General features: G+C 39.6%; 1 protein-coding gene across 1 annotated transcript; it reads left to right on the top strand.

Annotated features, from left to right (window-relative positions):
* The first annotated feature begins 6331 nt into the window (after window positions 1-6331).
* MTR (5-methyltetrahydrofolate-homocysteine methyltransferase) lies at window positions 6332-51337 on the top strand. The gene is made up of 32 exons (XM_010562612.1): window positions 6332-6529; window positions 9111-9200; window positions 10030-10099; window positions 11241-11333; window positions 11426-11532; window positions 12842-12901; window positions 15137-15231; window positions 19180-19280; window positions 19568-19629; window positions 20247-20314; window positions 21383-21459; window positions 22598-22710; window positions 24136-24276; window positions 24939-25124; window positions 25725-25904; window positions 26920-27036; window positions 27135-27275; window positions 30378-30467; window positions 31092-31244; window positions 31798-31905; window positions 35331-35431; window positions 37473-37540; window positions 38405-38525; window positions 41505-41586; window positions 42385-42483; window positions 43667-43742; window positions 44938-45093; window positions 45818-46014; window positions 48563-48763; window positions 50013-50205; window positions 50958-51070; window positions 51203-51337. The coding sequence occupies exons 1-32, from the start codon at window positions 6332-6334 to the stop codon at window positions 51293-51295; spliced, it is 3750 nt and encodes a 1249-aa protein (XP_010560914.1). The 3' UTR covers window positions 51296-51337.
* The last annotated feature ends 15536 nt before the right edge of the window (window positions 51338-66873 follow it).

Here is a 66873-nt window from a genome sequence, read left to right as displayed (position 1 = left end):
AGCGGGGCGGGGCCCTTGTCTCCTGCGGGCGGGAGGGGTGAGGGGAGCCGCTGCTCCTCTCCCGGCAGCGGCGGGGGCTGCCCCTGAGGGGGGCCGGCGGTCCTGCCGCAGCCGGCGGCGAGCTCGCCCTCCCCTCAGCTTCGGGCGTTTGCCCGCGGACCCAGGCCGGTGCGGTGGCACCCTGAGGCGGTGCTGGCGGGGGGCGTGACAGTTACTCCGCAGCGTTTGACTTTTGTAAAAGCCGCGTTTGGCGGCTCGGCGCGCGTTTAAAGGCGTCGCGCCCACCCGAAAGCGCGGTGTCGATGGCGGTAGTGAAGAAGGGCGCTTGTTGCGGGAGCCCCTCCGGTGCAGAGCCGGTCCCTCGGAGCAAGGCTTCGCTCTACCTAGAAGGGGTCCGGAGGGGGCTGGGACACCCCCCGTCGGACACAGTTAAGCCGGACGGGGTGGGGGGGGGGAGCAACTGCGGGAGAGGCTGCAGCGTGGTGGTGGGGACGGGGTGTGCTCCAGCTGCTCGGGGGCTCTAAGCCAAAAGTGCCATTTCGCGGGTTAAACAGAAGCCGTTGGAAGGGGAGAAGTAAAATTAGCTGCTGATTGGCATTGTCGGTACTTTAGAAGGGGCTGTTCTGTCAGCGGCTGCTTTCGGTGGTGCTGATACCTGCAGAGATCCCAAGCACCTTCCTTTTTAGCGTGTCTGAGGGGATGCCTGCTGCTGAGCCTGTACTTCAGCCCGGGCTTGCATCCCTCGGCTTGTTAAACAGGCCTGCAGTCCTCCTCGCTGCAGAGCTGTGTGCAGCGCCGACTCCGTAGTCGGCTTTTGTGGCCTGAGGTTTTTCCAGGTTCCTCTAGCAAAGATGACGTTGACCTGCCCTGCCCTTTCTCCCCTGCCATTTGGGGTTAAGCCGTGGCTAGCGGCTGTCCTGCTGCTGCAGAACTGAATGGGTTTGGCTGAAATGGCAAACATGGGAGGGTATTTCAGCAGCGGCTTGAGAAGTGGTGGCAGTTGGAGAAAAGTTCTGCTTAGATGGAAGCAAAAATTGCATGCTGGGGGTGTTTGTGGAGCCCCGCTGAACAGGCAGAAGGCAGTAGATGGTGGTGTGTACATCTGGCAGTGATGCAAAGGACTTGCGTTTGGGAGCAGGCTGTTGGGAAGCTGGGCGAAGCGCTTCTCTCTAGCCTTTCAGTGGCAGGGCTTGCCACAAAGTGAGACTGTGCTGATCTGGTGGCTGGTTTGTTTCCTCGTGGTTACTGCCCACAGTGAATATCTAGTAATCTGTTGTGAACAGTTTAATGCTGGGAGATGGACAGCTGTAGTTATGACACAAGAAGCTTTTGAGCTTGGGATTTGTGTGTTCAGCTAGAGATGGCGGGCACAACTCTGTTATTCTGAGACTTCAGTGACTTTTGTGGTTGTTGTTTCCCTTTCGAGCTAACTTTGTAAATGCATCGGCTACACAAGCGTCTGTCTGTCTGGTATAGAAGACCTGAATGGTTCTTAAGACAGGTGCCGACCCGGAAAATGCCAGCAAGGTGCACATAGGTAGCCAAGGTGAAGTGGTCAGATCCAATGCTTCTCTCTTTGGATACGCAGGGTAACAAATAACTTCACAATAGGGTGCTGCTGCCCACTGTTGTAGAGGACCTGTCTGCCATCTGTTGCTACAGTTCATGAAACTCCTAATGTTGCCAGAGGGCATCCACTTGAAAAAGATTTAATAAATTAAACAGCAAGTAATGCTAAGGTTGTCATGAGCTGTCTGTGGCAGGCTGATAGCAGGAGCGTCCTTTTTTGCTACTATTGTTGTAATTTCTGTGTGCTGCACAATAATTCTTTGAATGATGGAGAAACTTGTGCTTGGAGCTGGTATGGAGCAATGCTGGTTTGCTGAATTAATGTGCAAATGTGGAGTGGCCCTGTTGCATGTTAGGACAGGACCTGGTCAACTTACGAAATAGGGGGTACCGTAAGTGCCTTAGCTCCTTGTAGTTCTTCAGTTTGTGTTCTTCCAAATTAACGTGACGAAAATACTGTAATACTGTTATAGCTGGGTTGATGCTTTATTAAAAGCTTTGGAAGCAACTTGTAATCCTTTATTCCTTTCCAAGTACTTGTATACCAGACTATTTTATACTAAGAATAAATTTTTAATAGAAGTGCATAAATAATAAACACTACCTTTTGAGAATCATTGCAGACATCAGAAAAATATGGTTTTAAGCAAATAGCAGGCTTGGAAGTCCTGTTTCTTGTGGAGAACGTGCGTTTATCCCCTCAATTCTGCACATATGGCCTGTATGTGGGTTGGATTGGGATAAGGAGATGAAAGAACATCATCTTGCCTTATCCCCTGGGCTGTTTGGTCGCCAAACCAAATGGAAGGTTACAGTTGGGCAAAGTTTGTAATTGTTAGTGGTAGAATGACTATAGGGGTGAACAGCTGTACCAGAGGGACACCTTCTGGAAACACCTGCAAGGGGTAAAAGTTGTTGTAGCTGATATAATTTCTCCTTTCAAGACTAGTAATTCCCCTGTTCATGTGATCTCAAGCCAGAGTGTTTACCTTGGGGAAGTGAAGTAGGGTATTAGGATTTTTTATTCTGCGTTCCGTATCCCATTGACTTCTAAGCCCATGTTGTTGGGTCACTTTTGTTCTGTCTTGGTATGATCTGCTAAACTAGTTCCAGCCCTAGAACAATCTGTGTTAGTGTGCTTTTTATTTTAAGTTTCAGTAGAGTATAAAATCAAAGTAATTGGTCCTGGGTCCTGTTACCACTGCTGGTTTGCTACTATTTCTGTTACAGCAATAGAGGTGGTTTGTCTCCTGGACACTTCTGAATGGAAGAGGGAATCTGTTTCCCAAAGCTCACTAGTGATCTTTATAAAACAAATTTTTAATCAACTTCCGGCTAAGCAGAGGTGGGAACGGGATTTGTAAACCAAACAATCCAACCAACCAAATAAAAAAGGCTGACCTGATTTTTTTCCTTGCTTAGGAATTTCTCCAAATATTTTTTCATTTATTCTATAAGCACCTCTTGCACCCTGTCTGTGCTGGAGAGGGGAATTATGTGAGTTGAATGCTGAATTAAGATGATGGTACTTGTTTAGCAGAGCTGACTCCCAGCCTCCTCCCTGCATTTCTGCCAAGGGCAGAGTTCAGCACTTTTTAGCATGGCTTTATGAATCGATCCTCTCTGATTTATGGGGTCTTTTTGGACCTGTCTGCAGACTTTGTTTCCAACTTGAAAATTGCATCATCAGTGTGATAGAGCACAGCTTCAAGTAGTGCAGGCTCCTGATGGAAGAAGAGTCAAGTGTTATCCATAGCAAGGACAGGTAAATTGGTGTTTGGTGGGCTTGGAGCTATGCCATCCATTTGTAAAACGTAGAGGCTGTGTACCTCTGGCACTGATGGCCACCTTCATGATTCCCACCCTATTTCCTGCAGCTTTTTAAGATGCTGCTGTAGAAGCACAGATTTTGAAAGCTTCTTCCAAATAAGACTCTTGCAGAGCTGGGAGCAGAGATGAGGCAGAAATCTGTGCTTCTATGAGCAGAAAACTGTACACTGAAGTGGCATCTGTTCAGCGAGGCAAGCTGTAGAGAAAGCAAAACAGACTACGTGAGTTGCAGGATTGAAAACCAAACTGTAAATCTTTGTTTGCTTCCCAGTGTGTATAAGATAGTTGGGAAGCACTGATTCAGAGAAATTGACTCAATAGTTTGATTAACTATTAAGTAGGTATTCTTTATTGGCAGCGCTGGATGCACGGGGGATCGCTCCACCTATCGTGCACACCGTCGGGTCTAATTGTGCAGGTTAAATACATGTTCTACATACATATTCATTAGATTTCCGAGAAATGTTATACATATTCATTAGTTTTCCGGGAAACTATTAGCATATGCAAATGTCCTTTACGCAGGCACATTGAAGGTCTCTGGTGGTCTTCCATAGTCTTCCTCACTTGTCTGCTATTTGACCCTTCTCAGGTGATTCTGCGCAGTATGGTCTTTTACATGTTTTAATACATCAGTGCTCGTTAGTGCTTTTATTATCTAAGTTCTCATTAGTGGTGTAAAAACCATATGGTTAGTTTAACCTAAATTATCTACAAGGACGAGAACAAAGGCAGGAGTTCTTATCTTTTCTGGCCCTATCTATTCAAGCAAGGCCTCTACTTGAGCCTTCTCGACAAGATCGTAAATTTATCAAACATTTAATTAAGTTTTGTGATTGTTCATGGTTCCTTCTTGCTCATCACTCCCAAGTACCAGTCTCTGACAGGCTTAATCCTTGACGAGCACCAGTCTTTGGTATGTAAAGTTACAGAGAGAGACAATCATTAAGCAATTAGCAGTTTGTTCTCTATATCAGCACACAGGTAAAAGGGACAGAAGCCTATAGAAAGGAGGAGTGGTGCTGGGGGAGCTCTGATGGCCTGGGTCAGCTGTCTGGGCTGCGGCTCTCAGCATCAAGGAGTTTGCTTAGGAGGCTACATTAAAGCAGAAGCAAGCTCTAATGTGTATGTCTCATTGGGTTGTAGCTCTTGCAAAGCACATGAGTTATGCTCCATGGGAGTCTGCACTGCAGACGTACTTTCAGATACAATTTTTTGGGTCTTGCTTCTGAAAGCCTTTAGCTCAAGGTCTGATTTTATTTTCATGAATAATTTGATGGTTTAGCGTGAGTAGGTTTAAGCTCTTGTATAAGAACCTGCTGAGCCTGCCCGTGGGGTGTTAAAACTTTCAACTTGAAATGAAGGTGGCTCACTTTTTTGTATTTTAATCCCCCTTCAAATGCTTCATACTTGTTATAGAGCAAATTTTATTTGGCTTCTCTTCTTGCTGAGACTATATCTGATTTAGAGCTGTTTTCCCAGAGCCTTAGTATAAATGTAACCTTGTAATACTTTACTCTTGGCCTCATCTTCTCTCTAGCATATTCTTTTTGAACAGTACTGATGTCAAAACAGAAGTTGCATTGCAAGAATGCAGAAGGAAAAAAAGTCAAATCAGTTAGCAGTTGCCACTGATTTTTAAGTGCTACTGAGTGTAAGTTGTAATGAGATGTAAGGATATTTTTGTGCTTCAGAAATCATTCATTTTTACAAGTGTTTTGATGATAGTGTATAACCAAAATGCAAAATAGGTGTTTACTCAAAGGGAGTAAGCATAAGCTGAGTGAAGGAGAGAGATGAAGAATAACACATCGTTCATCTACATGGTTGTGAAAGATAAGTGGGGGTCCCACTTACAAATTGGGTTTTTGGTAAAGAGGCTGTTTAATTATTTTGCTATATGCATGTAAGCGTGTCTTTGTTCTGAAATGATTCTCCGTACATTCTGAAGAGGAAAAGTAGGATTACTGTTGTTGGGGCTTGGGGGATTTTGTGGTGGTGGTGTTTTTCTTTTTTTTATTTTTTCTTTTTTAAATGTCTCAGATTATGGTTTTGGCTTTTTGTTTAATGTTTGGGATGGGCTTTGTTTGGAATCTTAAAGCATGACAATATTGCATCTTCATTCCTAATGATAGCTCTAAAATTTCTACAGTCTTCTGTTTCAGTTATTGTTAGACTTATCCTGTCCAGTATCTTACAATTAGCATGTGATTTGCTTGATTTGTTATCTTCTAGCATTGTTGTGAAGCAGAAGAAGATCTTGCTGTGTTTGTGCAAAAGAAAGTAAAACCTGGCTATTATCTCCTGTGTATCTTGTAGTTTGCTCACTAACAGAAGTGCAAAATCATTATTTACTACTCTAATGCTAGAAAGAGGTGAATTTGAGACTCAGTTGAGAATTGTTTTCACAGAATTGCTCTGTTTATTTCTCTTTCTCTATCGTTGTGGTATAGGCAATTAAAGTAGAATTTTTTTTAAATTAAGTTTACTAGTTTCTGGTTTGCACTTGCAGACCACTGGGAGTATGGCATCTGGTACCAAGAGGTAGCTCTGTGTTGCTGTTCAAATGTTGCTGTGGTGGATATTATCACACTTTTCAGTGTTGGGGACTAGTTTATGTACGGTTTGATTTATGCCCTTGTGAACTTTTGATACGCTCTTTTTCTGCAGCTGACTGTGTGCAGGTGACTGTATTTAGATGAAGGACCAATTGAGTCTAATTCTATTTAGATAGATGCAGCTGTTACCTGACATCAGGTGATTGGAGCTGCAGATGAAGTAAACCAATTACTGTTTGATTTCAGTAGAGGATTAGTTATTTTATTCTGATTCTTAAATGGGAAGAGCTCAGGTTGCACAAGTGTGTAGCTAGGGAATTTCAAAACTGCTTGAATATTGAATTTATTTTCTTAAAGCAGATCCCCAGAAAAGCATGGAAGTTGAAATTGAATCAGTTCTGCAGAAGCAGATAATGGTTTTGGATGGAGGCATGGGTACCATGATCCAGCAATATGCGCTGTCAGAAGAGGATTTCCGAGGGCATGAATTTAAAGACCATTCCAGGCCTTTGAAAGGCAATAATGACCTTCTCAGTATAACTCAACCTAATATAATCTGTGACATACACAAGGTAAGTGGTTCTGATTTCTGTCTCTTGACTAGAGAAGGAAGGATAATTTGGCCTCTGTGCTCCCCTTTTCCATGCCACAGGCTGCTGGCTCTCCTGTGTCTTCTGGGGATAGGGAGGAGAGAGCTAGGTAACCATGTGAAAAAGAATGAGCAGATTTGACTGTTCTGGTTGTGTGAGCACAGCATTCGTGTCTTGGTTCCTGATGTCACCCAGGCAGTGTTGGTTTTAAATCCCTTTTTGGCTTATGTCCCTGATGCATTTCTATTAATTGTAGATTCTGAATTATTTAATTATTCTTTCCTTTTCTCCTCCTCAACCAGCACTTGAAATGCATCTAAGTAGGACATATCTGAATTCTAGATGCGTGTTTCTATAATTGTGTATTAGAGACCTGTTAAATGTGGCAGCCTGAAGCAGGCCTTTCCATAGTTAATGAGTATATGGGCTTCCTAATGAGTGTATGTACTTGCATATTCTTGTTTTTTCCCTGGAATATTAATGTGTGGCCCAGGGAATAAAACAGTCTAGGGTTGATCGTTAGAAATTTGCAAACAGATTTCATTATTTTCCTATCTTCAATTAGACTTCAAAAAACAATTTTCTAAGTCTTGTATTTCTTGAGTTGCGGACATTTGTAGGTTGTACCATAATAATTGGAACGTTGAATAGCATTTCAGCTAGTTGATATTCAGTTGAAGTCTCGCATCTGTTCTAGGTTTTTCCAATTATTTATTAAAAAGTTCTGTATTTCATTGATTAGAATCATAACTGGCTTATGTTTGTTAAACTTGGTATGTAATCTGTATTTTTATATTTACATTCTAACTGTCATTCTTTGGTTTTTAAGAATGATGAGTTGGAAAGAACCAGTCTTCGACCTATAAAAATTTAAGGAGATATTTGTAGGCTGAGTTCAGTCCCTAGATGGTCAACTGAGCTGTACTGGTTGTGAACCTTGGAATTTATAATAGCTTGTGGTTTTAATCGAGTAAGCTGGTTTAACAGTTGAATTTTGCAGGTTTAGCAGAGCAATAGTGATGTGACTTTAGAATGTATTGAGTCAAAACAAATAGCCTGCTATCATGCCTCCAATGGCCAGTTGTAGGTGCTTCAGGAAGAGTGTAAGAAAGAACAAGTCTGTGGTGATCCCCATGCCTGCAGCAACTTTTGGGTCATGTGCTTTCTGAGCCATGGGTGGTGACTTCATATTTTATAGCTACCAGTGGTTATTTCTTCTGAGATTTGGACAGAACTTGAAATAATAGATGAAAATATTTCTACAAAGTAAATGTAATCCCACTATAGGTATGGTGGTTGGTTTGTTCTTTTTTTTTTTTAATGGCCCAGTGAGTCACATCTCATGGATACCAGTAACTTGAAAAGTAAATGTTAGCTGTACCTTGTCTGGCAAAGTAAGATTCAGTGGTAAGAGAGGTGATGTATTTTCAAAGGCAAAAATTATCTTCCTGCTTTGAGCATATTATTTCCTTCTGTGGTAGTAGACAGTAAAGTTGAAGGGATTTTGCAAAAATGTGAGATCTGAACTAAACAAAAGCTAGTACAAAGCTGTACACATTTAACATGTTTCTTTAGATATTTTCAGAAACTTCATTATTTGGTTATTAGTGTACATGTAAGAACTTGTATGTTCCCATGTAGCTATTTATAGGTATTTCCATATGTATCCAGGAGGAGTTGAGAGAAAGCATATTAGTCTGCAGCAAAACATGTTTTAAAGCAAATTTAATTATTTTCTGCGGTTGTTTGGATCAAGACTTTATTTGCCCTGTTCAACCTGCTGAGTTCATCTGCTGCTTATAGGAAAATCTGAGTGGTTTATGTTTAATGGCCATGTGAGTATTTTTGACTTACTAGCACTTCAAATGTCTTAATTTAATTGAATATGCAGGCGTTACCTAAGGGTTAACCTGATCAAAATGAGGAGTTCGGGAGGGAGAAGAGGTTATAAAAACTCAGACTAGAATCTGCAAAAACATTTCAGTTTGCATTGATTTCAGTTTACTTCAGTGGGAGTTAGACAACCAAAATGGAGCAGAAAGCTTAATTATTTTGTGAATCTGGGCCATTAGTTAAACTTTAAATGTGATCTGCACAAAATATAATTCTACTAAGCTTGTATTCTGTCTCAGTATGCTCTTGTGCGGTACAGCTCCCTTTAGAATGTTTAAATTTTCTAATCCTCTGTTGTTGTTTAACTGGTGCCTTTTCTGAGTCTGCCCACAGCAGCCCTTGCTTGCTCATGGCAATTGGACTAGGTCCAACTGTGTCGCTGTGCAAAAATCTAGAATGTGCTCCAGGTGCTGGACTCAGATGGAGGTGACTCTGTGAATGTCACCTGTTAATAGAAAGTGTGGCTGACACTAAAACTCTGAAAATAGGTTACATGGAACACTTTATTGCTTTGGCCCTGTGCCTTTGAGTAAGGCCTTCAGAGTTTGATCTGCTTTGAATTAGGAGATGATTTGTGACTTTTTGTCAACTGAGACAAAGCAGTTGGGTTGCTTTCATTCCATATCTCGGTTCTGGAGGTCTTGGAGTTTTTTTGTTTCCTGTCTTGCAGGAATACTTGCTGTCAGGTGCTGACATCATCGAAACTAACACTTTCAGCAGCACCCGAGTTGCACAAGCTGACTATGGCCTTGAGCATTTGGTAAGAATGTTACACTATTTACATATTAGAATATTAATCAAAATTTTTGTCTTAGCAGCCAAGATTAGCTCAGTCCTAGAGTCCATTGGTATTGTGTTTATTGACTGCATGCTGCCTCTTGAGCCATGTGATGGGGTTGTAGCTCATTTCTGCTGCTGGGGACAATTGTACTTTCTGTGTGTGACAGTCATAGTGTACCTCTTGTTGATGAAGGCACAGGCAATAATAATTTGTCCTAGATTTTGTTTGAGCATTCACAGAATGTCTCAGTTCTGTGAACAGGGGTATTTTACTTCAGTCCTTCCAACTTATCAGATGCCACAATGGAGCTGCTTTTTTCCTGGATGTTATTTGTATGTTGTTTGTGCTGGTCTATGTATAAGTCCTTTCAAGCTTGCATTTGTAATGCCTATTCTGTGTTATGTGTTGTTTTGAGATTTTGAGAAATATGTGAAAGAAAATACTTGGAAATTTGCTACTTGAATAAAAAGTGAATTTAAAAGTAGGTTAATTCTGTCCTCAAAGTCCTGTTCTTCAGCTTCTGTTGACTTCAGCAGGATTTAATTACTACCTTACAGAATGAAATTTTACAATTAGCAGCTGTAGGCTGGGGCATACGTGGGATGAGACCTGCCATGTAACTGTCTTGCTGAGATGTATAAAGCTGTTCCTTTTGAAGTTTTGTAATAGTGCTTATATGTACTTGTATGGCTTAGGGAGCCTTCAGAGTGTACTGCAAGCTACTGAATGGAAGTGTTGTGTTTCTCTGAGGATAAGTTATGCTGTACTGAACTAAAGGTTACTCACTAATTTTCTGCAATTGTTCTAGGCATATCGGTTAAACAGAGTCTCTGCACAGGTGGCCAGAAAAGCAGCAGATGATGTAGCTGCTCAGACAGGTAAGCAATGTTTATTTTAATTTCATATTCATTTGTGGCTTTGACTGTCTTGCTACAATCTTTGAAATGTTGCTAACTGGAGGATAGCTTGATGTTGACATCACAGGGACATAACTTGCAGACATAACACAGGGACATAACTTTTCATTTTAGGCACAGTAGCAATTTCACATCTCTATTCATATCACGCTAATTTCAGCATGTCTGCAGGATCTAGTCCTTAGTGTGTTCTCCATGGCTGTCCTCTGCCTGCCTGTTTTAGACTGCAGGAGATACCCGTCTTCCAGATGTGTTTTAGAGAAACCAGATTCAGCAGGGACTGTTATAAGTTACTAAGGTTTGTATGGCACAAGTCTTTGTACTACAGAATTAGGATAGCTGGTTGTAGGTAAATGTGGATTTCCAGTTACTCCTAGTGTAAGTCTCGTGGTTTGACTTTACTCAGCAGCTACTGGAAAGTGCTTATTAGTATGTGACCGTCATCTGTAAATGTGCAGTCTTTTACCTTCCAGGCTTTATGTGAGAGGGTGATAGCTCATTTGCACTGCTGTAGACAATGCTGTCTTTCAAAACTTATTTAATTTCCTCTTGTATTCTGGCATCAAACTGTATTTCAAGCTAACAGTGCTGTTGCTGCCGTCCAGATAACACCTTACTGGTGTGATTCATAGTATGCAATAAAAATCCAAGATTTGAAATATGCTTTAAAAAAAAAAAGTGTGGGTTTTTTTTGTGAACACGTGCCAGAATATTCAAATCAGGTTATCTAGTGAAAAATGCCAGGACAGTTCTATGCTGTGCATTTACAGTAATTGAATGAAGCTTCCTGTGCAGAGACAAATGATACTTAGAAGAGAAATTAACTGAGCCAATTGCTTTTTTTTTGTAGATGTTCTTCTGTGTTGTGTGTATACACTGAACATCTTGTTGGATAGGATTAAAACAAAAGAGTCAGCTGTGCTGGGTAATCTTGTGCTGATCAAACTCTTGATTTGAGACAGGAGTTTCCTGTTTTATAGTTCTTAATCCCTGAAATGTGTGTCTTTGTGTCCTTGGAGGTTTTTTACATTGACGTGGCTGTCATTGGTTTTTTTTTTTGTTTTTTTTTTTCTTTTTTTTTTCCCTCTGTGTCTTGGTTTAGGAATTAGGAGATATGTTGCTGGAGCCATGGGTCCAACAAACAGGACACTCTCTGTGTCACCATCTGTGGAGAGACCAGATTACAGGAACATAAGTAAGTATTTATAATCATCAAGTTATTTAACTTAGGTGATGGTTTTGAAAGAGATACCTCCAGATGAAATTAACATCATTCCTGTTTTATAGCTTTTGATGAACTGGTTGAAGCCTATAAGGAGCAAGCCAAAGGACTTTTGGATGGAGGAGTTGATATCTTGTTAGTGGAAACCATATTTGATACAGCCAATGCCAAGGTGAGACACCTGGAAAAAAAATACTCAGTAATATAAGTAGTTGGTGTACTACCTAAGGAAATTCAACATCGTACTTCTAAGAGCTATCAGCTACTGTTTACTAAATACATGAAAAGACTCTTCAGTTCATAACAAACAGGTAGAATGTAAGGAGATGATTTTTAATCAGCTTTTTCCAGAGTTTTCCTTTGCCTTTTAATGTGTGCCATTCATATCTTTCTGACTTTCTGTGCCAGCTGTCCTCTTATTCCCAGAAGCTCTGCTGTATTGCAAAACATCTCCAAATGCATCTGATGTTTGTATTGTTCAGCATAAGCATGTCTGTCCAAAGGATGCTTGTGATGCACACTGCAGAGGGAATGTCCAGTGTATCTGATTATAGGCGTGGGAAGGCTTGTGAGACAGTCATGTTAAGATGTAGGTTTTCTGGGAACTCTGATACTCTGTCACCATCTTTAAAAAAGAATAATTGGGAGTAGAGGATTAGAAGGGTAAAATAGGAGGACTAAACTGTTGAAATATGACACATTTAATGTGATTTTTACAACTCCTTCTTTATGTAATAATTGCTCAGTGCAGGCAGTGGAGTTGTTAGGGCGCTTAAAACTGTCTTGCAATTTTACATGGAAAAGTCTGACTGGATATGCACACAGCATTTCTTTAGGCTTTTGCTGCCAGCTGATTAACGTGTGCAGTGGTATGACTTGCCCTTTGCAGATTGGACCAGTCATCATGGCAGTTTGGCTAGGATCCTGTAGGCTTAACATAGTACTGAGCTCATGTTCACGTGCAATTTTCTTGCCCTAGGGACGCAGGAAATTTTAAGGACCTTCGAAGGGGTCACTGCAGTCCTTACTGTTAAAATTTGTGGTGGTTAGAATCCTTTGCAAACTGCATGTCTAAACAGATTCAAGGGCAGCGAATGTGTACTGAGAACAGTACATACAACCATGTTTGGGGTGGAGGTTGTGCTGCAGATGTGAGGGAGAAGTACATGCTGATGTGATTTGGATTTCAGAGTAATCTTGGTCTTATATGGTTACCCTATGGTACTTCTTTTCTACTTGTTACCAAAACGTGTTTTGGAATATCTGGAAGATATTAAAGCTGAGGGTAAAACCTCTTGAGTATAGTAAGTTCTGCCAGGCCATATGAGGTAGCAAGATGCATAAACAGCCATAAAAAAAAATACATACCCCCCCCCCCCCCACCCAACCCAAAGGAGCAAACCCACACAAACAAAGAAAGCACAACAAACTGAAGAACTCCTGAAACATCCATTAATATTTTGCAACTTATTCTTCTATAGGCAGCTCTTTTTGCACTCCAGACGTTGTTTGAGGAAGAGTATGCTCCTCGACCCATATTTGTAAGTGTATATTATTTATTTAATATTTTACATATACTTAAGCTTGATTTGTGAACTAGCTGAGATGGCAGTTGAGAAAAGTGTTTGAAATGAAGGAAATAAGTGTCTTGGAAATGTACTTTGTTCATATAATTGTGAAAGGAAAAACTCTTATGTGAAGAGCTTTATGAAAGCAGCCTTGGGTACCTCTGTCCAGCTTATCACTCTGAAGACTAGGGAATGACTTCATTCCAGTGTATATTCATTCTGTGTATTTCCACAGGAAAAGGTCTGATGATGATTTTTCAGGCTTGGTGTCTTAAGGGTAATAAGAACCAGTGCTTCAAGGATGAAATTAAGCAAATTCTGCCATATTTTCAAGTAGAATATGAGTGACTATTTGAAGTCAGAAAAGGTCTAACTCCATATTCTTTCTCTGACACGTCTTTTTCTGACAGGAGGCAGTCATGAATGTGTAGGAATGAATATAGAAAAAGAATAAGCTTGTTTTGAAAGTTCTGATGTATTCTTCCAGTTTTCTGCTGTTTGCAGCCCAGGCTTTCTGATCTGCAGTCTGTATCCGTTTGTACCCTTTTGTTGAATGTGTTTACTCCTTCCTTGAATCTATGTTCAAACCTGTATGGGACCCAGGCATCCACAAAATAATCTGTCAGTAACATTCACAGCTGATGAATGTGCTGGTTTGAAAGTTTGCTTACTTTTGGACTTTCCATCTGATAACTACTTTTGTGTCTTGCCATTTGTCTTTTGAAAGTCACAGTGAGCAGCTGTTCCACATTCCCTTTGCTGCATAGTCATGGCATTTCTGTGAAAACCTCCTTTAGTCATCTTTTTCATCCTGAAGAGTCCTTGTCTATTTAGCTGCTCCATACTGTTCATTCATTATTCTTCTCACCTCTTTGTTTTTCCCTTCCTTGAGTCAGAGGGGAATTAGAATAGCATACAGCAGTCAAAGTGCAGACATCAGGGATTTGTATGAAAGCCTAGTGATGTTCTCTGCCTTGTCCGTTTCTTTCTTTGTAGTTCCTGATGTTTTACTTTACTGCTAGTGAGCTTTGAAATTGCATTCATAAAACTTTCTTTTGTTACTCAGTTTCTTGAGCAGTAAAGACTAGATTGTAGGTGTTATTATGTAGAATTTTTCCTGTGTTCACAACTTTGATTCACTACTTGATGAGCAATGAGTTTCTAATTTTTTATCATTCAAGTCAGTTAGCATTGACAGTTTTCTGATTACGTGGTGTTGACTTTTTGTCTTCATTGTTCTGAGCGGAGTGGTCAGTGAGCTTGGTTGCCTCATTCTCTGGTCCCTTTCCAGTTCAGTTATGTTGAGAAGTACAACCCTTAGCACAGCTCTCTCTAGGATTCCACTGGTTGCCTCCCTTGACTGAGTAGTTTGAAGGAAAGCAGCATCAATGTTAAAGCATGTTTTGGAGTAAATAATGGGTTTACCTTTTCATGGAGTCTTCTAAACTCATTCCATCTTCTGGAATAAAGATTTGTAGACTTGGGAAAGCTTTCCTGGCTCATTCAAATGCCCCCTGAATTCTCAACTTTGTAGTTGTTTGTTGGAGGTCAAGGAATTATTTATTATTTGCACATCTCTCTCTGTGTAGTACTAAAGAGGTATGATTATACGGATTAAGACTTTTATCTCCACTATGAAGTTGCAACATCTGATGTTCCCTTGTGGCAAAAGGAATAACTGGTTTTTAAGGCCAGCCCCCCCTCTCCTGTCCTCCTACCCTTCAACCACCACCCACCACCAAACAACCTAATAGCAGTCCTGAGACCTGAAATAACATAAAGGGGGAGGTAGGGACCATGAAGAGGATAGGAGAGGAGCAGTGACTGCTGATAGCTGCCTAAACAGGTAACCACTGCAGACTGGTTCTGAGGCCATCATCAGAATGATACCATGGTACTAGTGCTACCTTGCTGCTGAATGGTTCATGGTAGTTTTCTCTCTTTCTTCCCCCCCCCTTTTTTTCTTTTTCTCTCCCCCGAGGAGGGGGGAGAGGGAAAGAAGACTGGTCAAAGGTTTGTCTTTTCCCTAGATAAATATTTAAATGCTTATAGGGAGGAAAGAGTTTAATTTTTCTGTTTGGGTTGAGCCTCATCACTTTGAGTGGAGCACAGGTCCTGCTGCTTTGACTTAGCAGTTCAGCCATTTAAATTCTTGGTTTTATTGTTAATTTAATTCTTTTCCTTTCTCTGTGTTCAACTGGTATTTAGGTTTCTGGAACCATTGTGGATAAGAGCGGACGTACCCTCTCAGGCCAGACAGGAGAGGCATTTGTCATTAGTGTTTCCCACAGTAAGCCACTTTGGTAAGGAAATGTATCTTTCTCTTAGTAAGTTAACTGTAGATTGTGATTCCTTTCTATTTTAACCCTTTGCTTGCAGCTAAATGGAAGCTATATTAACTGTGATCATATTTAATCACATGTATTGCTAACATGTTTTGCTATCGTTCCGTCAGCAGAAATTATGTTTCCAAAGAACGATGAATTTTTAAAACATTGCTCTAAATAATCTGGGGTTTTGTGTTTGCAACAGCCACTGAAATAACAATTAGGTCAAAGAATTTAAAAAAAAAAAAAAAAGTCTGAAACTGTAGTTTGCCATCTCCTACTGTCTCAAATTGTGCAAGGAGCTAACTCCTGGTGTGGGCAGGGCTTACATCTCTTTATTAGAGGGAACCAGTGCCAGCTCAGTATGTTTCAGCGCGGCTTGAAAGAGCAAATGGTAGGATTTCATTCCAGTGTTCTTTTTACTAAACTGTTACAAAAATGTAACAGTTTTTCTCAAGGATGTGAGTTCTTTTGAGCGCTCCTGATGCCTCCATTTACTTGCATTCTTTTCTGTTCAGGCAAAAAAGTTGAAATAAATATGAGACTTAAGAGCTGTGAAAATGCATAATATAGAAGATCTTGGTCATTGTGCAAGGTTTTGCATGTTAATTTGAATACCATTCCCTGTTTCCTCTATTCTTCTGTGTTTCTATGCCCTATTCTACCTCCTCCTTGCCTCCTCTTCCCTCTTCACCCTTTCTTTTCTCAGGTTGGTTCTTCACACAAAAACTTACACCGGAAATAGCCGTTCTTTTCCTAGAATATTCTAACTTAAAACATTTAATTCACTGTTAGCAGTGCATGCCATGCACATTGTGACAAGCCATTGTTTGTTTTTACAAAAAAATTCCAGCTAAAACGCACAATCTGTCATCTCGGTGACACAAAAGCAGAAGACTGCATTCACAGCTTTCCTGACTGCCCTTGAGGCTCCACTTTCCCAGACCAGACGGTGCTCCAGAAGTAACATATGGAGCCTCTTGGAACAGGGTGGTAGTTGACTCCTTCTCTCAGCATCACAGCCTAGTGATCCATATTTGGCATGAGTCTGTCTCAGATAATCTTGCTCATAACTCTCTTGCCTCTGAAGAGGAGAGAAGGGTACTGGAGCAGAAATCAAGAATTTATTAAACCATATTTCATAAAAGCTATTTTATGGGTCTGAATGCTTAGGGCCTGTTTCTCATTTATACGAAGGCTACTATACAGCACTGTGGCAGAAGGGTTTTGATTGTGGGAGCAGATTGCATTTAATGTTGTTTCTGTTGCCAGATTGGTACAGGGTGGCTTTACGGTTGTGAAAAAGCTGATTAATAGTGGTATCCTAGCGATCATGTTATATGTGTTCACATGTTTCCATCTGGGTTTTGTATATCCTATTTAGGGTGATGTGTTGTCCTTAAGTCAGTTTGGTTTGGAGACCCCCTAAAAAGTGTGTGCTTTGTGTCCAGTTGATACAGGTAGTAGCTGAGAAACTTGTAAACTGTGCTTAGCAAGTGGTGAAAGATGTGTGGCAAGCTGCTCGCTATGAAAAGTGCTCAGATGTGGCATGAGTTCCCTTCGTGTTGTTTCGGATCCTGTGATTGTTTCTACTGTGGTAGCATTAAGACGACATACGCTGAGTTTAGGGCCCTAATGTGGTGTTTGTTCTCATCCCTAGGGCACTCTGCAGCCTTAGCTTTCACAGGAGTGGATGTGTGACTGCTACGAAGAAATGAGCAAGGGAGAGAGGTGATGTTTAAGATGAGGGTGTGATGATTATTACACTAGGGTAGCAGTGATAGTGTACCAGGAATCTGGTTCAAGGCTGCTGGCTTTTAAGTCATGGTTAACAGTTTGCTTTTTTCATATTTTTTCTTTCATGATGCTGTTGAGTGCTGTGGGGAAATGAGACTGGCCACAGAAGCTACTTTCTGTTTCTGAATGAATGTGCATGTCTGTGCTTAGTTTGACTTGGCAGTTTTGAAACAGGTAAAGCTTGGATGGTGTCATGCTCATAGATATATTTCTCAGCAACTCATGTAGTGAGTAATCATTCAGGCATTCTGGAGGGCCAGTACCCACTAAGTCAAGTGAGAACATCAAGAAGTGCTTGTTTGCTGAGTATACTGGCTGCTTTTACAGTATCTCTCTGGTAAGGTGTGTTAAAGAGAGTGACAGGTGAGTTTTGTACTTGGAACCAGAGATGGATGTTAAATATGGAAGAGATGAAGCTGCCTCATATAGGAGTAGAGCTTAAAAAGAGGGTGTGGGGAGTATGAGCTGGAAGCTTGTAAATTGAATGACTTAACAGTAGGAAATATATTGCATTCATCTGCATTTGATAAGGAAATCTTGTTAACCATTCTTACCTTGCTTTGCTCGGAAATCCTGAGGGATGAGCCCCCACTTTGAAATAAACTGCAGAACTTCATTGCTGTAATTAATTGTGTATTCCCTGTGCATGCTGTTTGTATCCGGGGGATCTGTATGAAGGATCTAAATGTATGTAAACACTGTATCGGGAAATGAGAATAAAAGGGTTCTTTTCAAGTTTTTCTGTTTAAATATAATGGCCTATATGAGATGCAGTAGAAAAAGCACGTCAAAAGTAGAGTTGGCTGTTTGTAGAAACAGACATGCATGCCCACCCCCCAAAAACCCAAACACCCCTAAGTTATTGGAAGAACGGGTTTGTGTATTGTTTGGTCTTGGTATGTGGCTGTGATATTCAAGGCCCCCATTTTGGATGTTGCTGTGAGCCCCTCGAATCTCAAGGTTTGTCATTCTGTCCAACAAGTGAATCTGGCTGCAAGCATTTACTGCTGCTACTTGTGCAGTTACCAAGCCCCTGCCTCCTCCTTGGAAACAGCAGAAAAGTAAAAAATCATTTTGTGCTCCCAGTCCTGTGCAGTGCTTTATTGCTTTTGACCTCTGGGAAACTAAGTGGGCATACGTGCTCTTTATTAACTTGGCTACTTCTGAGGCAGCCTCTGTGGCTCAGTTAGTTGGGAGATGTGGCTGTTATCCATTCCTGTTTCAGTGGGTTAGCTTGCATCCTCTCTGAGACCATTATTCCAGGAAAGGAGAAAGCTTTTTTACATCTTCCTGTTCCAGCAGCACTGTGAGCACCTCTTGAGTTTTGCAGTACTCGTAAGATGGTTTCTAGAATGGTGCAGAGAGATCAGGAAACACATTTAAAAGATCTCTTACATACTTTCTGAAGGAGAAATTTCCCTTTTTAATATCAGTGTAGAGATTTTGAGTGCAAGTCACATTTATGTGTCTGTCATTGAATGAAAGAAAACATGATTGTACCTCATATGCTGGTAAAATTGTTTGAGAAGCTTATTCATGCAAAAATACTTTTGCTGTAGTGCTGTCTGTTACTAAGATGTAGCAGATTCAGTTGCCCAAGCTTAGTGCTGCCATGATGCATCTTGGGGGAGGCACTTGGTTTCTGCCAAGGTTGACACGATTTGTGTACAATTTTAAAAGAAAATGATGAGTTAGCGGCTTGAAACAGGTCTTGTTTTTTTCAACCTTTTTTGTACTTCTTCCTGTAGCACAAGGCTCCTTTCCAGTCTGTCATTCTGATTCCACTTGCTTTCTCTCTTACCTAGAAAATACAGAGCCATTGCATTGCTGTAGTTGCTGTCAAAATGCTGCCACTTTCCTCCTGGATTTTGAAATGAAATCTTGATTTACTGTTCCCAGTTCAATTCAGTCCAGCCCCCTTCCCCCTTGCACTTTTCTTCCACCCAAGGGTTCTTCTTTGGCACAGTCCTGCTGTATTGATGATGATGGTTAAAGAAATTGGAGATCAGGTTGTTTTTTTGTTGTAGATGATTGCGGGAGTTAGCAGTTGCCAGCACTAACATTCATCTGTTCTGTGTGTAAAAGGTGTTTTGACCTCAAAGTAATTTTTGAAAATTTATTTTCCAGTATCGGCTTAAATTGTGCTTTAGGGGCAGTTGAAATGCGACCGTTCATTGAAACAATTGGAAAATGTACAACAGCCTACATCATCTGTTACCCCAACGCAGGTGTGTTGGTGCATGTTTCTATACTTACAGGCAGATGAAATGTAACAAAACCGTTCCATCTCATTAGCAATAATAGAGTTGAATTAGCTTGTGTTCTTAGTTCTGTGATAGTGAACCCAGAATGCTCTCTTGCATAATTAATAATCTATTGAGTAATGATTGCAAGGGTGATGAGGCATTTTGGTCCTCATACAAGTGTAGCTACTTTACATATGTCTTCTGTGGAATTTAATTCTGTTCTTGTGGGCTTTAAACAAATTGTAATACTAGAAAAATTATGTTTCAAGGTCTTCCCAATACTTTTGGTGGTTATGATGAAACTCCAGAAGTGACTGCCAAGCATGTAAAGGTAGGAAATATTTCCTGTGACTGTGTCATATCTGACATACTAGTGGACAAGAATTCTTTGCTTGTATTTTATGCGTATTTGTTACAGTACTGTGTTTTGGGTTTGTTTTTTTTTTTCCCCTCAGATGGCTCTGTATGTCATTTGGATTTTTTATATTGTGTGTATAGGAACCACTGATGGTGGCATTCCAGTGCAGGGTGTCCTTCCACATGTCACTTGATCTGTGTAAGACAGAACTGTGTGGCTGGAGCTGCAGTGTGTCAGCGAGACCACAGTATCTGCTGCATGTTAATTCCCTTTTATAATACAGTATGACTAGTCTTTGATACTCATCCAAGTTTTCATCTGGGGCTTCAGTATAAAATAGGCCAGTTTCAAATGTAGTTTCCTAAAATTAGGTGTTGAAATTGATGGTTAGCCTTGGGAATCCATGTCTCAAAACAAATCCTAAAGAGAAGAAATAGTACTGATTGTTTTATAATTTAATTTTTTTTCTTGCGATCCCCGTGAATTGCTTAACATATGGAGAAAAAAAAAAATATATCTAAAAAAATACATTTATATATAAAAGATACCTTTATTAAGTTGAAACAAAAATCTTTCCCTCCCTTTTACAGAATTTTGCTTTGGATGGTTTGGTCAACATAGTTGGAGGTTGCTGTGGTACCACACCAGCACATATCAGGTACCTCATGAGCTACAACTTTAGGTGCACTGGGAAGTAAATTAAGTGTTGCTTCTGTGCAATATTCCATGGCTTGTCTTAGAGTTTCCTGAAAAGATGGATCACTTGAATGCCTATAGCAGCAATATATGGAGTAGAAATAACTTGGCTTTCATAGCCTTGTGTATCATGAAGAATGAGTAGAGGCATGGTTCAAACAGGGATTATACCTCTACTGTTTTGTCATCTAAAATTGTTTTGGAATTACCCTTCCCTCTTTACCGTTGGATAGAATAGACTTCCCATCTCTGCTCCCTTATGCCATATGGTCTTTCTCTTTCTGGCACTCTTAGCCACAAGGTGAAACTTAAGGAAGGAAGGAAGGTGTGTGGATGTGGGGGGGAAATGTCTGAACAGGAGATCTGGGAATGCTGTACAGCTGGTGCTAGTCCTGGCCAATCGGAAGGAGCATTTCATATCTTTCTCACTGGCAGTAAGTCAGTGGAAAAATCTCCATTTTTCACCTGGGCTTGAAAGAGAAGGGGCCCTTGTGATTCATTTTTACCCTGATAGAAACTGCGAAGATGTGGTATGTGTACGTGTAGAGGACACTGTGTGTCGCTGCTGACTGGAGCAAAGAGAAAGTGAACGTGAACACCATGAGTCATTCCAGCATCTGAGAAGCATGTCTCAGCATAGAACAGTGTTTGTCCTGTGGTGGGTTTTTGTCTGTTTGTTTGTTTCTACAATCATCAGCGATTGCTTAGCTCAGCAAATCACAAATATGGTAAGAGCCAGTGTGGTTGAGGACTGGTTCTGATATCCATCAAGTATTCCATTGGCATAGTATCTCACGTTCAGTGTTTGGTAAATCTTCAGCTTTCTACATTCCCTGCAAATAGCTGTGGTAGGATCTTCTGGGAGTATGTTTTTGCCTTTGGCCACACAAAGTGAAACTAGCTAATTAGTCTTGTCTGCTACAGGGCTAAATTGGAAATATAGCTATATGTCTAGTATGTTCTGTTTGAGTCTTGTCTGGAGTGGTTTAATTTTAATCAAAACCTTTACTTTCCTCTTTCTATAACTCAGGAAAATTGCCGAAGCTGTGAAATTCTGTAAGCCTCGTGTTCCACCTTCTCTCTCTCAAGGATACATGCTGCTGTCGGGTAAAATGGAGTGTAACAGTTTGAGCTTCATAACTCATGTAACCTTCCATTATAAATTTGTTTGCTGTTTTCTACTGATCAGAATGGCACTATGAGTTTCTGGTTCTACTTCAATCCAGCAAGCTTATGGATGTGTAACGAGATCTAAATCTTACTGCTTCAGCTAAAGGATTAATGGCACATTTTATTACCGTCTTGTATAATGTAACCAAGCCAGCATATTTTACTCCACAACTCTCAGACACTTTGTAATTGTGAGTGAGTGTCTTTATCCTCACTTTGCAACAGGGGAGGGTCAAACGCAAAGAGATCAGGTAATTTGACTACAGTTGATGGCAGAGCTGGGATGAGATCCTTGTTCACCTGCTGTGAGAGAGCTGCCTTATGTCGCCTCAGATCTCGATCCAGTCCTACTGGGACAGTGTTCCAGCAATACATCAGGGTCTAGAATGTCTTTTGTTTTAGCAAAGTCTGGATCTGTATGTTCCTCAGCCAGGCCTTCTTTTAAGCCTTTGGGCCATGTATCCAAGTAAAACAGTACCCTCTTTTTGGTCTTTTTAATCTCAAAGTCAAATCAGTTTAGCATAAATTAAATAAAGCATGGTTGGCCTGTGGTTTCATGCATTAGCTTATTCTGTTCTTCTGTAAGGTTTGTTTGCCTCTGAGTTGCCTGCTACCCAAGGGTCCCACTTGGCTTGTTTCTCTGAACTTAGGTATGTGGTTAAGAGCTGTCCTTGTTTGTCAGTCAATTCAGTGGTCTGCTTCTCTGATGGTGGTAGAGTCATGAGATAATGTAGCTGGAAGTTGAGAGAAGGTGTGTATGTGCATACACAGATGCCCAAAGAATCGTAGCTTCACAACATTTTGTATAGGACAAATTGTTCTCTTTGTGGGTCAGGTAAATTATTGACTGTAATTGAGGAAGGATAGAAACCTTTGGCATATGTGTTGGAACTTATTTCATTGCATTTCTATGCTAGTTACTCATTAGATTTGTGCACATCATGATATGCTGAGAAATCACTATTCTTAAAGAGAGAGACACCTCTATTTCACAGTTTAGAAAAGGGATTTTGTATTTCTTACACAGTTTTTTCTTTTCTGTTTTTAAAAATATGTTGGAAAATATCTTTTTAAGGTCTGGAGCCATTCAGGATTGGGCCGTACACCAACTTCGTTAATATTGGTGAACGCTGCAATGTTGCAGGATCACGGAAGTTTGCTAAACTCATCATGGCAGGCAACTATGAAGTATGCATTTTAACAATAATATTTATAGCTGATGCTCTGATTTTTCATTGCTCCATTGCACTGTGTTATTAGTTGTTTGTTTTGCTGGCACAAAGCACTATTCTATACCAGTTACAAGAGTGAGAAAACAAGGAGAATTTAGTTTCTTACTGTCCTTTGTTTCTGCGCTTACCAGCTCCTAATACATTTGTGAGAAGGGTTTTACAAGGGCTTTTTTTTTTTTCTTTTTCTGACAAGTATTACAGGAGACATGACTTTCCTTTTTGAATTAAGTTACACAGCTGATGATGGTTTAGAAAATGTCCTGGTCTGTGCTGTATCTATGGGTGGATTTACAGAGGAGGGAGGGAGGAAGGAAAGTGGGTGTAATCCCTCCTTCCAACATGTGGGGTACATCTGACTTGGGATAGATTGTGGCACTGCAGCCCTCACTCTTTCCCTCCCTTCTCCAATCCTGGTCAGTATTATGGCTGCATCTAATCTTTATATACTTTGATCACTGGCTCCAGCATGCTACGTGAGAGTTGCTGCAGAAAAAGGTGCTTCAAAGGTAATTGCTTTCTTGAAACAGCTGCAGGGCAGAAATGAAAAGGCTGGAGAGCTCATTCTTTACTGATGTAAATTGTTACTGTAACATTCAAACAAATAGTAAAGTGACAGTTCTTGAGAGCTAAGACTCTGCCCCAGAGTATGCTCTGCTGTTCTAGTTGATGCAATCAAAATTAAAGCCTTAGTTTGTTTTTTAGGAAATCTGACTTTTAAACTCTTGAAGTCATGAAGCAGGTTAGATCTATTTAAATAAAGAAAGCTTTAAACACAGGTCATTAGGGACTGTGGGCAACTAAAACCCTTGTTCTTTTTTGTCTCCTCAGTCTGCAGAGTGACAAAAAAGAGAAAGTGAACAGACATAGGTGTTCAGATAATTATGTGGGCTGGAGGGAAAGCTTTAGTATTTCCTTCTTAGCACTTGGTGATTATTCTGCAACTGGAAAAAAATGTTGAACAACCTCAAAAAGTTAAGCACTCTGTGTTATGAAACAGCAGAGGTTGTGATGCAAGACCCTCATTTTGTACCATCACAGAGATTGTTCTCCTGTAATCTTGTGCAGTCAGAAATCCTTGTTGCCATGCAAATCTTAAGTCATTCAATTAAGCATATGACCAATTGTCTAAAATCAATGACACTATCAGCACATTAGGTCTCTGGTGTCATGGTTTTGTGAACAAATTAGTTATCAGTTGTGCCATAGTAACAACTTTTGTATGTTGTACGTCACAGACCATTTCCTTATTCACTTATGGGATGTCTTAAGAATTTTTAAATTTTTGGCTGCATGCTTATTTTGGAGAAGTGAAATGTTATCCTGAGAATGACTAGGCTTTTTTCTATTGATTGTTGTTTTGGTTTTTGACTTTCTTCTTTAGGAAGCCCTGAGTGTAGCCAAATTGCAAGTTGAGATGGGGGCCCAGGTTCTTGACATCAATATGGATGATGGGATGCTGGATGGCCCTGCTGCAATGACCAGATTTTGTAACTTGATTTCTTCGGAACCTGATATTGCGAAGGTTGTAATTGAGCCACTCCGAAGCACGATAAAGAGCATTTATTGAGTTGGAAATTGCCTTTCAGAAAATTTTGATATTGATGTATTTAGTAACCAGTTTAGGTGCTTAATAAGCAGATGTGGGTGTCCCCAAACAGGTAAAGGTAATGTAATGAGGAAGGCCTTTGGGGCAAACAGAGGTTTAACATTCTCTATCTGATTTCAGCTAAATATATGCCAGTCCTTTTCATTGGTTAGTAAAGCTGAATGCAGGTTCCTTTTGCAGCACTTGTGAGCCATAATCTGTCTATATACTGGCAGTGCGTAACGGTGTTGCTTTCCACAAGACTTAAAATTGCTATGGATATGGGGTGGTTTTAAAAGATACTTCTGCAATGTGCATTCTCTTAAAATGAGTATCTAATTCAGAAACACAAGACAATACAGGGAGAAGTTGAGGTCTCTAAGATATGTGATGGAGTTGCCATAGAAGCTCTTAAGTTATTTTGCTCTGAGTTTTGCATTTAAAGCAAAGTGAATCTACAGATACCATCTGGAAACTTTTTATTCATAAATGCTGATTAAAGTTGTGTGCATTTTTATGTCCAAATGGGCAAACAGCATGTGGAACTCTAATTCATAACTTGTATGTATTCCCCTGGCTTACTTCTCTGTTACTTACAGGTACCGTTATGCATTGACTCCTCAAATTTTTCAGTGATTGAAGCAGGTTTGAAATGTTGCCAAGGGAAATGCATTGTAAACAGCATCAGTCTGAAGGAAGGTGAAGAAGACTTTTTGGAGAAAGCAAGGAAGATTAAGTTATACGGAGCAGCTGTGGTTGTCATGGCTTTTGATGAAATGGGGCAGGTGAGTGTTGCTTTAAAGGAGAGGTATTTTTCGTCTGGAGTGCAAGGCTTTCTTACTCTTGTGCAAGACAAAGTTGTTCTGTTTCATTGACGCAGGTGATTCAAAGAGGTCTATGTAGTCTTAGCAATAGTTTTGACCCTGATGTGAGCAGCATAAGAAATGCTTATTTGTTTGAGGAATCCAAGTACTGCTCCAAGTGTAGCTCTGCTAGCACAAGGGCATGTCTCTTGCTATTCAGCCATGCTGAACTCTTCCTTCCTTTACAAATTTTTTTTTTTTTTTTTTTTTAGTTCAGAAACTGAGTTTTGCATGACAGTGGAATCTTTGTGTATTAACTTAGTTATGTCAAAAAACACATATTAAACTTTGCATAGGATGATGAAATGTTGGGGAACAAAATTGTTTTTAATGAGTTGAGTCAAAACTCCACGTACAGGTGTGGTGATATTTTTAATACAAAGTTCTTGCATATAATCCTCTTCTAATATTCGTGATGTTCAGACTCTCAGTCTTGAGTCACTGGAACTGTAAATGTTTTCTGGGGAGTTTATTTTTTGTGTTGTATGCAAGTTTCATGTCAGAATTCTTTTTCTCCACTAGGCAACAGAAACAGAAACCAAGATTGCAATCTGTTCCAGAGCTTATCACCTCCTTGTGGAAAAAGTGCACTTCAATCCAAATGATATAATATTTGACCCTAATATTTTGACCATAGGAACTGGAATGGAAGAACATAATCTGTATGCTATGAATTTTATCAATGCTACTAAAACTATAAAAGTGAGTTGTAAGCTTATTTTAACTTGAAGTATTTTGCTGAGTTTACTTAAGAACCCAAATCACCACAAAACAGAAAAACACTCCCCCCACCCCCAAACAACAACAACAAAACACTGCTGCAAAATGATATGCATTTTAAATTAGCAAGGGGGACTATTTCTCTGAAGTGCAGCCATTCCCCAATATTGCTGTATTTCCAATAGAAGAACTTCAAATAGTTCTATAAATATATTTCAATCTATTATCTCTACTGTAAATATACTATATTAATTAAATGAGGTAACGATCACATTCATATTCTAGGTAAAAGGACCTCTTTGAAGGTACGTGAAAGCTGCCTTTTTAAATTAATAAAACTTCCATTACTGTAGCAGGAATTTCTGCAGTAACCTCATTTTTTGTTTAGCCAAAATGTGTGTAAAGAAGTACAGCAGTGAAGAACATCACCTAAATGCAGCCAAGGAAGCTGCACTGTTGTGTTTTACAAGGCAGCTTGATTGGTCTGGAGATGCTCTGTCAGTAGCAATCTGGGGCTTGAACACCCCACAGGCTATTTTGTCACCACAGGGCTTCTGGAAGGGAAGCTGCACCCTTGAGATTAGCTGCTCAGCTACAGCCTGCTCCTGAGATATGCAAGCAGGCAGGTTGGCTGCTCCTGTTTCTGGAGGAGTGGGGGATGGAAGAGCCATAAGTAGGTCTGCATGGGGAAAATCTGGAAAGCTGCTGTGGGAGGACTGATAATGTTTAGAATAGCACCTATGACTATGGAAACCATGGTAGTTGCTTACACATAACTAGGCTGGATCTTTCCTTTTACTTGTATCTTTTTTCTACAGAGATTTGAATTGCTTTTTATGAATTTGAGTAACCAGAAGAATCTGGAACAGGAAAGAGAGAAAGGGTGCATAGCCAATGCACTGCAGCTCAGGGGCCAGCTGTTTTATGGACTGATTGCTTTGCTTATGTTTCCTTTTTGGAAAGCACTTTTCTAAAAATCTGTGTGCAATTCTTATAGGAAACGCTGCCGGGAGCCAGGATAAGCGGAGGTCTTTCCAATCTGTCTTTCTCGTTTCGAGGAATGGATGCCATTCGAGAAGCAATGCATGGGGTGTTCCTTTACCACGCGATTAAGGTATGATGTACTTTTGGCTTCCATAGGTTTGCACTTGGCAGATGTGCAGCGTTATGTCTGACAGCCCTGGCTGGAGGATTCTCTATGTTTTTTTTCAGTATGGCATGGACATGGGAATTGTGAATGCTGGGAATCTGCCAGTGTATGATGATATCCACAAGGAATTGCTACAGCTGTGTGAGAATCTAATCTGGAACAAAGATCCTGATGCAACAGAGAAACTTTTACATTATGCTCAGGTAACTTCCAATTTTAAGCTTTGAATAGTAGTTAGCTTAGCACCTGGGCTTTAACACCTCCCTGCTGATGATAGGTAAAACAGCCTATAAACTGCACATGTCAAACAGCGTGTGTTAGAAGTTACTAATAATGCTACAGGTGGTTTAGTTACTAATATAGAATAAAATGTGAACTGTGTGATAGATTGAGCCTCTACAATTTCATAGGTGCCTTGAAAGATCCTGTACCAGAGTTCTTCATATGCTTCAGGAGACCAAGCTGCATAGGTGTTCTTTTTTTTTTTTAAAAAAAACAAACCCCAAACCAATAAGAAGCAAAAAATCCCAACCAAACTCCCCCAAACAAACAAAAAAAACCCCTTCACAACCAAACAAGGACCAGAAAAGGCCAACACACAACTGAAGCAAATCTTGGTGCTGGAGCTTCATTGACAAGTACACTGTGGGAGACAAAGAGTAAGCCTATCTCTCTAGTGGTGATGGTTTGCTTGGAGTATATGTAAAAGGTGAAGCAGCTGCTTGTGGTTCCTGGCTGTGCCATAGACTTTCAGTTCATGTAACTCATGTCAAGAGTGAGGATCAGCTATTTAGTTTTTTTGAGATGCTGTAATGGCGGTGGTGATAAAAGACAAAGATTGCACACCGGAAGGTTTCCAGATTATCGACCATAAGATGACTAGTGAAATCCTGTTCTGAACAGAACATACAGCAAAAATCTGTCTGGGTTAGGTGGCTCTCAGATTTAAGAGCACAAGAAAGTTTGCATGCCTGTCTTGTAGCTCCTGGAGGTATCATTTCTGTGCACAGCTTCATTTGGTTTGTAGTTTGTTCCATGGTGGCGCATGCTTTTTAGGAACAATGGCAACATGTTGAAAACCAGCACAGGAAGACTCTCCCTATCCCTTGTGCTTAGGCTATTTTATATGGTGCTCTAAATGTCTAAGCAATTCACCTGGGAGTGATCTTGTCTGTATAAGCAGAGTTTTACCATTAGGGTATTCAGGGTTGCATAAAGAGGAAGGAAAAAAAGAGAAGAGGAATTAGAAAGGGATGGCTTAAGCAGTGTTTCTGCAGAAGGCAGAATGTGAATTTAAATGGAGCATGAAAAGTAGAAATGGAAGTGGATGATGACTCCTTGTAGGTCTAGAAGTTTGGGAAGCTACTCTTGGAATCTCTGCTCTTATTCATGGTGCTAGTTTTATTGTGGGAGTAAACCAGCTCCCAACTGCAAAAAAGAGAGACACTCTTGATTCAAAACATCTTTAAAAGCTCTATTAAAATTTAACATAAAGTATTACAACTTTTAGGCTTTCACTGCAGGTAAGCATCCTGATATGGGTTTCATTGTGGCTCTGAACAGATGTGAGAGTCCAAATAGATAGTCACTTACAGCTCATGAGAAGGATTATTACATCAGGTTTTGGAGTTCGAGGCATATTTCAAAATATTTATTCAGAACTTCCTCTTATATAGTGGAATTGAGTGGCTCTAAGTTCTTTTGTCAAAAGGGTTGTTTTTTTTTAAACACAAAAGTGTGTTCGTTAGTCGGTAAGTGCATATGTTCTTTTTATTTCCAATTATTGCAGTTTATTCTGCACAAAGAACATAGAATGTGCAGTCCCATTTCAAGTATTGAACCTCTAATAGAGCGCCAGCGAAGTTTTCTCCTAGTTCCTTCAGGTAATAGTAATGTACCTTGCCAGTTGCTTGAATGTTAGACCTGTGGGGAAAAATGAGGAACCCTTGCAGATTTAGGAGATCAGTCTTCATTTGAAGTTCGAGATTAAAAAACATTTTCCATAAAATGTATAGCTGCAGACATTCTCAAACTTAAACTTTGTCCCATTTATGGCAATGGGAGTTGCGCTTCCAAAGGCGTGGGTTTTTTTTTTTTTTTCATCCTCAGCATGCAGTATAATCAAACTGTTTTTAAAGATCTGCATGAAGTGCTTGCCACTGTGGTCCCTGCATGTCCACCCTACAGCTTCATGGATTATTTTTAGGTTGGAGTGGTTCCCTTGCTAAAGTGCCTGGCCAGAGGTTGAGGAGCACTTGGTACCTTTTCATTGAATCCCAGGAGGGTTGATGTAGGAAGGGACCTCTGGAAGTCATCTAGTACAACTCGCCTGCTCAGAGCAGGGTTGGCAAGAGCAGGTTGCTCAGGGACATGTCCAGTTGGGTTTTTAATACAACTAAGGATGGAGACTCTACAACCTCTCTGGGCAACATTTTCTTCTTTCTTTCCTTCCCTTTCTACAAACTAGACCTATGAGGGGAATCAGGTTTGGCAATGAGAAGCTGTGTAGTTAGCTAACATTTGTATAAACATGAATGAAATCTTGTTCTGGTTTCTGTTCCCATGAAAGAGATCTTGTTTCCATGACTTTTCCCATGCTGATGAGCACTCAAAAGTATAGGAGGTTCATAAGGATGGAAAGATGTCAGATTATGTTGAATAACTGAGGGAGGAAAAGAAATTACTTGCCTGAAGTGTGGTGGTTGAAGTAATGGATAGGGTGCTCTTCCATGAGCCTTCCTCAGGTGGGTGTTTACAAGCTTTCTTGCATTGTGAAGCCCTTTTGACCTTTGCATTCATAGCAAAGGGGAGTGTGCCTGTGTGCATGAGAAACAGTAGTTCTGTAGGCTGCCTGGTTGAAAACACATCTGTGGTATGGAATAAGATAACCTATTCCAGCAGAAACTGAATTAGTGCCAAATTAATTAGAATTTTAAAATGAAATGTAGTGTGTGGGCCAGGAATCAATTTAAATTATGTTCCCAGAAGTAAAACCCTTAAGATTAGTCATTTCATTGTTTTTAAGAATGTGAAAATTATTAAACTGCTCCCCTCTTTTTCTTTACTTTTTCTTTGTTTTCTTTACATCTTCATTGAGGTATATATTCTTTGGGATGTAGAGCTGCTAAGTGTCTGTACTGCATCAGAGGTGTTTGCAATATGATTTGCATGTATATAAAAAAACTTCTGAATAATCTAAAATTATTTTATGGGTCAGTACTTGAAATTATCTTCACTTTTCTAAAAGTAGTCTGTAGTTGTAATTTTTATGCTCGCAAGCTCCTATGGATGTCTTTCCTTCTCAGAATCATTCCCAAGGAGGAAGAAAAGTTGTACAGACTGATGAATGGCGGAAAACCTCTGTGGAGGAGAGGCTGGAATATGCTCTCATAAAGGTGAGTCTGTGCAGAAAATTGTCCTACCCATCAGCTCTGAGACATGATCTCAGCTCAGAATGTAAGGGACCACTTTTGGCTTTACAAATTCTTCAACTGCCATTCTTTTAAAAGCTATTAATTAATAATGAATAATATATTTAATTAGCTTCAATAACAGAGGAAATTGTGGTGATTTGTCTTTAAACTTCACATGTTGAAGTCTTTGACCCTCAATATTTTATTCTGCTAGCATTGGTAGAAACATATTGGTTTTACTTTGTAACATACTGCTTTTACTTTCTAGAGGTTTTTTTCTAGTCCTTTAACAGCACTGCTTCGTCAGCACAAGTGCCACTCAGCGCAATCTTTGTGTGTTTGTTTTTTCTTATGACATGGTTAAGAAAAACAAACCAACCTGTTAATGCTGGGGACTCTTGCTTTGAATAACTTTATATGCCTAAAAACTACAGTGTTTTGTTTCCTAAGAAAACCTATTTTAAATAGACATTTGAGGTATTCTTAAAGACTAGCAGTACCTAAAGTATCTGTTTGTACTTTAATTGTGATTTTTTGGGGGGAGAAGGCAACTAAATAAAAGCTGTATTTCCAGCAAGATAAAAGCTTCTCAATTTTTTTTCCCAGGGCATTGAGAAGTATGTCACTGTAGATACAGAAGAAGCAAGATTAAATCAGGAAAAATATCCTAGACCTCTCAATGTAATTGAAGGGCCTTTGATGAATGGCATGAAAATCGTTGGTGATCTTTTTGGTGCTGGAAAGATGTTTCTGCCTCAGGTAATGAGAAAATGTTTTCATATGTTTTCCTATTTTGCAAAAACTAGCATTGTAGAATGTTTCGGCTACATTTTATACTGGCTGTTTTTTTCAGATATAGCACACGAATTGTGAAAATTCAGGTGCTCCTAAGAAGCAGCCCTCTTTTTTTGTTACCTTGGAACTTGACTTACTTTATGCGGTTTTCAGTCTGGGCCCTTGAAAAAGAGCAAGAGAGAAAAAAGATCCAAATAAAAATTGCTGTGTTTAGGACCTTCCAATTCTGTGCCTGTTTGTAGCTTCTAATTCTGTTGCCAGTGGTCTGAGAGGTTGCACTGTGAAAGTGTCATGTGTAGACCCTTAGTCCAGTAGGGCCAGCAGCCTGCTAACACAGAATGCTCTGCAAAGCTGGAATCTTGGCTTGCAAATGAAGTTTTGTTTATTGGGTATATTTTGTTTGAATGGGTATAAGAGAAAGCTGGGAGAAATCTGAGGCTATTCCTATACTTGATCTTTAATGTTTATTGTTGTGTCCGCCCCCCCCAACCCCACCCTACTCTGTTTATCTGTGCAGGTGATAAAGTCTGCTCGAGTTATGAAGAAAGCAGTTGGCCACCTTATTCCCTATATGGAAAAAGAAAGAGAGGAAAGGAGAGCCAAAGGAGGGAGCATGGAGGAAGAGGCAAGACACAGTGCTTTGTGCTGTAACTCTTTCATAGCATGCCGTGACAAAAATTGAAATTATTTTTTGCTAATGACATGTATTCAGCTTTCATGCTGGAGAGTTGATGCAGTCATATGGAAACTGACAATCTTGGCATAATTTGAAGTAGGTCTGAAATTCATAAAGTGCAGATTTTGTGGAACTTTGGTTGGTGTGTACCTAAGCTGTTGTCGCAAGTTTCCTGAAGGATGCCATAAGCCTTTATAGGTCCTTTATACCAGTGTTACTTATTTCTTGTATTTTTGTAGGCATTTAATTCTAGTGTTACTTATTTATGATAATTCTAACTTTATGGCAAATTTTGCCATTTGCTTCTACTACTTCTGGCCTCAGTGAACTCTGGAACTCCCTTTTGCATGTTCAAAGCTTGTTACTGTATTTCTCTTTATTCTTCCCTTTCCCCTAGCCCTGACCATTCTCCCAGCTAAATAAACATATTCTTCCATCCTCTTTCTTCATAGATCGTGACTTCAAGACCTCTTGTTATGATAGAACAGTATGCTCATTGCATGTGTAGTCACAACCAAGTTGCAGGGGACATGTGTTTATGAAAACAGGGTCTGAACATAGTTGTCTTTTCATGTCTGTGTTTTTCCACCAGTTTTCTGAAGACTACTTTTGATGTAATATATATAATTGAAAATATCCAGTGATTTTCAGATCTTCGTGGGCCTTTCCTTTATAGCGTTTCCTGTTTCACAGCCAACAGTTGCTGATGCCTGAGAATAGTTTTACCAACTACCTGTGTGTATGCCTGAAGTAATTTCTTCCAAATTTGGTTTATGGAATATGTGATAGGAGCATTGGAAAATGAAGATATAGGATGTCCCTTGTTTCTCTATAATTACAAGATTCTATTCTGTATAAAAGAGAGTTCAGATTAATTGGACAAAATCCCCTTTTAAATACTCATGTCTGCTGTTTCCTACTGTATTTATAACGTGATAGGTGGTTACAGTTTTGGTTGTTAAATAATTTTCTTCTCTTGTGTTTGTCTGACTGTCAAATTTGGGTTTGATGTATATTTGCTTTTCTTTAGTCCTGTGGAACCTTACCTTGTCTTCATGAGTTCTCAGAGACAATAGCTATTATCAGAATCTGGTATTTAACACAACAACAGCAACAACAACAAAAAAGAATAGCAGAATGTCTCTAAACTGTGATATTTGTGTATTTCCATTGGTTTTCCTTCTGTGGATTTTTGAATGGTTCCTAATTCTTCCCTTGAAATCTTCTTACGCTGTGTCTTTCCATTTGCTGTGGATCTGTTGTGTGATTGTCCAGCATAAATGTGATGAATAGAGCAAATAACTTAGAAAGAGAAATGACCTGATATAATCAAACCTGACTAATCTTAAAGGAAGAAGGAGAATGCCTAGTCTCTTTTCTCATGCTCTTTCTGGATAAAAAGGTGTCTTCTCTCCAGTAGCTCAAGCAGATCTGTTCTCTGGCTGTCATGACTCACCTTTCTATGTGTCATCTCTCTCCTGCTCATGCTGTTCTTTTTTATTTTAATTCAGATGACAGTGCCGGTATTTTGCACCTTCTGGTTTGTTCTGATGCTATTTGAAGTTACTGAAAATCATTACCCCATTGCTTCCATGAGCACTAGATTAGGATCTATGTGAACCCTCTGGCACTTAATTCTTTGGCTAAAAGGAAGTGAAGTGGAATTTGAGAGGTTCTTAAAAAATACAGCAAGTACTCTGAAGCGATTGTGAGATATTCTGTGTGGCTAAGGAGAGCAGGAGGGAAAGAGTAGGGCTTCTGTCTTCCTGCTTCCTCTACCTTCTGCTGGGCAAGGGATGTAGTGCTTTCCTCTTCAAAAAAATGTTGTCACTGTCTAGAGAATTGGTGAGAGAGGAAAAAACAGCTGCATCTATCTCCAAAATTAGATGTTGACTTGAAGGAAAATGATTTGCAGACTCTGATGGCTGTTAGGTCTGGTGTTACCCAGGCTACTGTAACCTCCAGGACAGCGTTAGTCACAGACTGCCAGGAAATGCAAAGTGTTAAATAGCTGTGGCTGTGGATCTCTATCAAGATTTTAAAAAAGAAGCCCTTTGGATGTGTGCCCAGAACTTGAGGACCTCCTTGCTTGAGACAGTCGAAATCACAGTATGCCCTAAATAGAGTTTATTTAAAATGGCGTATGCTCTGGCCCATGTTGTTTGCTGCCCAGCACAGATTTTCTTTCTTCTCATGTACAAATTCTTTTTTACCTTTTTTTTTTTTCTTGGATATCAGTCACTAGTTAAATCATCAGTAGTTACTGGGTATGATACATGTGTGCAGCACTTTTTGTTCTTCCCCCAGTCCTTGATTAGTCTCTTTCCCCAGTTTTCTCTTAGTTCCAGCAGAATATTTTCAGCTGCAAATTTTTTTATTGTTGTACTGAGATGGCTGACTTGCAGACTTCCATTTTTTCCTTCACAGAAGGATCTAATCCTCCAGTTCTGCCATCTGCAAAGGAGATGAAATACTGGCCAGAAAAATATTTTGTAGTTTCACATAAAATATGCTCAGGTTTACACTTTATTTAAATTCTGTGGAATTTAAGTAGTCTGTTACTGGCATCTGATCCTGCACCAACTCAAACATGGCACTGTGATAGACTGGAGTTGCTCCAAATAGTGACACTGATTATACAACTAAAAATGTATTGCAAAGGCCTGTGTCCTGGTGGAGAATTGCTATAGCAAGTTCCACTGTTGCCCTGCTGGTAGGTCCTGTTTGTCAGGGCTGAATGCTGTCTAGCCTAGGACCAGTTTATGACAGTACAGCTTCCCTTCTTCAAGGAGATCCTTTTTCCAGTCTGTTTGTTCAGCTTGGGTAGTCTGAAGTAGCGTGATCACTGCACTGAAATGTCTCCCTTGCTATTTGTGTTGCATAAAATATTAGTCTCTTCTGCTTTTGCTAATTTGTCTCATTCTTCTCAGCACTGCGTTGAAAGATTGTTCTTGATGCACAAACAGGCATGTAATTATGAGTTCAAAACATACCCTTTTGTATTGCATAGTTAATCCATTTAAACTCTTCTTAGTGAGGTTTATGTTTGGAGCAGAGGTATCTTAGGAGTTCAGTTATTGCACAGCACAAAATGCTATCCAGATCTGAAACTTTTGATCTGCTATTTTGTTTTTTTAAACACAGGGGTTTTTGATAACATGCACACAATTTGCAAGAATAATTCTTGTGCAAGTTTTTATTACCTGGGTCTTTTAAAATAGTTTTTAATATTGGCTATATTACCTCTACTACACTTTGCAATTACTTATACTACAATAGGAGTCATGGATTAGGACTGCACTGTTAAAGGATCTGTGCAAACATACAGAGGCTTCCAAGTAGTTCAACTCTTGTGTTATTTGTTCAACTTTCAGGATCCTTATCATGGTACAGTAGTACTAGCAACTGTGAAAGGAGACGTACATGATATCGGCAAGAACATTGTGGGAGTCGTTCTGGGCTGCAACAACTTCAGGTAAAGAAGCTAACATTAGGAATCTGGGAACAGAACTGTATAAGGCTAGCTAATTAATATATTAGGTTAGCTGCAGCTGTGGGAATAAGAGGTGAGCATTTCTTGGGAACTGTCCTCTGTTCCCCAAGTTGTGGTTGGGAACACGGATCATACCAGCTATTACCAATGGGGAGGCAAGAGGGAGTATAGCCTCATCCTTTAATACTTTTTTCCTAATGAATTCGCATCTGAGGTGAATACAGTTAACATCAACTGAAACGTAGATGAGAGCATCAATTTTTGTATTTATGTTAGTTAAATATGGTAAGTATAATGCCTTAAACATACAAGTATAGCATCTGAAAAAATCAGATACAACAATTGCAGTAGGCAAGACTACGTGTGCGTTTTGTGTTGTTGGGGAAAAAGGAAGTCTTGTAAGATTCGAATGAACCTTTTAGTGTGTTTTTCAAGCTGCTTGTTAACTGTGAGGTTTTAAAAACTTGCTGGGTATGTTTTGTTAAGTAAGAGATGAGGTTCTTGTCCTGTTTCTGAGCTTCAACAGATAGAACTTCAAGAAAAGTCAGCTCTTTCAAGGCCTGTGTACATGCAGCAGGTTGGCAACAGTGTTGGAATGAACGGTCATGTTTCCATCAGAGCCCTTTGTCAAGTGTCTGTCAAATGTTGCGCAAAGCTAAATCTGCTTTGGAACGCTGTCTTACCATTCATTCCTTTAGTTTTGTTTTTGACGTGGGGCTGCAATTTGCTCTAAAAAAAGCCAAGATGATCTCTTTATTTTAAAACACAAAGGGTTGAAGCCAGTAGCAGTGCTGTGTATATGCAGTATATTCCATTTCATTATCTTTTGAAATTCTGTTAATTGGTTTCAGGCTTTCTTGAGCTTTATTTAGACCTACTGAACTGAAGCCATAGTGTTTTCTGTCACCACGAGTTTGAGTGAGGCTGAATGAAGCTAGCAGGCTGGGGTGGCGTACTTGAAGAAAAAAAACCTTGGCAATGGCTAGGGTTAATAGGAATAAAATGCTAGCAAGGGAAGTGCAGTGTCTCATTTCATAAAATGTATGCTTTAATAAGACGAAAAAACCCTTAATGTGAATCATCTTATGTTCCTGACATAAGATACGATGTCCACAAAACCTTTTTGTATTGCCCAAATAACTTCAGAAATGCCACTGCTGTTGGTTAACACTGGTAGGCAGCTAAGCACCACACAACCATTTACTCACTTCCACCTAGCCAACCTCAGTGGGATGGGGAAGGAGTAAAGGAAGAATAAAAGCAAGAAAAATCGTGGGTGGAGTTAAAAAATGTTTAATAAGTGAAGGAGAAATGGAAGAAGAGAGAAAGAAAAAAACAAAACAAGTGATGCAAAGGCAATCACTCGCCACCTCTTACAGGTAGACTGATGCCTAGCCAGTTCCTGAGCAAAAGATGGCTAACCCCTGCTAAACCCCTTCCTCTTCTTTTTTATTGTTGTGCATGACATCATATGCCATGGAATATTTCTTCAGTTAGTTTGGCTCATCTGCTTGGTTCTGTCTACTCCCAGCCTCTTGTGCACCCCCCAATCTATTCCCTGGGGGCTTAGAGTGAGAAACAGAGAAGGCCTTGATGCTGGACAAACACTGTTCATCAATAGTTAAAGCATTGGTGTGTTATCAGCATTGTTTTGGTCAGGGATCTAAAACACAGCACCATAGCAGCTGCTATGAAGAAAATTAACTCCATCTTAGCCAGACTCCGTACAACCACAAAAAAATTATTTAAAATAAAATTAAAAAAAAAAAAGCCTCTTACACTTGAATTTTCTTATCTACTGTGTCATCTGGAACTCTGATGTATTGAAAATTTTGCCAGACCCAGAGGTATTTCCTATATTAAAATTCCCAATAGAGGTCTTAAGGGAAACAAACAAACAAAAATCTCAATTTTAACTTCAATTTTAGGTCAGTCTTTTACAGTAAGAGCAATGTATTTGCCCTTTAGCAGAAATTTGACCTGTTTTTTAAAGAATCTTGTGTCATGTCACTTCTTTTCACAGAGTTATTGATTTAGGAGTCATGACTCCATGTGATAAGATATTGAGAGCTGCTGTTGAGAACAAAGCAGGTATAGAGAGATTTCATTAGTACTCTTGAATGGTTTGGTTTTTAAACCTCACTTGCGTTTTTTATTGCTACTTGTTGCATTCCTATGCTGCCTATGATTTGGTTCAGACTATCTTCAGATAATTCAGAACTTTTGCATTAACAATAGCAATTATTTAGTATTTGGCACTTCCATGAAACTTAGCCTGAGGAACTGAAAACCTGTATCAAAAGGACAACTCTGAGAGGTGTTTTAGTATTTGTTTTACAGATGGATAAATGGAGACTTGGAAAGGTTAAATAACTTCATGTTGGGTCTTAAATCAGTAAAAGATCTTGGCATTCAGCCTGCCAGATCAGTGAGTGTGAAATCAGGAATGAATTGTTCTAATAAATAATGAACTTTCTGAAACAAGTTACAGTTGCTTTGAAACAGTCTATTGCTTCTTGGAACAAATGAATAGTGTGGAACATAAGTGGTGAAGTTTGAAAGCATTTGCTGTTTCTAAGAGCAGAGCTTATAATTATTTTGTCTTATTTCCCTCCTCATTGCTGAACTTCTGAGGTTTGAAGCTTGCTAATCAGAAGTACTGTATATTTATTGCTGAAACTAGAGCAGAGCAGTAGGTGTTCAGCAGCTGTGAAGACTGTTTGAGAAATATCTTAAACTGGGGATTTGGAATAATTTTCTTTCTTGGAAAACTTTCACTTTCTAATTAGGTCAAACCTCGCTTCTAGACTATTGACTACCCTGCTTTTTATCTCGCTTTTCTGACACATGATGCTATCTGATATATGAAAGAAACCTTTCTGTAATAATTTCTGTGTCTTTCTAGAGTGGATTTGCTAAACCTTTTGTGTATGTGTGTTTGTAAATTTGCAATAGATATAATTGGCCTGTCTGGTCTCATCACCCCTTCTTTGGACGAAATGATTTTTGTTGCCAAGGAAATGGAGAGATTGGCAATAAAGATTCCTTTGCTGATCGGAGGAGCAACTACTTCTAAGTAAGATATCTCAGTTGGGAAGATGGGGAATGTGTATGAAAACAGTTTTAACCAGGGAAAAAGAAAATTTGTAGTCATTTCTCTCTCCCTCCCTCATTTTCCCCCAACATGCATACTGGTACGTATTTACTTAGACTGATTGTTAGTCCTTGTATCAGAAGTTGTAGAATATAGAGGTATAATGTAACTGGGACACAACAAATAATGATCATCTTAAACATTTCATTTTTGTGAGTGTTATGTGTTTTGCAAGTGTATATTGTATGTGGAAGTCCTGTATTTCCTTCTAAAAAGTTCATGCGCATATGCATATGAATACAGTTCTGTTCTTCTAAGGGGTTGAATGATTTGTTTTCTTTCACCAAAGCATTCTGAAAATGCAGGATTTTGAGACTAGAAATGGTCCTGTTGACATCAGGGAGCTATTATCTTTAAGAAAGTTAATGTATTTTCCTGGATCATTGTTCAGCAATGTGCTGGCTGGGTTGAGCCCCCAGTCCTGTTCAAGCAGGCTGATGGGGGATAAATTCTAGCTGCTTGCCTTGAAGTAGTTACCATGTTCCTTTTGATAGACTGAGCTTTTCTGTTGAGATCTTGTTCTCTCAGATCCATTCAAATGAAATAACGTAGCTGCTATGATGTCCTGAAGACCAGTGTTGACAGCTCACTGACACCTAGTATTAACATTATCACAAATGTATTTTGGGCATGTGTAACAGCCTTGGGTCACACTTTGCTAACTGGTTTATGTACAATATGCTTGAGTAGGTGACAGCTCAGAAGACTGCAGAGGTCATTTCTTGCATAACTAGATGCTGTTAGCAGTGCTGCTTTCTTTATCAGGGCAGCACAGATTGCAGCAGAACCATTGTATTCCATAAAAAAATACAAAAGGCCTTAGCAAATCATCTCATAATTTGACAGACAGTGAAGAGTAGGATCACTACCTGTCTTTATTGGTCCTGTAGTTATAATGCAAGGTTAACTGTTTCCTTTTTTTCTTTCTCCATATGAGTCTTTTTTTCCTATGGCTTTGGTACTGAGAACAAGCATGGAGGGTTTTTTATTTAAAAAAAAAAAAAAAAAAAAAAAAAGGGGGGGGGGGGAAGGCTTTATTCTAAGTGGAGGTCTTAAGAGAGCCCTTTCTTCAGATCTTTTCAGTGTTTGTACACGGGGCATTGTGGCCTAGTAATGGATGTCAAATAACCAGCATCAAACAATTTTGTAGAATTTATTCACAGAGATGAATGCAGCCAACAGCAAGGCAGCACTAGTTTTATCCTTGAATATGGAAATTATTGAAGAATATATGTATAATATTGTATACATAAATAATTTTATTCATCTGAACTGTATATAAATATATACTTACACATATGCCCAGACACATGCAGTTTCTATAAAATCTATGTCAAGTAAAGGTATTCTTTATGGAAGATTGGATTGGTAATACATATTTAATTTACTTCTGCAGTCTTAAGTTCAACGTCATGTGCATTCTCAAAGGTTGGGTACATGTCAGATGTTGCTAATGAAGAACCATCTGCACTTTTTCTCTGTAATAAGTAGACATTGTTATTTGGAATAAGGAGACCATAAGTACTTGGAATGGTGGAAAGTGGGATCAGTTTGAAAGAGAGAGAGGCTGGGTTTTGTCTACAGTATCTACGTAATACAGTTTCTTCATAACTTACAATAATTATGATGTTTGCATTCTTACTATACTGATTTGATAAATGCAGATGCTGAGAAATACTAGTGAAAGTTTTGTTGTGGTAATGTTTATTTTTAAAAAATCCAAAACCTAGTATGTATTAGTGGATACAGTGCCATTGTAGGACCATGCCCTGTTTGTTTCCTTTGTCTGTTCCTATCACAATAGAAGATACAATATCTTTTTCTAAAAAATAGAGCTGCCAAGATCAAAACTGCATTGCCTAGAAGCAAATTAAGAAGATCCTGGACAGTTGGTTACACAGCTGTGATGCACAATCATCAGTAACCTCCATGTCCAAGTGCTTCAAATATTTCACAGAGCCTGAAGAAAAAGTAGATCTTATCTTTGCTGTGGGAGATTGCTTCCTGGGCTCTGATTTAAATTAATTTAAAAAAATGGTGTTTGACCTTAGCATTCGAGAAGGCAAACTGAGCTTTGGCCTGCGGGGTCTTTGTCCCTGCACTTGCTTGCACAGTTTGCCAGGACTCTGAGCGACAAGGGCAGTCAGCTGCATTTCACGTGATAGCTTAGGCCTCAGTTTAGGACTCCAAACTTTAATTTGATCAACAAAGTGCTATAATGTAGAATTGATTCTTCATTATATGCTGAAGTATTTCAATGAGGACTGGAATATGAGTAAATGCTAAATAATTGAATGAATTGGGAGTTTTTTATGTGAATGACTTGACTGACCAAGCAGGTGCAAGTTTGTAATATTTGTTGACCACTGGCAGAATTCCTTCTTCAGGTGAGTAGACGGGTTGTGCCTCCAATTTTGAAGTAGAGCATCATAGAAATGGAATAATCATCACTGAAACATGTTAATGCCAATCCATAGCCCCAGAAACTAGCATGTGGGAGGGAAAAATGTAATATGAGCAAAAAAGACTTAAAAAAAATTGTTAGTTCTCACTGAAATTTTCTGAGACTCAAACTAATGAGTTGCTGTTTTTCAGTCAGTTGGTAAGACAGTGAGGGAATGTGAGTTGGCATATTATTTATGAAGCATTCTGATACTCTTTGAGGAAAAGTGTTTATGTACTTATTAAAATCTGTGTTTAATTATCCGTGCGTAGCAGATGGATTAATTGCTTTCTTCTTCTGAAGTTCTGGTCTATGCATTAAGTCAGAAATTATTTCAGTGGGGGTTTTGTCTGGTTTTTGTGTTGTTTTGGTGGGTTTTTTTTTGTTTTTTTGGTTTTTTGTTTTTGTTTTTGTTCTTCCAGTTGTGAAATGCTCACTCTTTTTCTTTTTCATTGAAGAACACACACAGCTGTTAAAATTGCCCCACGATATAGCGCACCTGTAATTCATGTCCTGGATGCATCCAAGAGTGTTGTGGTTGTAAGTTCTAAATTATAGTTTCTCATCCATGCAAAAAATATATGCCCTCTTTTTCTGTTGTGCCTCTCATCCTTTCCTCTAAGGCTTAACCTTATGGCAGAAAATTGAAGAGGCATGATAGAGGCCAGTTTTTAAACTATTATTGCTTCAGTTATTTTTTGCTGCCACATGGTTATCTTATCTGACTTGTGTCAATTATTGCTCCTGCATACCTTTATTTAAATGCCCGTTTCTCTAGTGAGAGTGATATGATTCACTCTGGGTCCTTGACTGTAGTTCTGAGATTTTTTTTTTTTTTTTTAATAGTGAAGAGCAATGGGGTTAGATGTGAACTGCTATTCTCTCTATTTTTGGATATATTTCTGAAGTTAGTGAAGGCAAAATTAGTACTATGAAACATGGGGCTGGAGTTTTCTGGGATAGATGCTCTCTCTATCAGACAAATGGGTAGTCTTAGCTGGCAAATACCTGCTGTAAAGTAGTAGGGCAAGCTGTGTGTTGTTTCTACGACTGTTCAGTTCTAAAGTTTTGGAGTATTCTGCTCTCAGGTCTTTCCAGAACCAGACTTGGCTCTGCTAATATTACCTGTGTGGTAGGGCAGTGCTCTCAGTAATAATCATATTTTTAAATATGTTTTGAATCTAGTTTGCAGATTAGTGGTAAGGTTTAGTTTAGTGTTGTCAAGTGTAATTGGAAGAGAGTCTGAAAAGACAGATGGCTTAGTCTGAAGTTCATACTCTGTCCTTACTGTCGTATGTTACAGTATGTACTTAGTGCTTTCTCGTTCCTTTTTTTCAGTGCTCCCAGCTCTTAGATGAAAATGTAAAGGATGATTTCTTTGAAGAAATATTAGAGGAATATGAAGAAATTAGACAAGAACACTATGAGTCTCTCAAGGTACAAATGTAATTGATTTAGCTTCTTTTCTTGTTTGAAGTGGTTTGTACTTGCTTCACTACTCTGTTTCAGCTCCTTATGAAGACCTTCAGGTATATTTGTTCTGATTTAAAACATGCAGTAGAATTGGTGAAAAACTTTCAAAAGTGGTTATGAAATCAAATTTTCTAACCTATAAGGAAAAATTCTGCATGAGTCTAACATATGCATGGCAAATTCTTGATTGTCCTCAATGGGCAATCAGTGGTATCTAGGACATCTCCATGGAGCTGGCAGTCATGTCAACTTAACCAATCTACAGGAGACCAATGGTGTCCTGGAGCAGTAGCTGGAAACAGGGAGCTACACTGGTGTAATTAAAATGACACTGGTTGCTTTTGCTGGTACTAAGCCACACTCTCTTGCTTTCCTGATGGGTTCATATTGTTTAGGTTAGGGAGCTGAGGCTGCCATTTGAGGAAAGTGAAGAGAAGGAAGCAATGAAATGTAGGGATGGACTGTGCAAAGGAAGACTAGGAAACAATTAACATATGACTCCTGAGGCCATCCTTGTAAATAAACACAGAAGAAAGCTGAAAGTCATCTGGCTTTTACCTGGTCTCTTGATAAAGAAAGGTAAAGCTTGAGGCCTCCTGCTGAGGACATTTGGCTTGACCAAGTTTAAGACTGCCTTTGCACAGGGAACCAGCCCACTAAGCTGAGATCAGCGAGTGCAGCACTCTCCTTTAAGCAGAGGTCAGCAGTGAATTCGTGGGCCTTACTGAAATTGCTGTAAATTTCTTGTGCCTTTCAGAAGAGCCAGTAATTTGCCCAGAGGTGTACTGCAGTCACTGATGGTGGTGTCACTGCAATCTTAAGCTTTTTGCAGGCAGTAGGAGAATATCTTGCTGTACCTGTATTTTCATGTATTTTGAAGTAATAAAGGGACTTCTGCTGTAGTTCAGAGGAACTAGAAATCTTGTAAGCCAGTTTCCTTAGACGTATACAGAAAAAAATAATGGTATGGTTGTGATGTAATCTTACTTTACATTTGTGAACTGGGAGTTGTTGGAACTGAAATTGTCTGCTGTCAGATTTGTCCCAAAGACTATTTTGAGTAAAACTCTACCACCAAGTCAATAGTTATGGTTTATCTGCCTCAAAGATGGCTGGCTTTGTGAAATTGACCTTTATGTCCATTCAGGAAAGAAGATACTTGTCTCTACAGCAAGCTAGGAAAAAAGGTTTCCGTGATGACTGGTTGTCAGGCCATAAACCAGGTCAGTTTAAAAGTTGTTGTTTGTTGTTGCTGTGCCCTTCCTTTATTTTATTTTACGTATTTACTTTATATATATTTTTAAGTAGATTATGCTTCATTAAACTTCAGGATACAGTAGTGTAACAACTTGAGTAAATTGGTGTCTGTCTGAGCAGAGGGGGGTTTTTTGTATAAATTTGACATCCTATTTCTGCTTTATATTTTTCAGAGTATATTTAAAATATAAATTAATAGTTGATAAAAAATTGAAAAAAAAATCCTAAAACAATGAGTTGCCCTTAACACCATATAATCAAAGATAAGTCTGATGCCTGCTTTGCAAAATAATGTCATACTGGCTCATTATATTGCAAAGCTTCCTATACCATATTTAGGGAACACACGTTGTGTCATGGCATTTGTATCGAATTCCTCCTTACACTTTTTCCTACCCTTCCCCCATCAGTTTCTGCACCAGTTTGCTTTGATTTTTTTTTTTAAATTAGAGACTAGAAGCATTCCACAAGAAGTTGCATCCTGCAGTGACATTCGCTGCTTTCTGTCACTTCATTTACAAGACTCAACAAGATGCTAATTTTCAATAGCTCATCTTAGTAAAAGTTGTGTTATAAAGTATTGAATAGCACAGATTAAACAAGCGCAAAGCTTGTGGCTACATCATAACATAGATCCATCTTGCTTTTTCAATTGTGCACATGCATCTGAACAAGTGTGTGGTGGTTGTAAAAGTTCTTAAAAATTACATATTAATTTACAGAACTATTCTACAGTACCATAGCATGTAATATGTCTGTGTATGGAAAGTGGGATTTGTAAATACGAAGGGTGTATACTTATAAAATATGTTAGGTATTGGTAAGTTGCGTAGGTTTTTTTTGATCTTCTGTTTTGGCCAATATTTTGGCCAATGAATTAAGTTCAGAAGTCCAGCAGCTAATAAGTGTTGATTTATATGAAAGAATGAAAGGCCTTAAATTTTCTATTTCGACTTTATATGCCTTTTATGCTTTTCTTTATCACATTTTAACTGTAGAGTATGGTATGACTTGGGAGCGATATGACAAGAATTCTAAGACAATTACTTTTGAAGAGGTCCCTTGTAGTGGTGGAGGCTGGTGAGCATCACTTATGCTGCACATACAAGAGCAATATTAAATTATTTTCATCACGTCACATTGTACTTCTGATTCCTACAGTTAAACCGAAATTCATCGGCACAAAAGTCTTTGAAGATTATGATCTGAAGAGGCTGGTAGAATACATTGACTGGAAGCCATTCTTTGATATCTGGCAACTTAGGGGAAAGTATCCCAATCGGGGTTTCCCTAAACTCTTCAATGATAAAACTGTAGGTGAGTGTTGAAATTGAATTTACTTCATGTAAATAATCCTAACAAACAGACCTGCCATGCTGTGTTAAGATTCTGAATGTTTTGAAATACATAGGAATAGTAAAAATACATGGAAATCTAGTGTCACTGAAATAATTTGTTTAAAGCAACACTTAATGAACCAAGTGTTGGCATGTGAGGCTGAAAAATAAGTGGGGAAAAATGCTCAATCATCTTATTTAGAATTCACTCCCTGCCAAAACACAGGGAGGTATTTTAATGACAGAAAATGGCAGCAGAGCACTTAATATATTGTGTCCCTGTTGTGGGTGAAGATAGCAAGAGGGCTCTGACTCCTTTTGAAAGTATTCAGTAGGCCTTAAAATACATGATGAAAATGCAAGGGTGACACTAAAATCAATGTTCTGGGTCTACTGCTCTGTGGTAATGTAGGTGCACACACATGTTCTCTGTTGCTCATTTTATTCTGCGTTCTCTGTCTCTACTAGAATGGTGCTGGCTGAAATGTTTGGGGTTTGGTTTTTTTTGTTTGTTTTCCAAGATGTATGTTGTTACAGCTGTATAGACATAATCACATTGCTATCTTTCTGTTTGCCGTAGCAGACAGATTGTTGCAGTCATCAGAGAATTATGTGGAAAATGAACCAATCTTCAGCAATTCTTAAACCCATTTAGCCAGTTGTGAAAACATGCCTTTTCTAAAGGGTTCTCTTCTTTTTGGTAGGTGAAGAAGCAAAGAGAGTTTATAATGATGCTCAAAATCTACTGAAAATGTTGATTAATCAAAAGAAATTACAAGCCAGAGGTGTGATTGGATTCTGGCCAGCTCAAAGTGTTCAGGATGATATCCATTTATATGCTGTAGAAGAGGCAGTGGGAACTTCGGAACCAATAGCAAAATTTTATGGCTTGAGGCAACAGGTACAATGACAGAACATCTGTTAACAAAAGTGATTTTTTTTTTTTTTTTTCCCTGAATTGCAAGAATGTAACCGAAGTGCCCTATTAAAATCTGTGCAGAAAATGGTGGCTGTAATCTGTCTGCAGCCATTGTCTTGCCATTTCTTTCAGTAATAACAAGATCTTGTTAGTGGTGACTCAGGTATTTGTATTGTAGCATTTGTAGTATTTTGCATTGTAGTAGTTGTACAAAATGCTTTATAGATTTGACATCTTCAGACATGATGTGCATTTTCTGTCTTCATTTTAATACTTCAGATGTCCTAAAGCACTGCGCTGTATAAATTCATCACCTGGATCCTGTGTGCCAAATTAGAACTTAATGAACCTTATTTCTCTAATACCCCTGAATTGTGCCTTAGATGAGAAATTCTGCTTGAATGTGTTAAAGGTTAGAAACACTTACAATTAAAATACCTGGAAAGTAAAGCTCAATGGAGATAAGTGTTTCTGACAGTCTTAATTTTTATGTAAAATTCCCCATATGAAGAGGCAGTTTAGAATTAGTTGGCTGCTAATTCCGACTGAGACAATCATTATCATGCTTGAATCATACTTACCTAGATTTGCATTTATTTTGATAGATTGAACATTTTCAAGATATTCTGCCTCTCCTTCCCTACTTTCTGACTCAGCTTCTTCATAGTTCACATATTTGGAGTCACCAAACATGGCAGAAACAAATTTAACAGTTACTTAAATTTCTGGAGTGCAGTGTTCTACGAGGACAGTCCTGTGCCAATATTGCAGAACTGCACTAAGAAATACATGACTTTATCTGTCCTAGTTCCCTGGAACAGATAATCTGTTGTATGGAGATGGATCTAGTGTATCTTGACAATCCATGGCACATATTTATATAAACTGTTCTCACAAGCATTCAGGCAGGGCTGTTCCAGGGCCTTACAACCTAGTTAAACATTTTGATATCCCATGTAAATCAAGTTTACTATAGTTTCTCTTCCTGGCCTTTTCCCGGGGTTCTTCCAAGGAGAATATCTGATTTGATGGTCTTGTAATGGTTTTTACTAGTGGAATACTGTTATTTTCCTTAACCTTTGAGAAGAGCTTGAATAAATTGGGAATATACAAGTTTAAAAGACTAAGGCCATGAAACTCTGTGCTATCGTGGGTACTGTTCTTCCGGACTCTATGTATTTTAGCTGCATCTCTTCCAGCTGGTGTACGTAGTAATTCAGCAGAGGCTTCACCAGAGCAAAGTAGACGAGAATAATTGTCTCCTGTTCCTTATATAAAATGTTCCTTTCAGTACACAGAGTTCTCTCCATGACAGTGACACTGTTAAGGATGTGACGTAAATCTGAAAGTTGGATATGCATTTAGTATTTTCCTTAACTGTAATCATTACAAAAGAACCTTAAAATTAACACAGAGTTCACCTGTGTGGAAAAAGGATGTTTCTTCAGTTTTATGGTACTTTCCCTAGTTTCTATAACCTACGAGGTTACAGAAACAGTTGACTGTTTTTCTTCGGGTTTTTGGGGGGGGGGGGGGGGGGGGGGGGGTTTTTTTTTTGTTTTTTTTTGAAACTGCAGTTGGGAGCGGGTGGAAGGCACTGTTAAAATATTGTCATAGAATAAGAAAACTTGGAGAGGAATCTTAAGCTAAGTAATAGCTATGAAATAACTTTTATCTCTCTCTAAATTTGGTAGATTTAGAAAGGCTGTGCTACTTCTTAAATAGCAGTCATGTTCCCACAATGAATATGCTGATATGATCCTCAATGGTAAAAATTCTTGTTAGGTGCTATGGCCAGCATTCAGTCACCTCTTTCTATTCCCTTTTTTGTCATTTTGGAAAACAATCCAGTGAGTGGGATATTTCTTATTTGCGTAAACCCACTTGAACTTTGCTAGGGATTTAACTTTTCAGTAGTGATAGATGCATTTTGTTTGTATTTGTGTGTGGCTAGTGTAAACCTTAACCTGGGGCACTGTTTTGTCTGGGTTACTGAGCACATGGTTTGTAGCATAAGAAACTAGGAGTGTTTATCAACTCTCACAGCCATTCTAAAATGGGAGCTGTTGAAGAATTCTGCAGTTTGCATAACTGGGATGTGAACTATCAGCTGTCAGTTTTGCTAACAAATGTGGAATCTGTGAATGGTAGAGATGGAAAATTCGTCCTCTTACCCAGTGGTTGGCACAAGAGCGTTCCTTATTTCGTAATACTTTGTGTGCAGAATAAGCTGTTAAATCTTACTAGCTGTAAATAGAAGCAAAACGTCTTTATATGTGTGTTCAGCACAGCATCTCTCTTCTTTGACATTTTGTTCTTCAGTGATCCAAACATCCTCAGAGTGAGAGACGTGTTTTTCTTATAATTCAAGTATAAGAAAGCCATCATGGCTCAAAAACTAATCAGGTGTTTGTCATAAATGCCTTAAGCCCTTTAGTCTTAAAAATAGTGGTCTTTAGATTCATGGTGCACTAATACTTAATATATTTTTAAAATGTTCTGATTTATTGCATTGTTTTTGTTATTTTAGGCTGAAAAGGACTCTGCCTGCACAGACCCCTATTACTGCCTCTCTGACTTCATAGCACCACTGGATTCTGGCATTTGTGACTACTTAGGCCTCTTTGCTGTGGCCTGCTTTGGTGTAGATGAGTTATGCAATGAATTTAGGAAACAGGATGATGAATACAGCATCATAATGGTAAAGGCTCTTGGTGATCGGTTGGCAGAGGTATGAGGTTTTATCACGTGTTTCCTTGCACATTTTCTGACTGTGTACTAGATTTACTTGACGGGTTGCTCTTTCAAGTTCTAGCATAAACTTAGGCTGTTGCCTGTAACGTATGCTCTGCATTGAATCTGAAAGAGAACTGGTTTTACTGAAATTGTCTTGAGAGGAGAGTCCTTTTCTGAGCCAGAGGGGACTCTGCTGTCCGTATCTTCCACCTGCAAAAGCATCTTTGAGCTCTTTATGAGGGTTTTGATGATTTGTAGAATACAGTAGATTTTAAAACAAGACTATTTAAAAAGAACTATCTTTAAATCTTGTTTTATGTACATGAGAATGTATTTGGACCCAGGTGTGACCCACTGATTATATTCTTGAATTGCAGACATGCCTTCTGCTTTTGACAGTAACCATGCAGCTATATCCAGGGTACAAGGCTTTTGACTTAACATGTCTAAGCCTAAGACATGTTATGCTCTTAAAGCTCTAACTGAAGTGGTTTAGAAAATATTGTCCCTTCCCTCCTACCCCTGTATCCCCATCTGCCTGCCCCCATGCTTACACCTAAGTAACCGTGTTAAAACTTACAGCAACTTCAGTGCAATGCAAATGGAGTTAGCTCTAGTTGTGTATTTCAAGCTATAACAGAGTTTTAGAAATTATTATTAGATGCCACCTAAAGATACTTACTGAAGTGGAAATTTCTCCTGAAGGCAACCATTGCTGGCAAAATAGTGTAAGCTGTAAGAGCAGTTAAGAAAAGCTGTTGCCCACTTTCAGCTAGAGGAAAGGTCCTCTGCCAGAAAGAGCAGTGGCACTTACTTACATCTGATACTTAGCATGGATGCAAGAATGATGTGGCCTTCCATAGCTAGACCTGGACGAGACACCCAGATAGTCAAAACCTAATGACTTCAGTGCTGTAATGATGTATCACTACCATAGGCTAATGAACTTGGTCTTTTCCGGTTACTTGTCTGCATCTTTACCTCTTCGAGTATGTAGGATTTTAAAGCAGGACAACCAAAAAATCACTGTTGACCAATAAGAGAAAAAACTAAAATACTTGAATTAGTAAAACAAGTCTTGTACGTGAATTTTAATGCTATCAAATTTCTCATCTATGATAAGAGCTCCCTTAAAAATTAAAAAGTGAATGGGGAGAAAGTCTCTATCATTGTTTGCCTTCATCAAATAGCTATTGCATCAGTCTACACAAATTAGAAAAAAAATCTTTGCTTTCTCTTCCAAGGCATTTGCTGAGGAGCTCCATGAAAGGGTTCGAAGGGAATTCTGGGCTTACTGTAGTACTGAGCAGCTAGATCTCTCTGACCTACGCAGAATTAAATATGAGGGAATTCGCCCTGCACCTGGATATCCAAGCCAGCCTGACCATACAGAAAAACTCACCATGTGGAAAATTGCAAATATTGAGGAAACAACAGGTACCTCTACTTTACTAAGATTCTTAGACTGGTTGTATGCAAATGAAAGATTGAAATGCCAACAAAACATTAAATTGGGTGGTGCAGAGCTACATACAAAAAACCAAACTGAAGCGGCTCTGGGAATTGGGGTCTTCCCCTTTTCATTGCCATTTTTATTTTGCCTCATTCGGGGAAGAATTTGCAAAATACTGCCAGTGCTTTTGGTGAAGGAGTTATGTCCCTAATTAGCAGATTGCATGCAAACAGGGTTCTGCTGCGCAGAGAAAAATTCAAGCATCCTTATGGCTGCAAGAAGACATTCCAGATATAAACAGGAAAAAAGCCAATTCAGCAGTGTATTTCCTGGTCCACAGAAACCTTGAGATGGTAACTCTTAAAAAAGGAATGAATTCCATTTATTTTCCTCTGCTATTCTATGTGTCAGACATTTCACTGCTACTTCCACAATTCCAAAAATACCTTCCCGTGTTTCAAAACCTCTAGTTACCCATTTTATTTGCCAAAATGTCTAAGATTTTTCCTTCAAACTTTACAGTTATTCTACAGTAATACTGTAATGAAAGTCTGCAATATATTTAAATCTATGTGTATTTTTTTAATAGTTAACAAGTGAAAAATGGTTTTGGTTTTAGTTCATCTAAAAGCTGCTTGGTTTTTGAGTTCGTTTGAAGCTGCCCAACAAAAAAAGGTTCTGAGTTTATGCTTATTATCAATTCAGAGAACAAGAAAATTCTCATTCTCTTTTCCAGGAATTGGTTTAACGGAATCACTAGCAATGATACCTGCTTCTGCAGTTTCTGGCCTCTACTTTTCCAGTCCCAAATCCAAATATTTTGCTGTTGGCAAGATATGTAAAGATCAGGTAACTTGCACTGTCCACTGTGGTAGTGTTACAGCATTCAAAAACACCTTGTGAGCAGACGTTCCAAAAAATCTTGTAAACAGTAAAGCTGGAGTTTCCAGGTCTTCATCATGTTTTGTGGTCCCTTTGCAGGTTGAAGATTATGCACTGAGAAAAAATTTGTCTGTGGCAGAGGTGGAGAAATGGCTGGGACCCATTTTGGGATATGATACTGAACAACTGTGACACTTGTGGGCAAACATTTTCTTTTGATGGTCTATTCACCAGAAGGAACAAGAAAATCCTTCCCACTGAAAACAGCTTTCTTCCATCCATCCCAGTAGCTTGTCTGATTGTTTTTAATTTTTGATCAAGGAACTTAACACTTCAGATCTGCACTCTGCTCTTGGCTTGGGATCATGAATGCATTGCAGATCTTGTAGTCATAGCAATATACTTTTATTTATTTTTATTTCTTGCACAAATACTCTAGCTGAGCAGCTAGATGTAGGGTGAGAAGTGGAAGCTGCAAAGCTCTGCTGTCCTCAGGAGGGCTTTGAAATTGGGGGCAAGAATTTCTATTCCATTGTCTGTGGATATACATAGAACAGAATTTGACTGACTTTTGTTGGCTTAATGTGTTCTGGCAAGTCCAAGTACTGAAATACAATGTGATTTTTCTGTAAAGTCAGCAAAAGTTTTATGCTGAGTGATCAAGAACAACTGAAGTACAACATATCTCCTTTTTAAAAATCTGTCTGCCCTGTGTTTAGGTCTTGTGATTGGGAACTTATGTTGTTCTCCCTGAAGAATACCAGGATTTAAAATTACTTTGTGATTATGATTGTAGTTAGAACTATCAAAATAATACAATGTGCCAGAGCAGGATCAGAGATGCTTTATTATGACAGAAGATGAAATGGGATGACGGAGCCCGTGGAGTTGTCCACCTCATGCTTCCTTGTACTTTCAGCAAGCCACAATCTGTTTCTACTCTGTATAAAGGGTAATGGCACCTCCTACATTATGGTTATGTTGTGAGGCTTAATTCATATTTAAACAATCTTTTGTATGTGAAAAATACGAGAGAAGCATAATTGTTACTAGAGACAGAGAGAAAGCTTGGAGCTGACTTCAGTGTTTTACAAACTCTTTAAGCTCCCAGGTACCTGGATTTTAAAAGCAAATAGTAGCAATACTATCATAAGTAACAGTTAATACCGTAGGCTTATTCTTCAGATTTAACTGAGTGAGCTAATTGTTCATAGCTGTTAATAATCTCTGCAAAGTGTCTTGGGTATTATTTAAATGCTAATTTAATAAAATACTATGACAGAAACCCCTCATTTTTCTGGTCTCTAATTGTAAAGACCAATGTTATAAAGAGAATTTTCTTTTAAATAGTTTATCTGTAATCTATTAATAGCTATATAATTTTTGTAATGTCTTCATCTGACTTTATGCTGAAAGAATCATCTTGTTTCAACAGGTTACTAAAGGTTAAGCTATCAATGGTGTTATCCTACTAGAATCCTTTAAATGACAACAATAAAATGTGTGCAATAGTCTGAACAGATAAGTCTTAATATGCACATTGTACCATGAATCTGGAATTATCAAGGCTGCTATGGGTTTTTTTAAGTAGTTGAGTGTGTTCTTAACTGAATGTTTTAGAATGTCTCATCCTTTAATGACTTACAAAAATAATTTCTAAATGGATCTTTCCCCTTGCCTCCCCCCCTCCACCCCCATCTGTATCAAGTGCCTTGAGACATGTCCTTGTTGATCAGCTGATTCTTGTTGCTGGAACAGAATCTGTATCCTTAGTAGAACGCTCTTTTAGATGGCCAAAAATATAGTAAAAAATTCTTAATACAAAGGAGAATTTGTTCCTGAAACATGTAGCCTGTAAAAATTGAAATCCTCTTTGCTTTCTTTTTGGTACTTGCACTTTTGCAAATCAATTTAATGCTTGGAATATCTCCTCTCCACCACTCTTCCATATTCCTGTATTTGGAAGCAGAGTGCCTTATAGTCTGAAATTTTGATGGTGTGAATGAGGTCAAAGTTTGACTAGTACAGCTTGGTTGATTTATTTATTTTCCTGAAATCAGTAGCACGTAGTTCAGTGAATACAGCTTTAGCAGAGTCAGACTGACAGAGCAGTGGGTGCACTGCTGTGTAGCAGTGGTGGTGTTGCCTTTTGTACAAGGAAAGGGTTTCAAATAGTGTGCAGTTACTTTATCCCTTCACACATGGCATCATATACCGAGAAAAATCTTCATCTTTGCCTGCAAAACTCGTCATTGTGAGAACGTCTTTGGAAGAAATACTCATTGTTGCTATGCAAATGTTTTTACCAAGGACAATTTCTTTAAAAGTTTGTTACTTTAAATTGTGAGTTGACACTTTGAATAAGACAAATCTTCATTCTTCTCTGCAGAACAAAGGTAAATTGTGAAGGAAAAGGTTCTCGTAGTTCTACCAGGTAAGACTATTTCACTTGATGAAGCTATATTGAAAAGCCATGGTAAGAATATACCTCTTTGAAGTAATGAAATGGAGTGGATGCTGCCCAGGAAAGACTGACAATTTTAGAATGTGTAGAATACTTTTTTTGCGGTGCTTTTCTAAGTACTATTAACAAAGGTAAGAGACAGTGAAAAATTAAGAATGCTTTGTAAACAGTCCTGTTTTAATTATCATGAATAATTCACTTTGGATACTGATTTTTTTTTCTTTTTTTTTTTTCCCCGGAGATTAAGTTTTGAGGCACATATGTTAATTTATGAGTGTCAGGAGGGAATACTATCCCTAAACCTGCCCCTTCGTTATGAGGTCTGCTTCAGTGCTGCTGTTACTCCAGGGAAGATTGTAGTGCAGTTTATTTTGGGGTGAGGGTGCTACCATAGGTCAGGCCATTCCTCAAAAAAAAAAAAAAACCAAAATGCACATTTATTTTTTGTCCGAGTATTTGAGCGGTTTTTTGAGAATCTTCTGCTTCCTTGTTCAACAGTGTGAACTTCAGTACACCCTTTACAGTTAATTTCTGCTTCTTAACACAAGTGATGTCCAGAAATGGAGGGTAATAGTGAGAGGTCTTTAAGGGTCTTGCTTTTTAGAAAGGGGCTAGTTTACTAGTAACTGTGACTGGGTTTCACAAAATGCTCTTTGAAGTCTTTGACTGATTTGCCCGAGCATGCCATGAAAAAGTAGATTCAGTGTCTTAAAAGAGTTTGAAGAGCAAGAAAAGATATAGCTTCATTAATTAGTGGAGGGTGGTTCCATACAGAAACAGCAGCAAATGTTCTCAGTCACTGGAGGAATAATTCCTGTGCCCTCAATTATCATAGCCTTGTCATGGCAAAGCCTGCTCGACCCCTCTACAAAGTCATTTCATTTGATTGTCAGGCTTCTGTTGGTGCCAGGTTTCAAATGAGGATACACTGTGAACAGAACAGAAACACGTTTATCCTGCTTTCACACATCATTTGTATGCTGTCCAGCTACAAGCAGAACTGAAAAACCAGTGCAGTAAGCCTCCATGTTCATTTGTTCTATTAATACCACCATGGCTGAATATCCTGAGATTTCTGACCATGCCACATGCCTGATATAAATAGCTGTGCAAAGTAGAACTCAGCTGAGATTACCAAACTTGGTGTTTTGGATTTGTGATTCAACTTGAACCAGGATGGCAAAAGCAAGCTGGTAATTATTCTTGCTGGCTTGAAGCTGCCATGACGACGGAGAAACGAAAGGCCCCGTTTGCTGCTACAGCGCCAGCGTGGGCCCTGCCTAAAGCTCCCGATCGGGCTAGCAGGGAGAGTCCTTGCGCCAGGGCGGTCTCTACCATTCCTTCCTACAGAAGGAGCATGAAGTCAGTGGAGGGTGTGGAAAGTCAGGCTTACCCCAGCTCAGTTCTTAGCTCATGGTCTTTTCTACCCCATCTCCTCAGCCTCCTCTTCCTTCTTTTCCCTCCGGCAGTCCCCCCCCTCAGCTGCATGTCAGGGTTGTCTGTAGGTTCTGCCACAATGGAGTTGTAGAAGGTTTTAAATAAGACTCTTCTAAAGTCTGAACCAGTCAGCTGTTCCAGGAAGAGGAATTCTTGCCTGGCAAGTGTTGGACAACGTTAATAACAAATGGTGCTTCATAGCTCTGCCTGTAGGACCCTTATACTACGCATGTAAATAATTCGTAACAGCTAAGAAGGGCATGAGATGTGTTAAACAATTCCCTATGTCTTAACTGCATCTTTAGTTATGTGGTTGTTTTCATCTAGATAGCAAAACCAAAACGTGTATTAATTGCATCCTTTGTCAGTGTACTGTTTTAAGCCCACAATTAACAATAAGCTAATAACAATAAAACTATATAAAACTAATGTCACTTTCAGCTGAAGTATTTTAATGGTATGAGTTGTTAAGATGAAGCAGAGTATTTATCTGTGCCTTGCTGTTATAACAAATGCTTCTGAAATTCTTTAGGTAGCTGATGACTTAATTATTTTATGATGAAAAATTTATCTTGCATACAAACTCCGTTATAAAACACTAATCATTTGATCTAAAAGGCTTTACCACTGCTGTCTAGAAATAGCTGATAAAATGTTTTAGTTAGGAGACTGGAAAGTTTGCTCCACTACTTGGAGAGATTTCTGTGCATGTAGGATTACTTACAAGTAACAAAAGAAGCTAGAGTGGTGTGGGATTCACAGAGGGTAACTTAATTTCAGAAGAACAGGCGGTTCTTTAGGGAGCTGGAAGATTATGTAAGAGTTACGGCAAACATATGTCTCTTAAAAAAACCCAACAGGTATTCTCAATGTTAGTCTTGCAGTAAAGGAAAATAAAGGCTGTAGCCTCTACCTTATGTATACCATCAGAGTATAAGAAATGCAATTTGAGAACAATTTTTAAGGAGCTTTCATTAATTTAATGCATGCTTGGGATTAATGACTTATATTTGCATGTTAATGAGAGAAGGAGGAGGAAATAATAATTAGGTTGTGAACTTGTTCCAGGGTTAAGTAACAAGCAGTTGAAAAAAGGCGGGGGGCGGGGGGGGAACCCACCTCTTGGGAGTTGTTGGGATCATTACTTAGACGAAAGTTTTTGACAGAATTTTCAGTTGACACTGGCATTCCCCAGCTCTGGCAGAATATTGTGATACATGAAAATAAAACATTCTGCTTTTTCCAGGACTTTGAAAGATGTTAAAACCCTGCATCGACTCTGTATCTGCACATAGATGTTAGTGCAGTTTTGACCTGAGAATTACTTCAGCCTAGGAGATAAAATAGTACTGGGTGTGTAGATGTAATGGATTATTTTTTTTTCCTTACTCAAGGTGTTTAAAAGACCAATTTTTTCTGTATGTGGGAGTGCAACTTCCATTGGATGCTTTGTTCTTACTTTACTCTTTCATATACTTGGTCTGTACTCTTTTCCCTTCTTCCCGCTCCACCATACGGGTGTGGAGATGTAACTCGGAGTTCTCTAATGGCCTGTGAGTGCCACATGTTGGTGGTTTTGTTTTTTAATAAGAAAAATGCATACAGTTTTTTTGAACTTTGGCAAGTTTCTTGCCAAATGGCCTCTTCCCAGGAAGTGGACAACTTTATTCCTTTTAGTCTGGCCATCAATTGGAAATCTAGGTTGAGGTTCAGAAGTGGAGTGCAAATATGAGGTCTAAAAAGGTGCCAGTTCTCTGTGGCTGGTGGACTCCTTCCACACGTCGGTTCCTGGTACGACCTTGTGAGAACAAATACGTACGTATCTTTCTGTAGATTAGGGCAGCGGTGGCACAGGAAGTAAGAGAGATAAAACGCTGCACTGTACGGCCAAAAGACTTATTTAGCAAACTGTTCTTCAGAGATGCGTTGGTACAACGTGTACTCTAGCTACTGTCGTTGGTCAGGATGGGTTTTCAGCTGCTGTCTCAATCTTGTCTGTACTCAGCTGCTTTTATTTCAGGAAATCGCTACTCGTGAGATCTTTGCTAAATACTGTACAAGGTCCTCTTTGCTTAATCGGGCATTTATAATGAATGACGTTGCATTAGCTATCTGCTGTTATATTTTTGGCTTTCATAAACCTTTCTGTAACCAAATAGATGGCTTTCTTCAGAATACTATAGTAGAGCAAAGAAATACATTGTTTCTCTAAGGCCCATAAGTTCAGATTTTATTATCAACACCTGATCTAACAAGTTTACTCATGTGGTCAAGGGTTTGCAGGCCAATCTCATTAGTCAAGTAGTTTGCTACTTACAAAAACATGACCATGTTTATGTGCTTTATTTAGGAAATAAATTCATGCACTTGATTTTTTTTACTTTTATTTTCTTCCAAATATTGTTCCTCACATCTTGGGGCAGCTAAAGGAATAAAAGTTTTGATTCAATTGTTATAATACCATCTATATGCTGATGGTGAGAAGCACTAAAGGAAGAGATTCAAAACTTAATATGATGTAAAAATGTACAAGGTGCTTCCTGAATATCATCTTGTCTCTTCAGATAAACATTAGGTGAAGATGTTGTAAGACAGGAGTCAGCAGTCAGCTAAGGCTAAATGAAGATTTTGGACTTTCAGATGTTGGATAAGCAGCACTTCATGTCATTTTAGGCATTAGACTGCATGGTTTGCCTCCTCCTTTTGTGTTATTTTCTCCCACGGCTGAATCCTGCTGATGCATCCAAATTCCTGGTTATTCCACAGGAAGTGTTTGACGTGGATTTTGTTGAAGATTTTGATGTGCATTTCCGGGATTATTTTTCCAGAAGGGTTTAAAGCACCACACTGTAGATGAACATTTCAGGTTACTGAACTGTAAAACACGTGTTTTTTCTCAAAAAGTCTCCAGGTACTGATGCATTTTTTTTACCACTCGGTGAACTGAACCAAATAGCCTGCATTTCCTCACAGCTCCAAGTATGTTGGAGGAGGGAGCAAAGCGTGAAAGGAGTTTTTATGGTACTCTTTTATTCTCAGTTCTTGATAAGCATATCTGTCTGCTGTCATATGCATTGTTTGGGAGCTAAAGTGAGCTAGAACACCTCTTGGCAGGTGTTCTAGTGTCTGATCCAGCTGCTGTTAATGTCTATGGAAAAATTACTACTTACCCAAAACACAACTTTGATCGGTCCTGATGCAATAGTTTGGAAAGAAAATTCAGTCAAAAACACTTGAGGACTCACATGATGTGTTGTTAAACCTCCTTCAGTGCCTTGGCTTCATTGAAATAGATGGCTGGGACTATGAAAGGAATTTTTACTCTCATTCTGCAACACTTACCTGACAGAAAGTGATACCCTATCAAGCCAGGAACAGATGAACTTTCCAGCTGTGGGTCCAGCGTGATCAATTGTAACCGTCCATCTCTGGGACGTTTGGGCAAGATTGCCAAACAGAACCAGCGGCATGGGTATTGATTCTGGTTTGCAGTCTGAATGCTGGAAGGTGTAAAGGTGCCTTGCTTTTGCAGATGAGGATTGGCAAATGCTCCAAAAGCATTTTCATGATTTCAAGCCTCTTGTGATTTTAAAACAAATGCTGTTTGATGAGACTTTGAGCTTTATAGTCCTTGACAGTCATGTGAATATACATTGTGCTAACTTTCTGTATACTACTGGAGTTTCATTTGGCCATTTTTAAAGAAGAGCTGCCTTTTAGTTCAATTTCCTCCTTAAATATATGTTTCATGTTACGTAATTCTACAAATATCGGCAAAATTGCAGTACTGTCACATCTTTCATGCTGTTTGTGTGCACAAAGTGCTGAGCAATGGCAAGGCAGCTGCTGCAGTATGGCTATTGCTAATCAAGCTGAATAAATTTGAGAACTGTGTTATGGTTTCTCTCCAGGAATGTCACCGTGAAGTATACAAAAATCTCTTGCTTTTGTAGCTGAAATGAGGGCTGTAATGATGCGAAATTCCTGATGTTATGTAAAACATCTTTTCATGTGATCTCTTGATATGTCAGTACAATATGCCTTGATTAAAAGTAAACTGATTAGGTTTTTTCATTTTCTCATGGTACTTTTAAGGGCTGTATACTTACTTCTTTGGAACTGACAGGTTCATTCATCATTTTTTGCTGCTGCTGTTTCAATTCTTGCCACTTGAGTTTTTACTTGGCTTCCAGACTGTTACAGTTCTCTTCCAATCATGCCAAGTAGCCTGGAAGTCAGACTTATATTTTGATATCTTCTGTTGGAAATGCCACCAGTTGTGAAGAGGCCGTGCTTTTCACTCAGCTTTACTGTTGGTGGGAATCTTTCTAAGCCATCTGCCCACAGGACATCTTGGCCTTTATTGGCAGCTGCTTTTCTTCATGAAGTGTGAAGGTAGAGGATGGTAAAACGAATTCCTGCCTCTGGGCTACCGGTTAGTTTCACAGTTCAAATTTGTAGATCTGGGAATCTACAAATAATAAGCAGCAACAATGCGTTCCACCCCTTGCCAGCAATTGTAAGGCAGCCGTGGCACTTACCACTTCATCTCTCGAGCCTTTGGAGTGGTGGCATGAAAAGCAGCAGTGCTTGCCCATGGAGCTTTTGCTGGAGCAGCCAGAAAAGTGACCCCTCGCACAGAGCTGGTATCCTCAGCATTCCTGGCTGAGGAGTTGAGGGCGCTGGAAAATGAAGGAGACCAAGTAAGGGTGTGAAGGATGTAGATGTTTATCTCTATTTGGCTGATTTACAGGGGTTTCTTTTTCCAAAAGGAATCTTAATACTCCAAAGCTTGTAACAGTGCATTCGCTGATTGCTAGAAATGCATGGACTGTTTTTCTGTCCCTTTCCCAGGTAAGAATGACTTTATTTACTACAAAGCTCATAACCGTTACAGGATTGGAGGAAATTGAACATGAGACTGCTGCTGAATTTAAATGTCGCTCTTTGCATTAGTAAGTCTGAAAAGCCAGAAGAGTTAGCTTAAGAAGAAACACATGTGGTTTTGGTTTTGTCTCTGAAATAAGTTTTCCATAGGATGGTTTGTGGGTGCAGCAGCATGGCTATTTCTTCTGAAGCAGAAACTGAAGCACTTCATATGTCTGTCACAACCATCACAAGCTTTCTAATATTTGTGATGCAGGATTTTTTTCCTTGCTGTAAAGTGTTTGCCTATTGCATTGATGGCTATTGGGGAAAAGCCATTATTTAATGTTTGAGATTTCTATGTAAGTATTGCAATTACAGCTGTTAGGGGAATGCTGCCTACTCGTTGTGTTCGGTCTCACTCCCTCGCCTTGGTGGCAAGCAGCATGCCTTTGCTGGAGGTTTGCTTGGGAGATCGGTATGAGCTGAGGAGAGAGAATTTTCACTACCCCCTTCTCCACCTTTGGTGTAAGCAAAATCAAAAGGCACGTGCCTTGCAGTAGCCCCAGGCAGCACTGGCATTAACTCCTGCGCTTTGGGAAGAGGCGTGCAGATTTTCGGGATAGTTTCTCAGCTATGACTGAAGGAGAGTAGGCACCTGCCCACAGATTGCTGTTCAAGGGCTGAAAGTCCCACTTCATCGAAAGTGAGATTTGTCCAAAACTGATCTTGAACTTTCAGGCACTTCATTCAAGTATGCTCATTTTGGTCATCTGGTAGTTCTCCCCAGTACAGCTGACTGGTCCTCCAGTCATAATCTGCTTTGTCAGGCCCTGGAAACAGCCACGTAAATAGGGAAATGTTTCAGATTAAGAACAGTAATCTGCCACTGGATTCATGACTGGCAGATATGCTTCCATCTTTCAAAGATTGAACTCTCATAGCTACTGTGGCCACTTTCTGGGTCCAGTTGTGGCACAATGTGGTCGAGAGTTCTGATTTTTGGCTTTTGTGTTTTGTTTTTGGTTGGGTTTTTGGGGGGTTTGTTTTTGGTTTTGGTTGTTTTTTTTGTTTGGGGTTTTTTTTTGTTTGTTTGTTTTTTTTAAGACTGCAGTCATTGGGACCTCTACTTCTACATATATAAATGGTTGCAAGTCTTGGATTTAAAAACAAACACAAAAACGCAACAGCAGCCAACCGTAACTTTAAATGCTAATTTCCAGGCTAGTCTGCGGTAGTTGAATCCAGTTGGTATTTCCATGAACTGTTACACTCTTCACCTGCAGCTATGTAATGTGCATGAAACTGTAACAGTTGTCTTTGCATGGGAATATTTTACAGAAATTATTCCTAGTGTGCTACTGGTAACGATGAGCCAGTATCTATATATATAAAGCACCTATCGCCATACTGATAAACATTCCCTGGAACCACTCTGATGGCAGAGGTAAGAACAAGAGTCAGCCTGTGAGTACCCCAGCCCTTTTGTTTCCAACCAATTTAAAAAAAAAAAAAAACGCCACCAGACTTTTTGCTGCCAGCCTGCCTGCCTGGCTGGTGTTTAACAGGGCTACTCCATCAGGGTTGGAAGGAGACCTGCTGTGAATGGCAACACGTTTGCACCGTGACTTCTCCCAGCTGTGCTGCAGAACAGTGTAGGTGTCTCGGAAGGGCAGTGGGATGTGGAGGCTCAGACCCGTTCCCAGTCGTGGTAAGGGTGTTTAAAGCACACCCACGCCCCAGCTGCAGAACGTGGCTGTTTCAATAGCCTAATATTAGGTGCAGGTCAAGAGTAGGTGAAAGCCTGTGGTACCCGCTGAGCAAGGGCCATGTTGCTGGCTGCAGCGTGCGTGATGCCAAGCGGCCGTGCTGCAGAGCCAGCTGAAGCCCAGGCTGTCCTGACGGGACCGGTGAGTGTTCGCCATGCAACGCTGCTGCAACGGGAAGCGGGCTGCATGTTGACTGCGGGATGCACGGAGTTTCTGGTCCACTCGGCTTCAGCGTGGCTGTGTGCCCAAGCGTGGGGAGAAGGGCCAAGTTTGCGCTTGGAGGACGATGCAGACTTGCCCTGTCTGATCGCTAGAGATCAGTGAAATCCAGCTCCCGTATGACCCCTCTTTTGATTTACTGTGAAGCTACCATGCAAAACCGTCAGCACAAAAAAGCAGATCGCTTTCTTCTAATAGCTTGCGTGAATTTTATTCTTCATTCTTGCGATTCCTGACCAGCTGCTGCCACAGAGTAGCTCCAACCATCACGAAAGTTTTGCCTGCAGAAGCAACTAGCGTAGCACAGTGTGGGGGGACACCATGCTTAAAGGACTGGGGAATCGGCAGCTGGATAACCGTGCGACAGAGAACTTGAGATATGTCTTACCAGCCTGCAATTTGTGTTCCAATTTGAGCCCCAAAAAGGGCCTTTTAAAAGCAATTAATATGACTCATTTATGAAATACTTGTAGATAATGTAGTCTCTGTAATGTTTTGATCCTTTAATCAAAACTTAAACATTGGCTGAACTCCAATTTGTAATATAAACCTGATCCATCTTAGAATGCAGCAGCCTGGCTTTAAAATGTATTCTGTTGGTACAGAGTAACCACGCTGCCTTTTCACAGTAAAATGAAACATTCCTTAATGCAGGTACCCAGTTACTCTGCAGAAGCCAGCTACACTGCACTGTAGGTTGTGTGTTATTAGTCAGGGAAATTTCTACTGACCCCAAATTTGAAATCTGCTACATTTTTTTTTTAGTTCTAGAATGCACAAACAGTGGATGTTAAATTACTACACACAAAGCATAACCGAGCGTTCTATTTCCAAAGGCACAATAACTTTAAGAAGTAACTTCTTGATGGAAAAAAATGTATAAGCATAAAATATTTCCTGCTTTCAGAAAGATAACTGGACAGTATTTATGTGAGCAGATGAGGTAAGTACTATGTATACACAGTTTGGATTTTGTTCCATATACATGTAATTTAGCAGGTGTGCTGTTCTACAAGCACATCCTTGCACTCCATAAAGGAGGGCTAGAGGAGCACAGTGTAGTTAATCACCAATGCTTGTGTGGATCAGCATGAATATCCTTTAGAGAGAGTAAGAATTCTATATTCAGCTTGGTAGTTTACAGCTTTTATACGCTATGTCTTTGGAGTATAGCTAAGCACAGTTTGTAAGTCTTCACATGTTTTTGGGGGGGGATTGTATTCTTTGTTGCTTGTGAAATAGAGAATACCAGCCTCTCCTGCAACAGAAATGTTAATTAGGATGATTTATTTTTCTTATAGAGTGTGAGCTTAGTCTTACCACATTTGATTGTGTAAAGCATCCAAGTGCCATATAAGGAATGGATAATTAACGAGATATGTCATTCATACAGGAAGAACAACATAACTTTGTCAACACTTTAATTATCAAGGTGCTTACTGTGAAATTCTTACCATCCATCAGCCAAAAAGATTTGGTTTCCACTGACAGCAACTTCTAGTTGTTTCCTTCGTTGTCCTTGATGTTGCAGTAAGTACTGCAAATTTATAGGATGCACTACATTGTCAGGTACACATTTGAGAAACTGCTTGGCATCAGCATCAGAGGGCAAGCAGACAAATAAATGCACATACCATGCATATGGAAGTTGGATAAATGTTTGAATCTTTTTCTAGCTGGCTAGAAATAAAGGTGTTTGAGATATTAGTAGAAAAACTGTGAGAAGAGGCATCTTTTTAACACACTTCCACAGATAGCCTCTGAACAGTGTTATCTGCAGCCCTCTACCTTTAGACTATGTTAGTAGTTATTTCAGAAAAATGCAATTTGAGTTCCTTTGTTTCCAAACCCTCTCTTTTTGAGATTGCATGTTTTAATTTCCATGTATGTCATTATCATAAAAGTTTAGTAGGTTTTTTTGCATACAGTTTAAAATCACTTCTATTTTCTGTGTTTCTTAAAATGGGGCATATATATGTCTAGTGCAACACCATGGCTTATAATGGAATTACGTGAAAGATTGCCCGGCAGTTGCATTCAGTAATGAAGACAAACTCCTAGGAGTTTCAGGATGACTTGATTTACTTCTAATACCTACCACGTTACTGAGTTGGATCAGATCATGTTCAGATTTATATTCTTTTTTGATTACTTCTAATCCTGTTTTTCTGATTTTCACTGCATTGTGGTAATACTATTGAAAGCACTGGAATGCCGTTGGTAAGGTCTATCCACTGGAAGCACAACTCTTGAGGTTTCTCTGCACCTTTGCCTCGAGAATTTTGCCTGTCTTTTTTGTTTCCTACTTGAAATGAGATCAGTTTAGTACAGAATTAATGACGACATTAAGGAGGGAGATGCTGCTGTACGAGGTGATGCGAGGCTTGCCAAATGCCTATTTAGACTGCACTAATGCACAGCGGGTTGTTCCAAGTGGAAGCCCGCCAGTGGCCCACTGGTGGTGTTCGTGCCTGGAAGCTGGTGCTGTCGGTGCCTGGCCCTGTCCCCAGCCCCGGCGCTCATCCCCGCTGGCACCAGTGCTTGTGGCTGCGGGGAGGTGCCTCAGTGAGCTCATGTGCTGCAGAACTAACCCTCTCCCCACCCTGCCTGGGAAGCCAAAGCAGCTGAAAAGCAACCTCCTCTTGTTTTACTATCCAGCTGCTTACTGTGAATTAAGACTGTTCAAGACACGTGCGGAGAGAAAGGCGGGCAAGGTGCGAGGACTACTTTTGTTTGGTAGGAGTGAGCATCAGCTTAAATACGTGTTAGAGCACAGCTCAAGTCGTTTGCTAAATGGCAGTCCTGACTCCACGGTAGTTAAGGTCATGAATGTGGGAGACGGCAAAAGAAGCAGTCAACTTTTAAGCTGGAAGGTATAATGCTACTAACAGGACACCTAACTTACCCTGCAGATGTTCATATTCCTGGTTTGCTGGTGATGTTTAAACTATTCCAAAATGCTTGCTTGAAAGGTGTGGTCACGAGATCTGGCTGAAAAGTCCACAGTCCGGATGTACACTTTTCTTTGACTAAAAGGGGAATTGACTTAAACTGATTTTTATCGCTTGACTTTGTTTATGCAGTATCGAACCACCGACATCTAAGGACTGTTCCAAGTTATGGCATTGCAGTGAATTAAAAAGCATAGTAAAAATACCTGTGGGAGATATAAAGTATAACAGCAAGAAGTACTGTGTAAACAAATATTTTAGGCTCTCAAAGCTTTGTCGCATTCTGCTTATTCTAAGCACTGAAAATTAAAGGCTTCAGAATTGCTGAACTATTTTAAAGAGTAAATGCAGAAAAAAGTTTTGCAAAATCTTCTTGTGGGAAGAAAGACGTCTTGATAAGATCTAAAATGAAGTCCTGCCCAAAAGTGGTCATGGAAGCGTGCATGAGCATAGTGGTTTTCACAAGAGCAGAAATGTTAGCAGCAGCCATATTTCAATGAGGACAGCTACATCCTTCCCCTATTCAACATGCTACTCCGTAGCCCTTGTCTTAAATAGCTGCGTCATGTTTTTGTGAGCAATCAAACACCTGCCACCCTGCTCAGCTGCGGAGGGGCTCTGCTTTACACAACAGTATAATAAAATTGCTCTGTACAGAATAGAGAAGCTATGCCAAGATCAGTGCTGCTTTCCTGTGCAACTGTGGCTGCACTGAGGGGCTTGTGTCCCAGGCTGTGTCAAGGAGGAACCCACCTCCTCCTGCCCATCTTGCAGAACGAAGCCTGTAGAAGCCTGTAGGTCAAATGGGAAATGAAAGACATAGCTTTATTTTTTTACAGTCACGGTAACTACCTGACTAACAAATCATCGAGTGCTAAAATAGTAAGGATTTTCTAACATACAACTAATTTACTGAAAGGTATCAATCTTTTCATCTGCAATTACTGTGCAAGAATCATCTACTGCAATCTCTGTGCTATAGGCAAGTCAGATAATATGGTCAAAATCTGAAACTTGTAACAGGGATGGTACATTGCAGTGCCTCTGTCAACACTTTGCCTAATTTTAGGCAAGAACTTGTTCCCTCTTTTTGCTTATTTTATCTTAATGGTACTTATCTTTGGCCAGGCTAAATGACTGCTACCCCAAAAGCTCCCTACTGTGGAGACAAATCTCATGAGTTTTAGCTGCAGAATAACTTGCTAGAAACAGAGAATGAGCCCTAAATAGTGTACTTGGAGCATAGTACAAAGCCAGTCATTTCGCACGGCTTCTCTCCACCCTTTCCCCCAGCAGCAGGGAATGGAGCCAGGCATGAATGGTTAAAAAAAAAAAAAAGTTGGAATAACTAAACCTCAGCCAAGTCCAGGTCATTGACATTTGAATTTGTTCACGTCTAAATGTTACTCTATTGGGGTCCTATCAACATATGTCAGAGAGGGTCCATCAATGTTACCTACTGCATAGGAAGGAAGGAAACTCTTTGAGGGAGGGCCAGCTCTAGTTTGAATTTGCACCTGGACAGGGGAGGAAATGTGGGCTGCTGCAAGGGGCCTTGTTCCCCAAGCCAGCATTTGCTGCCCTTCCCGATGCTGTTGAGGGCTAGAAGGATGGTTCTCAGCAGGTTTGTGCCCTTACTCCCTGGGTCCTGCGAGGAGCAAGGCTTCCTCCTCCTCCTCGCACAGAGGGCTGCGTAGGGGATAGAGGTGAGACTGAAGGCAGGCTCAGGGGAAGAGGGAGGTGACAGAGGGGCTGTACCCAGACTGGTCACCATGCCCTGCACCCCATCATCCTACTCTCCTCCTAGCCTCATGGGGCCGGCTGGAGCATGGGCTATCTCCCTTTCAGCGGTTTCTTTGCCACAGAAACGCACCAAAGGAGGACTGTGGGGCAGAAGTTGGAATATAGACAGAGCCTAGAGTGAAGCTCTACAATTGCTCTCAGCTCTATTGCCTAAAATACAGCCCTGCGCAACAGATACTTGGAGCCTCCTACACCCCTTGTAAAACATCAGTCTTCGCCCCTGAATCCTACTATCCCCTTTCCTGTATTTTTACCTTCTTC

Source organism: Haliaeetus leucocephalus, unplaced genomic scaffold (genome assembly GCF_000737465.1).
Source record: "Haliaeetus leucocephalus isolate CR32 unplaced genomic scaffold, Haliaeetus_leucocephalus-4.0 Scaffold162, whole genome shotgun sequence".
Classification (NCBI taxonomy): domain Eukaryota; kingdom Metazoa; phylum Chordata; class Aves; order Accipitriformes; family Accipitridae; genus Haliaeetus; species Haliaeetus leucocephalus.
This window is presented reverse-complemented; position numbering and strand designations above follow the sequence as displayed.

Excerpts from the sequence above, each read along its gene's own strand:
- MTR (XM_010562612.1), top strand. The coding sequence starts at position 6,332 with ATGGAAGTTGAAATTGAATCAGTTCTGCAGAAGCAGATAATGGTTTTG. Across the intron at positions 25,125-25,724 it reads CTTTTGATGAAATGGGGCAG|GCAACAGAAACAGAAACCAA; the intron begins GTGAGTGTTGCT and ends TTTCTCCACTAG. Across the intron at positions 50,206-50,957 it reads AAATATTGAGGAAACAACAG|GAATTGGTTTAACGGAATCA; the intron begins GTACCTCTACTT and ends TCTCTTTTCCAG.